This window comes from Pteropus medius, unplaced genomic scaffold, assembly GCF_902729225.1.
Source record: "Pteropus medius unplaced genomic scaffold, Ma_sr-lr_union100, whole genome shotgun sequence".
Taxonomy (NCBI): domain Eukaryota; kingdom Metazoa; phylum Chordata; class Mammalia; order Chiroptera; family Pteropodidae; genus Pteropus; species Pteropus medius.
In genome coordinates this window covers 18,747,507-18,819,595 of record NW_024349519.1, presented here as the reverse complement: position 1 = coordinate 18,819,595, position 72,089 = coordinate 18,747,507, and the positions used below count along the sequence as shown (strand labels likewise).

General features: G+C 34.5%; 2 protein-coding genes and 1 pseudogene across 2 annotated transcripts; 1 reads left to right on the top strand and 2 right to left on the bottom strand.

Moving 5' to 3' along the window:
- Positions 1-18,612: 18,612 nt before the first annotated feature.
- On the bottom strand, positions 18,613-56,955 carry PLCZ1 (phospholipase C zeta 1). Its single transcript, XM_039882865.1, has 13 exons — positions 56,885-56,955; positions 55,367-55,523; positions 47,081-47,312; positions 45,123-45,324; positions 40,754-40,898; positions 36,872-37,021; positions 33,952-34,194; positions 32,529-32,676; positions 29,241-29,357; positions 27,973-28,145; positions 22,994-23,126; positions 19,490-19,639; positions 18,613-18,698 (listed from the first exon to the last, which is right to left on the bottom strand). The coding sequence occupies exons 1-13, from the start codon at positions 56,953-56,955 to the stop codon at positions 18,613-18,615; spliced, it is 2,007 nt and encodes a 668-aa protein (XP_039738799.1).
- Positions 54,278-54,396, bottom strand: LOC120618652 (uncharacterized; annotated as a pseudogene).
- A 269-nt stretch (positions 56,956-57,224) lies between the features above and the next one.
- Positions 57,225-58,296, top strand: CAPZA3 (capping actin protein of muscle Z-line subunit alpha 3). Its single transcript, XM_039882572.1, has one exon. The coding sequence runs from the start codon at positions 57,382-57,384 to the stop codon at positions 58,279-58,281; it is 900 nt and encodes a 299-aa protein (XP_039738506.1). The 5' UTR covers positions 57,225-57,381; the 3' UTR covers positions 58,282-58,296.
- The last annotated feature ends 13,793 nt before the right edge of the window (positions 58,297-72,089 follow it).

Below are 72,089 nucleotides of genomic sequence, written 5' to 3'. Positions count from 1 at the left end.
ATAAGATTTAGTCCCTGGAACAAAATAGATTATAAGGAACAACAAAGTTTTTTATTTTCTTAAGTAAGCCTTTTAGGAATTAGGTGATAAAAGAACATTGGCTGCTTTCTTTAATGAATTTCTCAGCCAGATCTCAAACTACTAGGCTAGAAATATGAACAGTGGCTGAACTCAAAATGTATTCCAAACTCTAGTGAAGCTGTAACTTAAAATTCTTAGCTCCAGACAAAGGTATGCCTACTATATCGACTTCCCCCAATTGTGTTCCAGGGTGTGTATGCATGTGTGTGTGTGTGTGTGTGTGTGTGTGTATGCCTTGTATTTTGAAGTGACTTTAAGGTGAGAGAATACTAGAGGAGACAAGACCAAACTTGAATTCATGTGTCATGTCCATAGACTGAAGTCACCTCAACAACACAGTCTCCAGTAGGCTCTGCATTTGATAAGTAAAGAAACTGATTCTTAGAGTTCAGAGCCTTAAATCATAGCTGCTATCAAAGAAATAGGTGTTTTAATATTTAAATCAAAAGGAATGGGGACTCTTTTTATTAAGAGAATATACTTTCTTCCTAGGCTGAGGTCATAAAATAACTGAGATTATTAAATGTCCAGAAACTGAGAAAGCAATTTAAAGGTCTGTACCCATCATTATAATTTTCAAAACCAGACCCTGGTTCTTAGTTTCTAATTTACCCCAAGAATCAAGAAGGAACTAGAATAGTTTGAAAATATTCTGCCTTGAAACAAAATCAATATAAAAAGAAAGTGTTTTGGGATATAAAATTTCAAAAGTTATTCTATCCCTGATTGCTACATTTTTCCACAGTCCTAAAAATTATATCCACATACACACACACATCAATATCAGAATGAATATGGCCAAAAATCAGATTAGACACTCCAGTTATCTACATTACAGAGAACTAGAAGTGAACTTAAATATTATCTTGTGTAGGAACTTCACTTTTAAAGAGGATTAAATGAGCAATGAGAGGTAAAGGGTATACCCAAGACAACTGCAGTATATTATTTTGAACACATTACTTACCTCTTTAATCTTTAGTGTCTTCATCTGCAAATTATCCTGGGATTGCTACGATGGTTAAACTAGTTAGTGCACATAAAGCACTTAGCACAAGGTTTGGAATAGGGTTAGTGTTTAACACAAGACATCATTACTATTATTATTGTCATTGATAGCAGGCATATGTCTTCTTATGCCCAATTCAGTATTCTTTTCATTTTATCTCTGTGAATCATTTTAAGTATATCTTTCAAACCAATGCCCAGAATCACCAGTGTTTATATTGTCAGTCGGTCTTTCAAATGAGCTCCTTTACTTGATCAAATCAGTTAAGAAGCTTTCATTTGGAAAAAACACAAGAAAAACATAGTTTATAGTTGCATTTATTATGAGGATCAAACTAAACAATGTGTGTGAAAGCCTTTTGTAAACTCCTAAAGTGCTACAGAAATAAGATACTGTATACTTTATTTGATTGAATCCATAATAGAGTGAGAAGGGTTGGGAAGAAATAGACACACATCAGAAAAACAGGATATGATTGTGGCATCTGTGGATAACAAGTGGGTGAGTCAGCATGATGGAGAAAGCCTGAACCTGCGAAGACCAGAAGTAAGGCCAGCATTCCAGAGCCTTATCATCCATGAGGTAGGTACGAGCCCCATGTGGCCACTTAAATTTAATTAAAATGAAACAACTAAAAGTTCAATTCCTCAGTGGCACTAGCCATGTCACAAGTAGTAAATAATTACATGTAGCTAGTGGCTACACTATTGGCCAGAGAAGATATAGAACAATTCCATCATCACAGACAATTCTATGGGAATGCAGTGCTCTAAAGAAATGATGAGGTAAAGGAGAGATTTGAAAATTTTTTTCAAAATACAGAAAATTAAAAGAGATTATTTTATTTCATGGTTGATCATGATTTGTAGCTTTATAGTTTTTAACATTTCTCCAGTTTGCAGAATTAGCATATATTACTTTTGAAAACTGTTTTGTGTTACTGTTTTTTAATAAGAAAATACAGTTGTCTCCTCATTCTAACTTAAAATTAATTCTCAGCACCTCTATTACTTACTGTCTTTTCTGTAACAACCTGGTTCTAATTCCCCAGGCTCAATCTTCATTGGTTATCTAACCAAAACCTTTCTGAATTAAGATAAGAGTTAGGCTTTTGTTGTTTCTTTACTTTTATTTGTATGTTATGTGCTAGCTCCCTCATTTCTCACTAGATCATTTTATATGTTATCCCTGATCACCTAAGTTTTAATACACACATTATGGAATTAAAAACAAAGAACTTGTAAAAGAAAACTAGTATAAATCTTGAGTAAACCAACTATATAAAAAATGAATTTGTACCATTTAATATACTTTTGACATTCCATATTCTGGAGGCTGATTTCTATCCCTACTACTCATAACACTTGAAGTAATATAAAAGAAAATCGGAACACTTGTTTTCATTCTTTGACATTTACCTTTCAGATTTTGACTTTCTTATTGAACAAAACCCAGAAAGGAAGTGAGTCACGTCGAGGAACATGGCCACTCGAAGGTGACTTCATTGGGTGGAACCATAGGAACAGATAACCTGAACTCATTCTCTTCTCTCCCTTCAATTTCCTGGTGGGATTCTCCCCACGTTTTTGCATTTCTAAAAAGTCCCCACATTATGCCATTGTTACTGACCTGAGGATCATACTCAGAGAACACTGCAATTTAATAACCTGAAGAGATTCTAAAAATCACAATACCTAAGCATGCAATACCAATTGTATCAGAATTTCTGAAAACATTTTTTGTAAATGTTCTAGATGATTCCAGTGTGCAGATAAATTTGAGAACCCCTGGTCTAAACTAAGAACAAAAATAATTATTTGGATATTCTGAAAAGTTCAAACACCTTTGTTTTGGTTAAATACCTGTCATTTACTAACTTCAGAATAAAATATGTAGTATATCTGTATGAGCATATATGTACATGCTCATGCATATGTGCTTGTATATGTGGTATATGTATGTGTTTCAGTGTGCATAAGTTAGTATTAATCAGTCTTCCAAAAAAGTTAGTTAACATTTTTAAGCTCTAATCGGAAAGCTGTATTCCAGAGGTGGCTACTATAAGTGCTATAAATATCCCTGCCTTTGTCTACACAAGAGTATGTCAACTAGTATATTAGAAATAGTTTTCACCAGTTAAATGGATGATGTTCGAGATATGTGGGTTGGCCATAAATATTGTCCAAGTAACTCCATAAAAGTTTCTAGCAAACCCAGAAGCCCACAGAGTCCAGAATAGCACTCTTACACCTGACACTCCATTAAATCTTGTGTCCCTCAATTTAGGGAGGCTTCTATCATCAAATCTGATTAGAAAGTTGCCTAATCCTGCTGTTTGAATACATATTGTCATATCTGAGTCAGGTAAAAAACTTTCATGTACCATTGATGCAAGTTACTGATCAGAATGCCCAAAACAGAGCTGAGATTGTATTATTTTCTTAGGATTTATATTTTTTCAACATGAAAAACATCATGTGTTCAAGCATGATTACAGAGTGGTTGTGTTTTTTTCTTGATCTCTTGTGATCATAGAGTGGCTTTGTCTGGTGTTGATGTTCTGTGAAATTGTTTATGTTCGACAAGAGAACACCATGGCCTAACTATGAGTGTCAGGCTAGCTCCTAGCAACACCAAGACCTCCCTGACCATACAAAGTCAGTTCCTAACTGTCACTTTTATCAGTTATCAGTTGTATGAAAACATAAACCAAGGAATATAACTTAATCTACAAGGTCATAATGGTTTCCCTGAGGAACTGACATTTAAACAGAGTTTAAAAGTTAAAAGGTCTTCTGTTGACACAGCCCAGTGGTTCATTTAGGCTTTTCTTCTGTTTTCTTCCACTTAACAACACTATTTTTTCCTACAAGTGAATTATGCATAGAAAGCACAATCAAAGCTGGCTTCTTACACAATTCCACACCTCTTCCAAAGTAAGAACATTCCCTGATGATGGAGTTTCTATGAGTAGTATCTTTTAAAGTTCTCGTGAGAAAAAAATGATGATGATAATGATGATGATGATGTCCATTCAATTTAAAGGATAAAGTAAATGGTAAGTAATGCACACAAAAACAGAACCAAAGATGTTTAAAGATATCACAGATTATTGGACAGGAAATAATGTTTCCTTTCGAAACTGTGTTTCTAATATAGAGTGGAATATTTAAAAAATGAAAGATTTGGTCTTCAAAGTTGGTGGGCTGACTTTTATTGATACCTGAAGAAAAGGTTAGAAAATAAAATATAATCTTTTCCCCCCTTATTTCAAATCTTGTTGGTATAAATGAGAGAAAAAAAGTTTATCCTGCACCAGAATTCACAAACTCTCCTGCAAAACTCATCTGAATGAAGTTTTTAAATCGCATAGAATTTCAGATATTCAAAAGATTTGAGGAGGTTAGAAAAAAATTTAAGCCTTGGGTCAATGGGCCGAACATTCCACCTATAAGGCTGAACAACAGATGATGTAAATAAGACCCTTCCATAACCTGGCAAATAGAAGCACCCCTCTGAGAACTGGCTGTGCAGCTCTACTAAGAAGAGTGTATCCTGATCTTAGATGCAAAGAGCCCATGAGGGAGGATCTGGATGATTATGCCCTGAGTAACTTGGGACATTTCTTACTACTTATTGATTTGGATATTTGAAATCTCAATAGCATTATTATTTTGAATACTGAGATCCATGAGTAAACCCTGGTAATAGTAAAACATGGTAGATGAGTTATTTTGTACTTTTCTGGCCATAAAGAGCTAATGTGTTAATGTATATCTCAAACAGTCATTTTTGTTATTCTAGTTATAAGTGTAGATTTAATATCAATGAATGCCCATGAGGGCTCCCTAATTTGTCACAAATTGTGCTGGATGCTTTCATATCACTACTGTACAACAATGTGGTGGAATGGTTAATAAGAAACCATATTCTTCTACATCTGACATTTAGTAAAGCAAGGTCCTACTGTGAGTGAGCAGCTCAGCTTACGAAACAGCACAGGAATCTCATCTCTAACCAAGAGATTATATTCAAAGCACATTTAGTACAGATTCAAAAACACTGCAGATTCATTCAGAGATCCAAGCAAGTAAATCCACATAGCAGATCTCTTTTATGTATATGGAGTCTGAATACAGTTTGAATGCAAATCAATTTCATACACACTTGTAAAAATGTCTATATAATTACAGGGTACCAAATCCAGTGTATAGCATTTAAGAACTAGCATGAGAATGTAGGGGCAAATTGCTCTCTGGGGAATAAAAGGACAAAACATATCTGAGAATTTAATTCCTTCCCACTACAATATACAATAGTGGGTATCTAGAAGTTAAAACACTCTTAGGTTTCATATTTCTTTTACACTGCCAAATATTTGCCAACATATCATACAATCAGACATATTAGAAAAGGTTGTAATTTCTACTAATTGAAAATGTTACAAGCCAGGCTTCCAGTCAAGATGATGGGCTAGGTAAAAGCGGGGTTTGCCTCCTCCCACGGCCGCATTAAAATTACAACCAAATTATAAAACAATCAACTTGGAGAACAACCTGAAGCCTAGCTAATCATAATATATACATCTGAGGATATAAAAAAAAAAATGCCACATCAAGACTGGTAAAGGACAGAGATGTGAACCAGCCTGGTCCAGGACCTGCGCATGGCGGCTGAGCAACGAGAGGGAAAGTGCGGCCGCAGAGGCCCCCTGACTGAACGACGGGACCCTAGCTCCACACAGGGGCTCCCCAGCCCAGGGTTCCAGTCCCAGGAAGAGGAATTCCTACAAAATCTGACTACAAAAATCTGTGGGGATTCCGGCTATCTGAGTGAGACAGTAGGAACCTGAAAACCCAGACAGTCCCCTTAAAGGGCCTGCGCAAAGACACACTCTCTTGCAGACACTCACCCTGGGCTCCCGCGGAGGGTCAGCAGATCAGGAGGCACAAGAGACATACACAGAAAGACTGAGTTGTCTTTACTGGGGCGAGGACTGGAGGGACAGCCACCAATGTTCCTTTGTTGGGTCCCCTTCTGGGGCAGTCTACAGATGGGCACCATCTTGCCTATGTCGATCCCTCCCCCAGCATAGCCAATTCTGAAGCTGCACTGGCTCAGTGAGATTGGCCCACTCTAGCCATGTCTCCCTGGGACCCTGCCCCACCCAACCTACAAATTACCCACACCAGGGTGTTCCCAGGCAGCCAACCCCACCTTATTCCTTTCCTGAGCTGAGCATTGGTGGGTGGGCAGCAGCTCTCAGCTTGTACAGCTCATGCATGCTTGGAGAGACTTGGTAGTGGGCCACAAGCACCACCCCGAGCAACAGAATTTCATGAACAGGTGTCTGTGGGCCTGAAGTGGACAGCAGCTGGCCTTGTTGCAATCTGAGATTTTCACAGGAAGCTGCAGATTCAGAACTGCCATGAAACCTGACTGCATTGGCTGGGTGAAATCTGCTCACTTTACCCTGGTGACTCCCTGGATCCCTGCCCCACCCAACTCGCATACCACCCAAAAGCTCTTCTAACTGCACACTCTTATATGCAGCTGGCAAGCAGCCTCAGGGCTTGAGGTGCACTGGTCCTTTTGCTTAACCTTCCCAGGCCCAGTACTGGGGGTAACAGACCTTAACTCACAGCATGGTCTCTCCCACTTGCCTCTAGATCCAGCACAAACAGCAACCATCTGTGAATGGCTTTGTAGCTCTTACCAGGTAGCCCTGAACAATCGAAGGCAGTAGCTGCCCTTGGCCTGCACAGAATCCCCTTCCAAGGGGCTCCAGAATGAACACACCTGGAGACTGGCATCAGAGCACAACAGAGCACCACCTGACTAGCCCCATATGTGGCACACTCAAAGGGTACACAAGGCTGCTGGGCAAATCCCACTCTGTGCAGTCAGCCCCCACATAGCAGCAGCTCATATCCTGTGGCATGGCCAATCCCCATAGCCAGTCAGCCCAAGAGTCGGTCCCATCCACTGACATACTAACAGCAATCAAGGCTTAGCTACAACAGGAGAACACACACAACCTACATGGAACACACCTAGAGCTCCCAGTGCAGGTGATCAGAGAGACTGCCCCACTGGATCACACAGGACACCTACTACATAGGATCACCTGGTCAAGGCTGAGAGATGTAACGAATCTTCCTAATACATAAAAACAAACACAAAGATGCAACTAAAATGAGAAAACAGAGAAACATGCCACAAATGAAACAAAAGAAAACTCCATAAAAAAGAAAAACGAAATGAAATGGAGGCAAGCAACCTACCAGAGATAGAGTTGAAAACACTGGTTATAAGGATGCTCAATGGACTTAGGGATAGAATAGATGATCTCAGTGAAGATTTCAACACAAAGATAGTGAGCATCAAAAAAGACATAGAAACCATTAAAAAAAAAAAACAGTCAGAAATGAAGAATACAATAACTAAAATGAAGAATACACTAGAAAGAATCAACAGTAGATTAGATGAAGCAGAGGATCAAATCAGCAATTTAGAAGACAAGGTAGCAGAAAACACCCAATCAAAAAACAGCAAAAAGAAAAAGAAATTTTTAAATGAGAAAGGTTTAAGAGACTTCTGGGACAAGCATAACAGCATCCGCATCACAGGAGTGCCAGAAGGTAAAGAGAAAGAGCAAAGGATTGAAAATCTATTTGAAGAAATAATGACAGAAAACTTCCCTAACCTGGCAAAGGAAATAGACATACAAGTACACAAAGCACAAAGAGTCCCAAACAAGAGGAATCCAAACAGCCCACACCAAGATGCATAATTATTAAAATGGCAAAGGTTAAAGATAAAGAAAGAATCTTAAAAGCAGCAAAAGAAAGACAACTAGTTACTCACAAGGATAGCCCCGTAAGAATGTCTGCTGATTTTTCAATGGAAACTTTGCAGGCCGGAAGGGACTAGCACAAAACATTCAAAGTGATGACAAACAAGAACCTACCACCAAGACTATTCTACCCAGCAAAGCTATCAATTAAAATTGAATTGAAATAAAGAACTTCCTGGAAAGGAAAAAGCTAAAAGAATTCATCACCAACAAGCCAGTATTATGAGAAATGTTAAGGGGACTTCTTTAAAAAGAAGGGTGGAGGGGAATCATAAACACAAATAATAAAATGGTGACAACTATGTACTTATCAATAATCACTTTAAATGTAAATGGATTAAATGCTTTAATCAAAAACATAGGGTAGCTGATTGGATAAGAAAACAAGACCCATACACATGCTGTCTACAAGAGATCCACTTCAGATCAAATGACACACAAAGACTGAAAGTAAAGAGATGGAAAAAATATTTCAAGCAAATGGAAATGAAAAAAAAAGCTAGGGTGGCAATACTTATATAAAACAAAATAGATTTTAAAACAAAGGCTATAATAAGAGACAAAGAAGAGCATCACCTAATGATAAAGGGATCACCACAACAAAAGGACATAATCCCAGTAAATATATATGCACCCAACATAGGGGCACCTATATATATATAAAGCAATTATCGATCAACAAAAAGGGAGAGATCAACAGTAACACACTCATTGTAAGAGACTTTAACACCCCATTGACACCAATAGACAGATCTTCCAGACACAAAATCAAAAAGGAAAAGGCAGCATTAAATGTCACACCAGACCAGACGGATTTAATTCATATTTTCAAAGCATGTCACCCAAAGCAGCAGAATATACATTCTTCTCAAGTGCCTATGGAATATTTTCCAAGGTAGATCACATGTTAGGACACAAAACAATTATCAATAAATTTAAGAGGACTGAAATCATATCAAGCATCTTCCCCAACCTCAATGGTATGAAACTGAAATCAACTACAAGAAAAAACTGGAAAATACAGAAACACATGGAGGCTAACTAACATCCTACTAAAAATAAATGGGTTAACAATAAGATAAAAGAAGAAATCAAAAGGTACATAGAGACAAATAAAAATGAAAATGCAATGACTAAAAAATATATGAGACACAGCAAAAGCAGTCCTAGGAGGAAAATTCATAACAATATGGGACTTCCTCTAGAAACAAGAAAAAAGTCAAATCAACAATCTAACTTAACACTTAAAATAACTAAGAAAAGAACAGCAAACAAAATCCAAAGTGAGAAGGAAGGAAATAGTAAAGATCAGAGTGAAAATAAATAAAATAGTGTCCAAAGTAGAGACCAACGGAGGCATCAGAAATACGGCAGAGTGAGAGACATCCCAGGATCTCTCCCCTTGAAACAACAATAAGCTGAACTTCTAAAACTCAACAAAAAACACTCAAACTGCACACCAGCACATTTCAGCGTGGGATCTACGCATAGAGCTACCACAGGTCAGAACTCTGGGTGTTGGGCAGTGGACTGGGAGAAATAAAGAAGCTGCCTCTCACAACCACCAAAGCTCCCAGTAGGGAAAGAGGAAGAGGAGAAAGTGCAACGACTTCCATGAATAGCCCTGCCTGGGAGAGTCTGTGAGTTCCACACAGCCAGTGGCAGGGCCCCAGGGGAATCTGAACAAACACTACCAAAACTGTCGCTAACACTGACAAGAACTGAGACTGAAGATAGAAAGTGTGATTGAACATCTAGAAGAAAAAAAAGAAAGACATTATTAAGACTTTATATAAAGCAAGGATCCAAGAGGCTTAGACGCCACCTACTGGAAACCAAAAGAAAAACACTTTCTTTGCAACAGGCTAGGGATATAATAAATCTTCTTTCTGGAAAAAAAATCGGAATACATTTCCATTAATGCCCAGGCAGAGAAACAGTCCATTAAACACCATGAACAACTAAGGTGACAAGGCATCTCAGAAAGAAAGAGAAAAATCTTCAGAAAATAAGGGTACACACATAGAAATATGTGACTTAAATGAAAGAGAATTCAGGATGGTACTTCTGAAAAAACTCAGTGAGATCTGAAACGAATCATATCATCAATTTCAGGAACTGAAAAAACAACTAGGTGAGCAGAATGAGTCCTTTAGCAAGGAGACTGAAACCCTCAAAAAGAACCGAATAGACCTTCTGGAGATAAAGCACACACTGTATGAGTTATAAAATGAAGTAACAAGCTTGGGAAATAGAGTCGACCAAATGGAGGAAAGAATCAGTGATATCGAAGACAGAAATCTAGAAATAAATCAGAAGGAAGATGAGAGAAACTGAAGAATGAAAAATAATGAAAGAGAAATTCAAGAACTAGCTGATATCATCAGGAGAGGAAACATAAGAATAATGGGAATTCTCGAAGCGGGGGGAAAGGAGCAGGGATTAGAAAGTATTTTCAGAAAAAGAATTGACGAGAATTTCCCAAATCTAAGGCATGAGCTAGAGCTTGGAATTCAAGAAGTCAATAGAACACCCAATTATCTCAACCCAGAAAGGCCTTCACCAAGACACATTATATTAAAATGATCAATAAACAACAACAAAGACAGATTCTCAGGGCAGCCAGGGAAAAGAAGATGGTAACCTATAAAGGAAAACCCATTAGATTATCATCGGACTTCTCAGCACAAACCTTACAAGCCGGAAAAGAGTGGAATCAAATATTTAAACTATTAAATGAAAGGAACTACCAGCCAAGAATAATGTATCCATTAAGGAGAAATTAAGATCTCTCTAGACATAAAAAACATTTGAGGGAATTCTCCACTACGCGGCCTGCACTTCAGGAAATACTGAAAGGGATCAGCTCACCTAAAACAAAATGACAAAAAAAAAAAATTACATATTTAGGAGTAAGGTGACTAGCAGGCTGATAGCAGCAGAGGAATGCAACCCTTACTAGGAACAGGGCATTATAGGCTTAAATAAGAAGGGACTTGCTACAGCAAGATAGTAATGAACATTCTGCATACATAGGGACAAATTGAGACAACGATGACTGAGAAGGGAAGGATTCAAAGATCCAAATTTGCAAAGGGGAATGGAGATAAGACACACACAGAAGAAAAGGGACGAATATATATATGTAACTATCTTTTACATATTCATAACGATATCCACACACCAAAGATTCATAACCAAAGTATATAACATAAAACAAGAAAGACCAGAGGGAAAATCCACAAAAGCCAACTAAAATAAAGAAAATAGTAACACAAGGACAAGGAAGCAATGGAAACACCAAGCTACCAGAAAGCAAAAGATAAAATGGCTATAAGAAGACCTCATATTTCAATAATAATCCTAAATGTAAATGGACTGAACTCACCAATAAAAAGGCACGGAGTTGCAGAATGGATCAAAAAACAAAACCCAACCATATGCTGCCTCCAAGAGACACATCTCAGCTCCAAAGACAAATAGAGACTCAAAGTGAAAGGGTGGAAAATGATATTTCAAGCAATGGCATTCAGAGAAAAGCAAGAGTAGTGGTACTAATATCAGGCGAAACAGACTTCAAAATAAAAAAGATAAAGAAAGATACTGAGGGACACTACATAATGATAAAAGGAATCATGCACCAAGAAGATATAACACGTATTAATATCTATGCTCCAAGAAGATATAACACGTATTAATATCCAACCAAGGAGCCCTGAAATATATAAAGCAATTACTAATAGAACTAAAGAGAAAAATAGACCAAAACACTATCATACTAGGAAACCTAAATCCCCACTGTCAGATATGGACAAATCATCCAAACAGAAAATCAATAAGGAAATAACATCCTTAAATGATACATCAGACCAACTGGAAATGATTGATATTTACAGAGCCTTTCTTCCCAAAACAGCTACTTATACATTCTTCTCTAGTGCACATGGAACATTCTCAAGGATCGACCACATACTGGGACACAGAGATAGCCTCAACAAATATAAGAGGGTTGAAATCGTACAAACCATATTCTCTGATCATAATGCTTTGAAGCTAGAGATCAACTGTAAAAAGAAAGTAGAATCACAAGTACATGGAGATTAAACATACTACTGAAAAATAACTGGGTCAGAGAAGAAATAAAAAGATAGATCAAGACATACGTAGAAACGAATGATAATGATAGTACAACATATCAAAACTTTTGGGACATGGCAAAAGCGGTTATAAGAGGAAAGTTCATATCATCACAGGCCTACCTCCAAAAACAAGAACAAGTCCAAATAAACAACCTAACACTTCATCTTAAAAAAATAGAAAAGGAAGAACAAATGAAGCCTAAAGTCAGCAGAAGGAAAGAAAACATCAAAATTAGAGCAGAAATAAAATGAAATTGAAAACAAAACAAAACAAAAACAATAGAAAAAAATAAATGCAAAAAGAGTTGGTTCTTTAAGAAGGTTAATAAAATTGACAAACCCCTAGCTAGACTCACTAAAGGAAAAAGAGAAAGAACACAAATAAACAAAATCAGAGATGAAAGAGGGTAAATTACAATAGACACTGCAGAAATACAAAGGATCATACAAGAATACTATGAAAAAGTATATAACACCAAATTTAATAACCTAGAAGAAATGGACCAGTACTTAGAAAAATACAACCTTCCTAGACTGAATCAAGAAGAACTGGAAAATCTAAATAGACCAATCAGCAGTATGGAAATTGAAACAAACATCAAAAACCTCCCGAAAAGTAAAAGGCCAGGACCAGATGGCTTCACCAGTGAATTCTACCAAACACTCAAAGATTTAATACCTATTCTCCTCAAACTCTTCCAAAGAATCGAAGAGGAGGCAATACTTCCCAGCTCATTTTATGAGGCCAATATCACCCTGATACCAAAACCTGGTAATGATAACACAAAAAAAGAAAACTACAGACCAATATCTCTCATGAACACAGATGCAAAAATCCTAAATAAGATACTAGCGAACAGAATACAGCAACATATTAAAAAGATTATACATCGCAATCAAGTGGGCTTCATCTCAGAGGCACAGGGATGGTTCAACATACACAAATCGATTAATGTGATACACCACATAAACAAAGTAAAAAATAAGAATCATATGATCATATCAATAGATGCAGAAAAAGCCTTCGACAAGATATAGCATCCATTTATGATCAAAACACTTAACAAAATCAGTATAGAAGGAAAATAATATAATAAAGGCCATATATGACAAGCCCTCAGCCAACCTTATACTTAGTGGTAAAAAAACTAAAAACCTTCTCTCTAAGATCAGGAACAAGGCAAGGCTGTCCATTGCTATTCAATATAACATTGGAGGTCCTAGCGAGTGCAATCAGACAAGAGAAAGATATAAAAGACATCCAAATAGGAAACGAAGAAGTCATACTGTCACTATTTGTGGATGACATGATTCTCTATACAGAAAACCCTAAAGATTCCACAAGAATACTATTAGGAACAATAAGCAAATACAGTAAATTTTCTAGATACAAAATCAACATTCAAAAATCCATAGTGTTCCTATATTCTAATAATGAAGTGTCAGAAAAAGAATTAGAAAAAATAATTCCTTTTGCGATTGCAACAAAAAGAATAAAATACCTAGGAATAAGTCTAACAAAACATGTGAAGGACCTATATAATAAAAACTACAAGACACTGTTAAAAGAAATTGAAGGAGATACAAAGAAATGAAAAGATATTCTGTGTTCTTGGATTGGAAGAATCAACATAGTTAAAATGACTTTATTACCTAAAGCATTATACAGATTTAATGCAATCCCCATCAAAAATTCCATCAGCATTTTTTAAAGAAATGGAACAAAAAATCATCGGATTTGTATGGAAGCACAAAGGACTCTGAATTGCCAAAGCCATCCTGAGAAAAAAGAATGAGGCTGGAGGCATCACTCAGCCTGACTTCAAATTATACTACAAAGTGACAGTAATCAAAACAGCATGGTATTGGCAGAAAAACAGAACCATGGACCAGTGGAACAGAATCGAGAGTCCAGAAGTAAACCCATATTTATATGGGCAAATAATTTTCAACAAAAAAAAGCCAAAAACATACAGTGGAGAAAGGAAAGCCTCTTTAATAAGTAGTGCTGGGAAAACTGGAAAGCCATATGCAAAAGAATGAAACTCGACTGTTGTCTATCACCACCCACCAAAATTAACTCAAAATGGATTAAGAACCTGAATATAAAACCTGAAACAATAAAATGCATAGAAGAAAACATAGGAACTAAACTCAAGGACCTTGGACATAAAGAGGATTTTATGAATTTGACCTCAAAGGCAAGGGAAGTCAAAGCTAAAATAAATGAATGAGACAACATCAAACTAAAACACTTCTGCTCAGCAAAAGGAATCGTCAACAAGGTAAAGAGACAGCCATCTAAATGAGAAAATATATTTGCAAGCAATGCCTCCGATAAGGGCCTAATATCCAAAATATACAAAGAACTCATATGACTCAATAACAACAAAAAAACAAATGTTCCAGACAAAAATTGGGCAGAGGACCCGAACAGACACTTCTCCCTAGAGGACATACAAATTGTCAACAAATATATGAAAAGATGCTCAACATTGCTAGCTATTAGGGAAATGCAAATCAAAACCACAATGAGATATCATCTCACACCTGTTAAAACAGCTATAATCAATAGGACAATAACAAATGCTGGAGAGGATGTGGAGAAAGAGGAACCCTCATGCACTGCTGGTGAGACTGCAAATTGGTACAGCCACTATGGAAAACAGTATGGAGGTTCCTCAAAAACCTAACAATTGATCTACTATATGATCCAGCAATCCCTCTACTGGGTATTTACCCCAAAGACTTGAAAACTCATTATCTGAAAAGATATTTGCACACCCATGTTCATAGCAGCATTATTCACAGTGGCCAGGACATGGAAGCAACCAAAGTGTCCTACAATAGATGATTGGCTAAAGAAGCTGTGTTACATATACACAATGGAATATTACTCAGCCATAAGAAGAGATGAAATACTACCGCTTGCAACAACATAGATGGACCTTGAAATAATCATACCAAGCAAAATAAGCCAGACAGAAAAAGTTAAAAATCACATGATATCACTTATATATGGGATATAAACCTAAAAGCAACAAATGAACAGGACTAACAAACAGAGACTCATGGACGTGGACAATGAACTAGTGGTTACCAGAGAGTAGGGGAAAGCAGGGGGACTGGGGGAGGTAGATGTGGGAAAAATTTTTTAATCATTTATTCAATTAAATAAATAAATTTAAACAAATAAATAGATAAAATAGAGTCTAGAAAAACAATATAAAGATCAATGAAACTAAGAGCTGGTTCTTTGAAAAGATAAACAAAATTGATAAACCTTAACCAGACTCATCAAGAAAAAAAGAGAGAGGACCCAAATAAATAAAATCAGTAATAAAAGAGAAGTAACTACAGACTCCACAGAAATACATACGATCATATGAAAATACTATGAGCAATTATATGCCGACAAATTGGACAATCTGGAAGAAATGGACACATCCCTAGAAACATACACTCTCCCAAGGCTGAGTCAAGAAGAAACAAAATCTGAACTGACCAATTATTACCAAAACCAAATCAGTAATCAAAAAACTTCCAAAAACAAGTGTCCTGGACCAGATGGCTTCATAGGTGAATTTTACCAAACATTCAAAGAATTAACATCTATCTTCTCAAACTATTCCAAAAAATTCAAGAGGAGAGAAGGCTCCCTAAATCCTTTTACAAGCCCACCATTACACTGATTCCAAAAACAAACAAAGACATTACAAGAAAGGAAAACTATGTATAGGCCAATATCCCTGATGAACATTAATGTAAAAATCTTCAACAAAATATTAGCAAACCGAATTCAGCAATACACTCAGAGTCATACACCATGATCAAGTTGGATTTATTCCTGGGATGGTTCAGTATTCGTGAATCAATTAATGTGACACACCACATTAATAAATTGAAAGATAAAAATCATATGATCATATCAATAGATGCAGAAAAAGCATTCGACAAAATCCGGCACTCATTTATGATAAAAACTCTCAGCAAAGTGGGAATAGAGGAAATATATCTCAACATAATAAATGCCATATATGACAAACCTACAGCTAACATCACATTCAATTGGGATAAGCTAAAAGCATTTTCCTTAAGATCAGGAACAAGACAAGGATGCCCACTTTCACCACTTCTATTCAACACAGTACCAGAAGTTCTAATTATAGCAATCGGACAACAAAGAGAAATAAAAGGCATCCAAATTGGAAAGGAAGATGTAAAACTGTCATCATTTGCAGATGACATGATACTATATATATAGAACACTAAGGATTCCACCAGAAAACTGTTACAACTGTTCAATGAATTCAATAAAGTAGCAGGATGCAAAATTAATATTCAGAAGTCAGTGACATTTTTATACAACAGTGATGAACTTTCAGAAAGAGAAATTAAGAAAACAATCCCATTTACAACTGCATCAAAAACAATAAAATACCTAGGAATCAAATTACCTAAGGAAGCAAAGATGCTTTTGGAAAATTATAAATCATTGAAAAAAGAAATTAAAGAAGATAAAAATAAATGGAATCGTATACTGTACTCATGGGTGGGAAGAATCAACATTGTTAAAATGACCATACTACCCAAAGTAATCTATAGAATCGATGCAATTTCTATCAAAATATCAATGGCATTTTTCAGAGAACTAGAAAAAATAATCCAAAAATTTACATAAAATCATAAAAGATTCCAACAGAAACAGTAATCTTAAGAAAGAACAAATTTGGAGGTATCACAATATCTGATATCAAACTATACTATAAGTCTATGGGAATCAAAACAGCATGGTACTGGCTTAAAAACAGATGCATGGATCAATGGAATAGAATAGAGAGCCCAGAAATAAATCCATGCTTATATGGTCATTTAATCTATGACAAAGGAGGAAGAATATACAATGGGGGTGAAGACAATCTCTTCAACAAATGGTTTTAGGAAAATTGAACAGATATATGAAAACAAAATGAAACTGAACTACCTTCTTACACCATATACAAGAATAAACTCAAAATGAATTAAAGACTTAAATGTGAGACCCCAAGCCATAAAACTTCTAGAAGAAAACATAGGCAATAAACTCTCTGATATTGCTATTAGTAATTTTTTTTATGATATATCTCCTCGGGCAAGGGAAACAAAGGAAAAAATAAATAGGACTACATAAAACCAAAAAGTTTTTGCACAGCAAAGGAAATCATCAAAAAAAACAAAAATACAACCTACCGAATGGGAAAAGATATTTGCCTGTGATACATCTGATAAGGGGCTAATATTCAAAATATATAAAGAACTCACACAACAACAAATAATAAACGATCCAATTTAAAAATGGGCAGAAGGCCTAAACAGGCATTTCTCCAATTAGGAAATACAGATGGCCAGTAAACATATGAAAAGATGCTCAAGGTCATTAACCACCAGAGAAATATAAATTAAAACCACAATGAGGTATCACTTTACACCTGTCAGAATGGCTATCATTAATAATTCAAAAAACCACAAATATCGGTGAGGATCTGAAGAAAAGGGAATGCTCGTACACTGTTGGTAGGATTGCAAATTGGTACAGGCACTATGGAAAAGTTTGGAAAACCCTCAAAAAATTTAAAATGGATCTACCATTTGACTTAGCAATTGCACTTCTATGTATTTATCCAAAGAAAACCAAAACACTAATTCATAAAGATCTATGCATTCCTATGTTCACGGTGGCACTATTCACAATAGCTAAGATATGGAACCATATCTTATGTCCATCAGTAGACAACTAGATAAAGAATTTATGGTTCATATATACAATGGAATATTACTCAACCATAAAAAATGAAATCTTACAATTTGCAACAACATGGAAGGACCTAGAGGATATTATGCTGAGTGAAATGTCAGAGAAAGATAAATACCATATGATTTCACTTATATGCAAAATCTAAGGAATGAAAGTAATGAAAAAACTAAACATAAACAAACTCACAGATACAGAGAACAAAGTGGTGATTGCCAGAAAGGAGAGAGGTTAGGGGTAAAAATGGTGGAGAGATGAAGAAGTGCAAATTAGTAGTTACAAAACAGTCACAGGGATGTAAAGTCTGGCACAAGGAATATAATCAATATTATTGTAATGGCTGTGTGTAGAGCCAGATAGGTGCTAGAGTAATCAGAGGGATCACTTCATAAATTATATAAATGTCTAACCATTGTACTATGTACCCAAAACTAATATAAAAGAATTTTTAAAATGAAAAAAAAAAAAAAAGATACAAGCCAGTCGAAAGAGCAGCCTCAGCAGTAGAGGGGCAGGAGAAACTTAAGAGAATACCACACGGGGTCAGGAATCCCCTGGAATTTGTTTTCTTTTTACCAATGCTCTGTTTTGCATATTTACAACTGAATTCTCTCAATATTTCTGTCTTTGTAAATAATTATTTTGCTCTATGTTTAAAAAAGGAAAACATATCTGAACATTTATTTTGGCTGTTTTATTGTGATGTACAGCTGATAATGTCAGGTACTATTAGTTGCTATCTGACATACCAAATATAAGTAAACAGTGAAGCAGGCTCAAGACTCTGACCAAATTTGGAAAACAGAGGAACATGGCGGTAACCTGCAAAAGAAATCAGATCTCATTAGAACAATAATAATCAATTAATCACCAATGGCCCTGATAGTGCTACTGAGAAAAAAAATATCTTTAATGAGCACAAGCTAAAAACTACGTAGTTATATTCATCTTATATATTAGTTTTCCACAAAAAAAAATAAAATATTTAAGTTTCTATTCTGACTTCCTCTTAACTGAGAACATAGCTCATGCTTCTCCTTCCTCAAAGTGCAGCTTCTCCAAAATTAGCCACCACCCTTCTGCTTCGGACTCTGTTTCCTAGGTACCTCTCAGATGGTGTCAGAAAAGTAAACATTTTGAGACAAGGTAATTGGGAGTACAGTGTAAATCACCCCACAAGGTGACTGCAACATAAAGGCAGCCCTGAAAAGAGTCAAGAAAGAATAGTCTTGGGCTAGCAGTCTCTTCTCCTCAGGTGGAAAAAATGAGTCACTGCCTCTCCCTTCTCTTCGATTCCCGTCCTTCATTTCTTTATGATAGTTGTGACTATTCTTAATTGAAACAAAAAAACTATGAGCCAGTAAAGAAATGCTCATACATGCCAAGTTTGTTGGATTAGTCTTCTTAGAGATTCTGCACCCCAATCTCACATTCCATATGAGAACACATTTCTATAATTCCACTGAGAAAAAAACATGCGTGTCAATACATAAAATTCCCTTTACATGGCTGTCATGGATAGAGAGAGCTATTGGTTCTATCAAAGTTTGTCTTTGGTAAACTCAAGTTACATTTAAATGTCAGCACAATCATCTTACTTTTAGGAATATTACCTTTGCTCATGCATAGAACTGGTAAAGTATATTGCCCAAGAAATTCATTTCCTGTTAAAAAATTTTGATTTTCCACAACAAAACGTATCAATGCCAATTCTGGCACCTGAATAACAAATGTGAATGTTTCATTCCATCTTGGACTAAAAGCTGAAACATAAAGGAATAGATAGTATCAAAGAATCATAGACACTATTTCTAGGGAAATATGCATAATACCTGCTCTCCAAAATTTTTCTTTTCAACACTTCAATAATAATAGCTTGTTTTTAATAATAATAGCTTCAGTTTTTAATGCACCCATTAAGAAAATAATATTGACAATAACAATATTTATTGGGTGTTTACTATTGCTGGGTGGTATTCTAAGAAGTTGAAATAGATAATCTCATTTAATCCTCACGACAACCATATCAGGGTTATTACTCTCCACATTTACATATGAAAAAACTGAACCAAAAAGATGCCACATAACTTCCTAAGATAAAGTATATTGCCTTTACCTAGTCATTAATGGTGGGCAGAAATTCAAAGAAATAGAGTCTAATGTCAGAGCAGAAATGTTTAATCATTATGCAATTTCATTAACAGAGAAGTTGGGACATGAAGAAGTAACATCATTTTTTTATAGCAGGTCTTATTATGAGTAGAGCTCATAATCTAGCTTTAGTTGTTGGATTGAAAGCTAGATAATGAGTGCTCTAAAGCCAGCTCTTGACCTTTCTTGTGACTAAGTGCTCGTTTTTAAAATCCAAAGGTGATGAGTAATTTAGGACTCCAGCAAAATAGATCATCCCAAATAAAAATCTCTTAACAAAAGAGAAATCCAAATTGTGTCACAATGTAACCCAAATCATCCAATATTTAAGCATAATTTAATGGAATCAGGAAACTCACATCCAGATCAAATATAATGTACTTAATAAAAACTCAGAAGTCCTGAGATAAATAATATATATTGGTTTTCACAAACACAGGAAATGCTATGCCTGCTATGTCAATAGCTTTTTTTTTTTTCCCAGCTTTTGCTTTTTGAGTTACATTTCCAGAAGCACTGAAGAATTTGTGGCTAATTACACTTTATCTATGTTTTCTATGGTGCATCTGTGTTCACAAGTGTACATTTACTGGACAGAACTCCAGGATGCAGTCCATGTCTACAAAAATATTAAACTAATTGATTCAGGATGAAATAATGATGGTATTACCTTGCCCTAAGAAGAGAAATAATTTCATGAAGTACAGAAGCAGTTTTAAGAGTTGATTCTTTATAGACACTGCAAAATATCTGCAAAAAATTCTTATACTGATCTCTCTCTTGCATGCACGTACAAACACGCAAAATCATATGTTATATGAGAAAGTCCTTTTAGTTGTCAAAAAACAGTAAAACTGAATAGCAAATTTGATCATTATGAATAGTTTTCCCTAGCATAACCAAAAATAATTACTTTCACAACTTATCCTAATGTGATCTTTTTTTCTCCCAGACTCTCATGTCTTTTATTACACTACTGTTAACCTAGCAGCTAAGCCCTCTTAGAATCCCTCTTGTCCAGCTATCTAAACTTTTGCTAGTCTTCCTAACATACATCCTCCATTCATTTTCTGATGCCACAGTCCTTTATGACCTGATTTCTACATCTTCTGTGAAATCATATCCTGACTCTATTTTGTATTTCTCATTTCCCTCTCATATACTTTTTCTTATCTAATCTGCAGAAACAATCTCCCTAAAGCTCAACTCTGTTAGTGTTATATCCCTGTTTAAATTTTTTAATTTTATTCATTTTCTACAAAAGAGAAAGTTCCTAACATCTTATCAAAGCTTTCATGATTTTCCATGACTATCCCCAATATAACTTTTATTTCATCTCACACTAATCTTTCTTAAGTAATCTGTATTCCACTCACCTTAAACTTATTTACTTTTCTCTAACATGTTTAAATTTTGTCTTCTCCATGTTTTAGCACTCATATTATTCCTTTTGCCTTAAATGCTCTTATCTCCAATCTCTGTAAAAAATTATACTCATTCTCCTAGAACTATCTCCAAATTTGCCCTTCACTACAATTCTTTGTATTTTCCTTAATAAGCACTAATAACTCTTTATCATAATAGTTTTACTTGAATCTCATCTCCCATATTGAACTATAAACTATCCATAATAGTTAGACATACATAATAATACATAATAATTTAATAAACAGATTTTAAGCTTCTTGATACTTAGCACCAGGCTTTCAATAATGGGCTCAGTGATGTTGGATGGAAATAATTGAATTTCTGCAGGGATATTCCCAAAAAAAAACAAAAACAAAAAACAAAAACAAAAAATGGAATATCATAGTATTATAAGGAAGGTATTGAATAGATAAATGTTCTGTGCGATTTGCCATGAAGATTCAAGTAAGATGACAAGAGAGAACAGAGACAGGTCACTAAAAGCTTCCTGATATTAGCAGTCATCATTAGCAGACACTGCCAGAATAATGTGCCTTCAGCTCTAAGGGGTGCCAATTAGGCAGTAAGTCATCACCAATATTCTTTCCCACTGATAACACAGGATGAGGAAGCAAAACTTCTCAAATCTTTTTTCCATGCCTTTTGCACTAGGGGTCATGCTAGAGGAGTACTGCTGGGGTGGGGAGCGGGGGGAGCTGGTGAATATTATAGAGGATTATCACCCCCGGAAAAAAAGACTAATAAAATATCACCTACTTCTCTGTCTATGCCATTTAGCCTGGAGCATATTTCTAGACTCTGAAATGGAGTCCACTATACTTTGGGGAATATGCACTCAAAGAAGATTCTAGACTCAAAAATCAGTTCCAAGATCTCCCCCAAGGTGATCTTGACTAAGGGTTAATCCCAGGAATCTACACTTTTCGAATTTCCTTAATGATTTCAATCTAAGAGAAGAAATGACAACTTCAGTACTGTATTACATAAAATATGATGGGATACTAGAATACTGAAATCTTACCAGAGTCATTTCTTCCTTTCCTACATTTCCCTCTAGCAACAATGAATGAATTATGAATCCAAACATTGTATGAGTAGGTTTCTATGGTATCTTTAGCCTGAGTCAGAAGCCACAGACATTTATCTAAAATAACTTGAGCAGTGAAGAATGTGTAACATGCTGTATCAGAATAATCATAAGTTCTTTATTTTACACAGAGACTAGAAGCTAAGAAGCTTTGCAGCCATCAAAATGCCTCTCTTAATTCAATGATATTGTTGAAAACATAAAAAGTAGGGAAAAGTGAAAAAAAAGTAGTAATTGTTCAGGTCAGATAAATTTTTGTATCTGTAATCTGAAAATGTATCTAAATAATGCATTAAATCATTATCAAGTTATTTTTGCTGCATCTTGAACATAATGCAAATCCTTTATCTTATGAATAACAAATATATATTAAAACTCTATCAACATATAATTTTTAAACTTTCCAACAAAAAGTCTAACAGAAGTTCAATAAAATATATTAGAAGCTCACCATTTCTTTTAATTACACGGGTCTGCTGTTTCATTTGATCATATGGAACACCAAAAATTTCTATAATCACTAATGTGTCAGCTTTGTTAGATGATGAATGACTACTGGGAGGCAACTGGACACCACTGATGAGCTGTGCAAATATATTTGAATATAAGAATTTAACAAAATATCAAACTGCATTACCACTTAATTTCAAAATGAAATATGTATACAAAAAAAAAACCAGAGACTCTAAATAAGTTTCTCTAAAAAAAACCAAAAGTGGAAAATAATGCAAAATTTTAAATTTAACTATTTTATCCTCAAGTATTACTAGATGAATATCAGGAACATGTCTAAATTATTCCATTTTACCAATATGCGATTATAGTAGAAACCACATTGTCCAAAGTTTATGGTACAACATGTGTTTTTATTTTAAAAGTATTTGTTATGTTTGTTAAAAAGCATTACTTACAAGCATTGTTATGATCACCTTCTACTGAGTTACTCTGGTAACGAACTATTTTCAAATTCATATTGTATATATACAGCAAAAAATTGTAAACAATGTGAATACTACTTCTGAAATGTAAGAAAAAGCAACACATAATCTCCTAGGTAGCATTTTATGATAGTATAATTTATATGTTTAAATAATTTATCAAAAAATTTTACATTATCCACTGTTGTCCATATTATCATAAGTAACCTGAGAATTACAAAATTATTTATTTCATATGCATATTAGGGACTGGGTATCAGAAAAAAATGATTAGAAAAGTAATTAACAATAGTTTTACTTAGCCTTTTATTAGTCAAGCTAACTGTTGAAGCAAAGATTTGTTTTACTTTAAGGAACAAAATTTAAACAAAAATCAGTATTTGAAGTATACTCATTTACAAAATATACTAATGTAAACATTGAGGTATGATTTCAACTTCTGAAGATTATAATAAAGAGGAACAAATAAAAATTAAGTTTGAAAAGAAAAAGAAGGAAGAGAAGAAAAAAAAAGTCAACATGTAATTTTTCCTTTTCTACATCTACACATTATGGCATTAGCTAGACCAGAGTACTGTGCAAATATTTAAACCAGTATGAAATGGGCATCAGTCAATCGGCAGAATTAGACATTAGAGTAATTAGAAAGAACATTGGTCATAAACAACTAGTACACCGATACCAGAGCCCACCAGCTGAATATCAGCTCTACCAACATGGAGAATGTTCTCCATTAGTGCACCTCATGCCAATAAAACAAAAACAAAAACAAAAACAAAAAAAAGTCTAATGAATAATAATAACTGAATGAGAACTGAAAAAGAATTTAGAGATTATTGTTCAAATAATTTGTACACTCACAAAGCCTTCAAGGGACAACTGCAGAGGATAGACGTCACAGAAAATCCTCAATGGCCTATCAGAGTAACTCTTTTCATTTGTTGGCCTTATGCATGAAATTTGGAACTTAAAAAAATGGTTTTACAGTTTTTATAAGCTTGAAAATAACTGACTTAATTCTAAACTCTCAGTCTGCAGATGACCAAGAATAAACCAAAAATGTTGAATGGCATCATCAAAGGCATAGGAAAAGTAATAAAACTAGGTCTTTTGGTTGCCAAATCATGCCCTCTACAATTTATGCAAGTCAAAATGTAATCACTAAGCTCCCTCATATTATAGAAACAAGAGGGAGAGACACATGGCTTCGTAGCAGCTTCCTGGGAAAGTCATTAACCCTGTCTGTTTTATACCATGTCACTTATGCCCCTACATGAGACCCCTCATACTACAAACAGATGGTATTTGGAAACATCTGTGCAGACTACCTATCTTCCATCTTTACTTTCTCAATAAAAGAGAACGTATGTTCTTTTTATTATTCTCAACTTGAAAAAGAAATCATCCATTTAATTAACCAACATGTATTGAGCATACACTTTGAGTCAAGCACTGTGAATAAGGACTGAGCAAAACACAGTCATCCTTAAAAGATCCTCAGACAAATGGGGGAGAATGACAAGTACTATAAGTAAATAAACTATTATAATACAATGTGGTAAGTGCCATAATATATGCATGCATAACATGTTATGGGGAAAAAAAAAAAGAAAGAAAAGAAAACTACAAAATGAGGCACAACCAAGCATAGGGAAAAGCTTCCAAGAAGAAGAGATTCTTGAAAAATGAGTCAGCCCAACAGGCAGATGAAAGATGGAAGAAAGTCCAGTCAAAGAAAACAGTATATGTAATACATGGAGGTGTCATCATAAACAGAGATGGCTTCCTTATGGTTACAGAATAAGGTGAAGACTGGAAGTGGTGAGAGATGGGGCTACAGTAGTATGCTATGGCCTGACTAAGAAAGCAATCAGGAGACATGAATAAATATTAAGTAGGCATGATAGGGTTAGCATTGTAGCAAAATCTCTCTGGTCAATCTCTCTGGAAGATGGATCAAGAGAAGTGAGACAGTTTACCTGAAAACCCCTTACGAAACCAAAGGAACAGATGTGATGACAGGTGACAAATTCCTAAAAAAAGACAGCAGCAAATGACATCAGACCAAGGAACAGGTTAGAAAGATATCTAGAAGTAGGACCCACAGAATTTAGAGATATATTGGACATGGGATGTGAAGAAGATACTAAAGAGAAGAATGGCTCCCAGTTTTCTAATTCGAGCTGAGTCAATGAATTTGACTCAATTCTTTGAGATTTAAATAAAATAGAAGTATATTTGATTAGGAAGGGATGTTCCAGTTTTAATATTTTAAGTTTGGCAGAACAGTGATTAAATAGGTAGGGATTCTGAGTAGACTATTAAACATATGCTTTTATACTCCTCAAATGAGGCCAGATTAAAGATTCGAGCGTTGTTGGTGGCTGAAACCATGAATGTGTATAAAAGGACACAAGGAGAATATGTAGTTCTAGATAAGGATTAAGAAAAAGTTTTAGGCAACATAAATATTTTAGTGGAGGTAGAGAAAGAGGAACCCACAAAAGAAAGTGAGGAAGAATTGCTTAGGAGGTAGGGGGAAAAAAGGAGAGAAGAGCCCCAGAAGCACAAGGAGATTTGTGTGAAGGGATCTTAAAAGGTGGCTGATTCATCCTTTCTTCTCACTAGGACAACAACTAGAACTAGACTAGTTGCTTAAAACAACCAGAACAATGCAATTTTTTGCATTTTTCACTCATGCAAAGGGCAGCAAAGAGACTTTTTCTAGATATGGAAGGATGCCGAAAACACCCACCTATATTATCTGAAAAGATTAACAGAAATTTAAAAGGTATTAAAGGATTTCAATTCAAACTCAGAATATTAATGTATACTATTTAGCTTATATAATAACCAAAAAAAAAGAAAAGATTAATTTTTTAAATTTTGTACTAAAGTTACAAAAAGGATACTAAGGTTATGACAACATTGTAAAATAAGCTTGAGGTACAACAACACTTTGTCAGATTCTAGAAACAGTGCCAACTAATCAATTTTGGGCTGCATCCAGTGCTGTTCTACCTATCTACTATATGTTCCTAGTTTAGAGTCACAAAATCCCTAAAAACTAGGAAAAAGTCAGTTACATATTTCACTGGCACTATTTCCTGTGGTAGCCAGAATCATTTTCATCCTATTCATCTTTGCTGTACCCTCTTCTCGCATTAATCTCTGGAAAATGGTGCTTAAACTTCTTCCCATTCTCTTCTGGGACAAAATGGCTAGGACCTGAAGTGAATGAAAATGATCCCTCCAATACACTGTGACTTTATGACAGTAAAGAGCTGAGATGGGGAGAGTTGTGAAAGAAGTCCATTCTGGAGAGTCTAGAGTTTCTAGCCCCCTGACAACCAGGTTAGGGGAGCAGGAGAGTTATCAGCCAGCAGAGCCAGCAGAACTATACTCTAGACGCAATAAAACTGACCAGGGACAGCAATATAAGTATCAAAATTCCAGAGTAGAATCTGAGGTGGTTCATGTGGTTCTAGGAGCAACTAGTTAAGTAGGGAGAGAGACCAGAGACCAAACTCACCTAATTTATTTGCAAACAACAGTTACCATATAAAATAGAATTGCTTATAATGAAGTGGAGAGAAAAAGGTAGGAATTGTCAAAAGATTCAGTGACATTTAAAAAAAGGAAACAAAAATGACACAGGTTATAGAAGAATAAGAAAGTTTTTGAAAAGTATTTATGGGATACAATACATTTTAGACAACTACTTTTGTCCTCAAAATCACGCAGGATGTAATAAAAAAAAAGATGGGAGATGAAATAATAAGATAGTAGTCAAAGGAAGAGTACTGGGTAGAAATAAAAAGGAAGCAATATGAGGTAAATAAAAATTGAAGGAAAAGCTAATAATGCAGGTGAAAATTCACATCTACATTGGAATCAGTAAAGAATAAAATCAAATACAGAGAAAATCAAATGTAGAAGAAACAAGAAAGTGATAAAGTTGACACAAAATAGTAAACATGAAGGGAAGATACTCAAGGAAAGCATGTGAATACTATTGGTTTCTAAGTAATCAAGGAATATTCAGAGACATGAGGGGAGAAAATCCTGAACTTATGAAAGTCTAATTCTGGAGACTAATGAAAATCATATCGCTCCAAGAATTTCCTAGTAAAATTCCCTAAAGTTAAGGAGGGAAAAACAGCATATCCGCAAGGTAATTTAGTGGGCCAAACTGAGACTTCTCTACCACAATAATAAATGCCTAAAGACAATGGGATAATATCACCTTTGGAGAGGAGAAGGTTTTAGCCTCAATATTTCTATTCACAGGCTGGTAATCATTCATTCAAAAAGTCAACAGAAAGACATTTTTTGGATATGGAAGGATGCTAAAATGCCACGCACCTGTAATACCAAAATGATCAGCCGAAATTTAAAAGGCATTAAAGGAAACCAATGGAATTCAAAATATTAATATATACTATCTAGCTTATATAATAACCAAAAAAGAAAAAATAGTTATTAATCTTACCCTTATCGTAAGTGTAACTGGATTACTGGTTTGTGGTATTTCATATGGATTAAACTCTGTTTCATAATCTCTTAGAAATTGTGGTTTCAAAATATATCCAGAACTACCATTATCCAAAAATTTCCCATTTTGAAGATCCATAGGCAGACCAGGGGTCTGGAAATTTAAAGCCACTGTGAGAAAAAAAAGTATTTTAACATTGTCAGGAAATAGAGGGTATTAACACAGTTAATAGATTTACTGAAACCTAATCATGAATTTTATATATTCAAACAGTTTAGGAGCAAGCCTCATCAGCCAAATAACTAATAATTTATAAAAATTTCCATCTGCCATGACTATATCAACATACGAAGGTGAGTTTCAAAGTTTAGTCTATAAATTATTTTATAGCTTTGAGTTAAGGAATCAAAATGGCACACAGTATAGACTACACAATAGCAATGTACATGTCAGATAATATCCAAGAAATATGAGAATAAAGAAAATCAGTACATTAAATGCCGGAAGGGAAGACAACAACTATATCATAAACTTTCAGGTCCAAAGAGATACTGTTATTACTTGAGGAGAACTTGAGAAAGAGGCAGAGCAATATTGTTAAAATATGGAAATACCTGCATATAAACTAGTAAATAGCCACTGCGTTCGGGATCACCATCCACACGCCAACACCCCACCACCATTATCCTGACCCTGTTCTCCCCGTCTCTGCAAACCTCCAGGCCTTCCCACAATCAAGTAGCAGGATTAATACCTGGTACTTTCTGACTGGTTAGTTCTAGTGCTATACCAACTGATCAATTTGGAACAGGGAGGATCTGGTAATGACAAATAACAAAGCTATGCAATCTCATTCACTTTTCAGCTATAAAAGCAGAAGCTGGTGTAAAGTATAAAAGGTAGAAGTCACTTAATTTGAAGAGGCCCTTAGGAAATCTTTCAAGCAAAGGACTTTATCTTCACTCTCCTCTTGCATCCATTTTGTGTTCCTTTTTCCCTTCCTACACTTTCCATGCTAATGGTTCATGAATTTACTTCCATGCCCCCAACTCTTACCTATATTTACCCTCTCCAACACGTTTAGAAATAACTTCAACTCTTGAAACTAATGACTTATTGTTATTGCCTGACCACAAAACACCCAGGGCCCAAATAATCTTCCTAAGGAACTCTTTTCAAGAATCTTTCATTAATTTACAGAAGTAATTCATTTTATCTTATTTTTGTGAAAAAAAAAAAAAATCTCAGTATTCTATATAACATACCCATTTGACAACCTACATTCCAAAATTCTTGAGGATTAAAATTAGAAGAGTCTGCTCTTGTTGCTTTGGGATATATTCTGGTAACGAACTTTCTGGTGTGAAGAATAAAATCATTGGCTAAAAAAAAAAATTATTCAAACATTGTGAAAGGTTTCAAATAAATTAAATTAACTACTTTACATATTATATAATTCTATAATAGTTTTGATAATATGTATATGTATTGTCTTGGCAAAAATATTTGCAATTCATGGAAATCAAAATAAATCTGTACTTTTATGTTTGACAGTGTAATTCACTGTTACTGAGAAATTAATAATTTATTACACAATTTTATGCACACTCATCATTCACTTGAGAAAAAAATGATTAGATAACATATTTTGTTGTTTTTTGCATACAAGTTAATTTCACTTTGACATAAGGATATATAAAATTCCAAAATAAAACGCATCCATTTTTTAAAACAAAAGTAGTATCTATCTTTCTACATTTTGCCTTTTCTTTGGTTTTCACATTAGGACAGAATCACATGTAAGTCATACAAAGCTATATGATGTCATACAAATTAATCCAGTTGAATATTTAATAAATTCTCAGGGTTGAAAGGGACCTTAAAGTTATATGATTCGGCTTCCAACCCTAACTACCACAACATCTTCCCCACAAATTCATTTAGTCATTGAATGAGAACTGTTGAAAAAGAACTTGCTACCTCCCAATATTTCTGATGATTTTAAATGTTTTTCTAAAATAAGGTCATTTGTAGTCTACACATACACACACACACACACACACACAATTTGAGTTTCTATATATATTGTTTGTTTTTACTTATATATTCTTTATAAGTTTAAATTGTTATATAGTCTCTTTAAATCATTTAAGATGCAAAACTAATTTACACCCTTTACCACTGAACACCCTTCAAATTTTTGAAACATACCACAAATTTTATGTTTCTCCAAGGTTTTTATTTTTTCACTAGGCAGATCCTGTTCTCACAACCATTCCTGTTAATATGCTAACCAGTCATGGGGAAATGATTAATGCCTATGGTCCACTGTATTCGCTAGTCAAACTACAATAGAATCATTGCCACCCTCATCTTGAATACTATTCTTTAGGAAGCATTATCAAGTAAAAAATTAGTCATTGAAGTTAACATTAATTATAGTTATTTCATCAGCACTCATTTTCAGAAGTTATACGCTCCTTGAGAAAAAGTGTATTTTGAAGTTACTCATGTATAAAGTACCATGTGTATCTTAGCATCATAATACAAAGCGTTTATCTTTTGGTAACACATGTATTCTTCTGGGTCTTAATTTTTCCCAAAGTGATAAACATGAATGATCACTAAGGACCCTTAATATAATATGATTTTGTGACTTCTGAGAGTAACCTATAGAAATTAACCATGCTCCATTATTACAAATGCAATTCATGTTTATTTTAGATAAATGAGAAAATTAAATTTAAAAAATAAGAAATAAAACCACATATAATCTCTTCACTCAGTTAATAACCTCTGATAACCTCTTGGTATGTTTCTTTCCATTCTTCTGTCATATGTATATACTTGCTTTTTATTAAATTATATTGTTTATTCTTTTATAAATCTATTGTTTTACTTACTAAAATAACACAAAATCATTCCACTTCAATAATCATTCTACTATATTTTCAATGACTGCAAAATATTTATAGGTATAAAAAGTGCTATTTCTGATTTTACCTTATTATAAACTTGATGTTTATGTTTTTAATAATGATAAACATCCTTGCAGTACATCTTTGCCCATATCATTATTTATTATTGACTCTGGGTTCAAGAAAAATGCTCTATACTCTTTCTAAAGAGATGGGGATTCTATACTTTATAACTCAATTTAGAATTACCCAATTTTTCAGATTTTGAGCAAGTGTTTGACACAATGAGAGTGAGAGAATTATTAATACTTTTACTGCTTTTGCTGTCCCCAAAGGTCCCATCCCCACAAACAAAAATACATCCAATAGTTTAAAAGGACAGAGACTAGTAAAGTATGTCATTCAAATTCAAATTCCGTTGACAAGACTTCATAGTAAGAAATATATTTTATATCACAACCCAAGACACAACTATAAATTATAAATAAAACAATACTTATTCTTATTGCATATAATACACTCTTCTCTATTCTACTCTACTATTTTAACTGTGGTCCAGAACTACTGAATTTATTTTTTATCACAAATTGCAATTTTAAAAAAGGCCCTAAAATATACATCCAGGTTCTCTCTAATAGGCAGTTTAAAGAGATGAGCTAATAAATATCTCAAAACCCTTGGGTACCGGTGGCCAGCCTAATGAGGCTAACCAACAAATATATCAGAATCCACATTTCCGAAGAGTCAATAATTTTTCTCAAGTCAGTTTCAGGTACTGAATTTTCTGCCATAGTGTTTCTATATAAGATGGTAGATTGCAATTTCTCAGAAGGAGTTGCAAAGTCACTTGACTGTTAATTGCCCATCCCTATTTAAAGTAGGGGATAGTCCCTGCCATATAAGTCTGAAAAGAAAGTAGGGTTGCTTCCCATTCTCTTTCCTGGGCTTTGTTGCATCTTGGGCTCTACCAAACAGAATAACCCACCTCAGATTGAGAATCAGAAGATAGATAAAAGAAGATGCAGAGACAAACATACCTCTACAGGTGTGCAGTGACAGTACACACTGCACAGCCATCTGGCATTCTGGCCTGGGTGCCATTTCTTCCCTCTCCTTCACCTGAGACAGAGAGCCTCCAGGTCTATTTAATTCTGCCTCTTAGATGCCTACTGAGTCCACAAAGTTGACCCTGGCTCATCTCTTCCCCCCAGGCAGTCTCACCCTTAAGCTGCTAGCAAAGGCATCTTTCAGAAACACACAGGGAACATGTGACTCCGGAGATATCAATCTTCTCCTGCTCACTTTTGGTTTCAAGAAAAAGTTCAAGTTACTTGCAAGTTAGCTCGGCCTTCCTCTGCAGCCTCGTCACTCTCTGCTTTCCCATATAAACTTACTACAACCCCACCCACAAAGTATTCACACTAGATATTCTCAATCAAAATTTCATAATTTAAAGAAGTTAACTATTGGTTAAGTTCTGTGAAATAAAATTTAATGTAACTTTTTTTTAAATTATGTTAAATATGTTGAAAAACTTATGAGAATGTACTTTTTATATCATTGACCAATCTGGACACCTTAGCAGTGAATATAACATGTTTAAACACTTCATCTATTTAAATCATAAGAATTTACCTGAAAGTTTTGAAAGTTTTCGAGCTTCTGACTCTCCAATAGAATTAGTTTCATTAAATTGTTGATAGAGTTTTGAATGGTAAAAGCTTCTAAACTTCTCAGCTTTAGTATAAATGACAAGATCAGATAGGGCCAGAGCCACTTTTACCTTTTTTGATGTAAAAATAAAATGCAGTAAATTCACAATTTTGCACTAATAGTTTGAAAAATATCTTTTCCAACAAAGAAAATTAGTTTCACATCAATTATTTTAGTCTTTTCATAAGATTATCTCTCTGTAAAATCTATTTGGATTGGGTCAATGTGATTATTTTTTATGATGATAATGTTTAATGTTATATGAAACAGCCCAAATCTAAAATTCCAATTAATATAACAAGTATTGAGGATGACACATATTGTTATTTCTTTTTTCCTAAAGACTTCAGTTTGTTCTCATGAATTTTACAAATTTAGATTTTTTTTTTCATGAGTAACTTGCATTTCCAGTGTGATCTAACATTTTGGAGTAATTTCTACTGTATAGCGTACACTGGCTCTTTTACAGCTTGGCATCTATATCCTTTACATTTCTCTTAGCCCCTTTCCCAAGTCTTGTTTGGGGAAAACATTTCTTGTTCATGCTCAATATATGTGCTAAGTATCAATAATGTAGATCGGGCCTGGCTAATTGAAGCTTTGCATTCCCCTAGCAATAGTGATTGGTTCAGGGATGTGCATATAATTGAGTAAGAGTCAATGTACAAAAAGAATTTGCGTGGTCAGCTGAGAAACGGATAGGCTTTCCAGGGGATTTGAACCTGGAAGCACATAAAGCTGAAGCTTTGCAAAGTCTTGCACCAATATCGAGAAAGTGAGGCTGAAGTTGGAGAAAGAAATTAAGTTCTTTGGACTTTGCTTGAAACGCTATACCAAGTTATCACTGAAATTAGAATTCCTTTCCCTAAACTTTTTATTCATGTGGGCTATTAATTAATTGGGCCAAAAATTGATTTTACCTAAACCACATGAATTAGTTTTGTGTCACTTGCAACCTGATATACCTTCTTATGTCACACTAATTTGTATACTTATAATACTATGTATTATAAACAGTGTTTTATGGGGTTTTTTGTCCTTGAGGACAAAGACATTATATTTTTTATCTTTGTATCTTTTGTACACTGCACGATGTATAATATATAACAACACATAATATTTGTCGACTATAATAAAAAAATGTAAAAACAACAGGAAAAAAAATAATTTTTAAAAATTACTTTCCACTGCTAATATTTCCCCCCAAAAAATTAAATGATAGATTACAATTTCTGTAAGAGGAAAAAGATTTTCCCTTCTAAAAAATTTTTTTTAATTCCCCACCAATAAGAAAATAAGACAGCTTTTCAATCACATGTAAGATGTTCCTAAAGTATCATCTCACCCTCTTTTTCCTGAAAAGTGGCAATCTAACTACATTTCTTGGCTCTGTTTCCTTTTCTGAATAGTCTTTTAAAAAAGTCAATGCTCCTGATTCTTTCATTTTGTCCTCTTCCTCTTCTTTTTCTGCCTCTTCATATTCTTCATATTCCTGTACCTGACCATGCTTATCAGAATTTCTCCTTTCACGGGTTTCCACTAAGGTTCCTATTTTCTTGTTTCTAACTAGTATTTTGAATTTTAATGCCTACAGAAAAAAAAGAATGTAAAAGATACAATTACATGCATTTGTAACAGTCATGGAAAAGCTTTTCATCTTATTCTTAATTAGCCCTCAGTAGTAAGAGATGTAAGATAAGAGCTCCATCTTTTCCAACACCTCTATAAATACCCTAATGGACACCGGTGATATTATGGTATTGACAAAATTCACCAAAAAGTAAGCCTGTTATGATTGGGACTTACTGTAGCCCCATGTCTTTTACATTTCACAAATTACAACTATTTAAAAATTTTGAAATATATGATAAGGGTATATATATATACCCTGTGTGTGTGTGTGTGTGTGTGTGTGTATATATATATATATAAGTATATATATATACTTGTATAAGTATATATATACACACACACATATATTTATATATATGTTAAATTTATATATACATACATATATTTATATATGTATATATGTATATATATGTATATACATACATATATACACACACACACACACACACACACACACATATATATGTTAAAATATTTGCAATGTTACAGAAGTTAGAATGCTACAACTACGGGTTAGTAAATGCTTCAGGTCATTACTCTTTTATCCAATAATAAAAAGCATTAAAAGAGATCAGGTATGTAAAAATGTCTATTGTAGTGTCTGGCATCTAGTATAGACTAAATTTAAATTAAAGATTTGTAAATGTTCTTTACATTTCAACTGTACTGCATACCAGCATCATCAACTTAATATTTCCCGTCCATCAAAAATAGGAACATGGCAAACTTCACCAACAGAATCACTCAATCTAAATCCAAAGCCTTCTGGTTCCCATCTTTCACTTAGTTTATTTCTGCCCTTTTAAAATATTCATTAAATAACAAATATACTCATTCATGTCTGCTATGTTGTATACAATGCTGCTGAAATCTGGACTATGAAGTTAAGTTCTTTTCTTCAAGGAGCTTTGTTTGTCCCTTCCCTTTGTCATCTCAAGGTACACCTACTCAAATTATTCCATCATCTTGGGCCTTCTCTCTTTTACCATGACCTTTACATTACTCTCTGGTACAGAGTTTACCAAAGTGCACTCTGCAACTACATGTAGCAAAAGCATCACCTGGAGTGCTTGTTAAAAGAATGGATTCCTGGGATCTACTTCAAAATTAGAGAATCAGAATCTTGCGCTGTAGGACTGGAATTATGCCTCTTTAACCAGTCTCTAGGCAATTATTTTGTACACTGAAGACTGAGTGCAATAGGAGAAAATGACTTTCTCTAATTTTTCATTTACTTATTGAAAAGCATCTCCTTACTTTAGTATAGAAACAAAAACTGTAATGAAAACTATATATCTGAATATATATATTAACATATATGTTATATTAAAAAATAGATTTTCTTAAAAAATAGATTTATAAATAATAGGAGGAATTCTATTCTTACAAAGTTAAAACTTACTGTAATTTACTGAATTAGACCCTGATTCTTAGATTAAATCTTTGATGATGTTTCCAGCACTTTGCACAAGCTATTTAATATTTATTTCCTGTCATAATTGAATATATTTTGTGTGTGAGCATTTTTCTGAGGTGAAAGTTTTCCATATGTTCAATTTATTTTGTCCATCTCAATTTTATCATGAGCCCTCTACTTCTTGTCACTACTGTCAAAATACCTTTATCTTTAAATTTTCACCCAATTGAATAAGGTAAATATAAAAGAAAATATTCAAATATTATAAAAATACTGCTCTACACCAAAATGATAATATGTCAAAATTAAACTATTGGTTGTTAGACTATACTATCACTCAAAAAGAAAGTTCGTTTATCATCTAATAAAATTTGGGGCCAGCAGAGAAAAGTAAGAAAGAATGGCCAGAGAGGAATGGGGAAAGCCTAAAGAATGTGGTGTTACAGAAAAAACAGTGTTTCAAGGAAAGGAGGGGGGCATCCCCAGTATTGAATGTTGTCAAAGGAACAAGTCAGATATATACTGAAACAGGTCCATTAGAATTTACCAGTAGGAAAGTCTTTGATAACCACGAGGTATTTATTACTGTGATACAGGTGGAAGAGGAAGCTCAATTGGGTATGCTGTGAAGAGATGAGGAAATGGAAATTTGGGTTGAGACAGGGAATAATCAAGAGATAGCTAGAGGGCAAATTGAAATACTGAGGGTAGGGTGAGGGTGCTGTTTTAAACCAAATACTTGACTATGCTCAATTGAAGATGTAAACGGACCCATACAGCCAGGACAATTGAAAAGAGCATTAAATTTTTAATTTTAATTAAGAATTAAAAAAAGAGGGAACTTGCCACCCAGATGCTGAGGTATTGGTCCTGGACTACATTTACAGCCAAGATCTTTGTCCCTTCCTTAGCTTTTTGCCTATAAAACAGACCAAATTCCTGCAGCCTAATATTAATTGACTTGAAATTTTGGACTCACAGGGTATGACATACAATAAAAATGTGGATTTTTACATATATTTCTATATATTCTCTTGTCAAAATACATTCACTAAACACTCATAGAAATGTTTCCCAGCACATTGCAAAGATACACCTCTATAAATAATCAAATCTAAGCATTTTCATTGACCTCTAATCCAATTTCATGAGCCAATATAATAGTGATATGCTTTTTCTTTTGTTTCTAACCTGAGCTTCTCAGACAAAATGTTACCTCTGGTGAAGGTAGTTGGTCTGAAAAGTCATCAAGCATATCAGAAAGCAAGGCATCTCCCAAAATAAACTGCAAATTGTCTGCCATCACTTCTTGTTGGGGAGGGGAGCAGTGATTCTCCAAAGAGAGCACCAGTGGGTAATCAGAAGCCTAAAAAATTAACCATTACTACAGTTATTTATCAGAACTCCTCAATGACTTGAAATACAATTAATAGAATCACTTAATCTATTTTAAAACTTATTGCTAATGATCATTACATTTGCAAAAATAATTAAGCATTCTTTAAAAATAATTAAGCACTTTTGAGTTTGCAAAAACAGAGAACACTAAATCTATAGAAAAATAAAAATTATTACTATTTGCACTAGAATTACAGGAAACTGAAGCATCCAAAAGTGAGTACTTATTTAAATAAATTACAGCATATCAACATAAAGGAATGACATAGATCTGTTAAGAAGGAGATATAGCTATACATACTACTATGGAAATTTGTCTATAATATAGCCTTATGAAGAAAAGCAAGTTGCCAAAGAGTAAGATTCTACATTTTTACTTTTTAAAGTATGTGTGTGTTTATGTGTTTATGTAGATATTTTCAAATGTGAAGGAAAAACTTTAACACTGATAAGTTAGGGGAAATGTTAATTTTTTACTTTTTCAGTTTTAAATTCTAAAAACACAACTCATTGTTTTATAATTAAAAACAAAGATAAAGATATTTCCAGTGTTTAATAATAAAGAGGATATGTTAAATAAAGATGACTCTACAAAGATATTTTCACTATAAATTTGAAATTTGCTACAAAGTAGAGAATAACACTCATTTTTATATCTTATTAAAAATAATTTTATTTTGTTTCCATATATGATTATTGGAGCACAAATTTACCAATTTATAAACAAACCAAGATACTGCAGGGTATGCTGCATTATCCCAGACCTTTGAATAAGACACAGAATATTACACCTTTTCAATGTATGAATATCTTAGTTTCTGTGGCTACTGTAACAAATTATCACGAACTTGGTTGCTTAAAACAGCAGAAATTTATTTAGGAGCCCAAAATTTTAAAATCAGTTTCATTAGCTAAAAAACTACTTCAAAGTATCAACAAGACTCTAGGGAAGATCTGTTCCTTGCCTTGTCCAGCTTCTGGTGGTTGCCAACAATCTTTCGCTTGTAGCCATATCAGTCCAATCTCTGCACCTCATCCTCACATTGCCTCCTCCTCTGTGTTTGCTAAACCTCCCTCTGTCTCCCTCTTAAAAGGATACATATGATGGCATTTAGAGCTTACCCAGATAATCTAGGATAACCTCTCCTCTCAATTTCTTTAACTTCATCACATTGGCAAAGACCTTTTTTCCAAAAAGAGTGACATTTACAGGTTCCAGGAATTAGAACCCAATATCTTTGCGGTCCTTACTCAGCCTACTACAATAACCTTCTCATATAGACCCACATACATGTATATTGACTCAGTTTAACATCAAGAGAACGTGCAAAATGTTTTCCCAAAAATAAGAAGTGATTTTGAGTCTAAGCAAAGTGATGGCCTAGCAGACGGATTCCTTGATTAGGCCCTGACTTCACTCACTGGGGACAGCTCATTTTTTCAGCTTCTTTGGTGTTCCTTGCCTCCGCCCTCTGGGAAGGTCCTCGTGTCTTTTGTCCTCTTTGGCCACATCTAAAGTAGGTGTTGAAGAGTTTGCTTTCCTTAAAGTCAAGCAACTTTTGTAGCTCACTTCCTGACCAAGAGTTGTTTGAAAAGTTCACATACGAGGCAGACTTATGTTTTGTTGTGTTTTGTTTTGTTTCTGGCAATATAGTTCCCTTAAAACAGACTTTTTATCTGTTTGCTTCTATTAAGTTTTATGTGCCAGTAAATATAAACAAAGTTCTTTCCTAATCAGTTACACCAAGTTTATTTTATTTCATTGTTCTCTTTTTCCCACATTAATGGTGACTATCTTGAGTAGAAAGTTCAATCTTCAATCTAATCTTTGCTGCAAAACTGAGTTACCTTATGCAACTGAGAAGGCTCATTGAGTCTTTGTTGCTCAAAGCCTTTTTTTCATTCCATCTCTCTCTTTGGAATCTTAGAAGCTGTAGGGGTTTCCATTCTTGCAAAGCCTTTAAATTTTAGGATTGTCTCTATTTGCTTTTATTTCCTTGGTTACCCACCTTGAATGAAGTGACACAGTTTGCTATGCAAATATCTGGGAAGAGCATTTCAGAATAAGGGTTAATATTCCAAGTGCGAAAGCTTTGAAATATGTTTGAAAAAAGAGTAAGGAGGCCAGAATGGACAAGGGAACAAGGCAAAAAGGAGAAGAAGAGATCAGAGAGGTAAAAGAAAACCAGTGATATAGGCCTTGAGAGTCACAGCTTGGATTTTAGCTTTTATTCTGAGTGGGACTGAAACTTTTGAGAAGGAAAATGACATGATTTGACTTACCAAAAAAATCAGGCTGGCGATACATTAAGATGAAACTGCAGGGGAGAAGAAAGAGAAGCAAGAACATTGGATAAAAGCCATTGCAATAATCCATGTGAAAGGTGATGGTGGTTGGCCAGGACAGTGACAATAAGAATGGGTTAAGGATTAAATTGGTATATATTTTGAAAGTAGAGCCAAGAGGATTTGCTGAAGAACTTATTGAGAGGTTGAAAGAAAGAGGGGAGAGTTAAAGTTGACAACAATGATTTAAGCTTGAACACATAGAAGTTATACCATTTGGTGAGATTGGAAAGACCACAGGGAAGAGCCTGACTGGCGGAAAGCAGATTATCTGGAGCTCAACTCTAAACATGTAATGTTATATATGTCGATTAAATATGCAAATGGAATGTCAAATTGAGTAGTTGTCTATTTTGGTGTAGAGTTCAAGGAGGAAGTTTGGGTAAAGATATAAATTTAGAAATCATTAGAAATTACATGTTTAAGAGAATCGATGCATACATCAACATTTTATATTAAGATAAAATTCTTCAAATTTTTATTTAAATTTTGTGAGTATTTAGCATTTTATACTCTTTCTAATAAATGGTAGAGCAATTGATTTAAATTTGTGATTTTAAGTTATATGTAAGTTTAATATACATTAAGTATTCAGTAAGATTTTGTTAAATCTCTTCTAATGAAGTAATATACAAAGTTTACAAAAACAATTTAAAATATGTGAAGGTGCTTAATTAGCCAAATTTGTAAATGGTACCAAGTATTGTTCAAAATTGAATGATTGTTAAAACCTGCTCGATTTATAGACCAGGATTTGTAATCTAAATTTAGAAGCTCTAGAAAACACTAAATCTTTGAATCTCTAACTTTAATTGAACAAAAATTAAAATCCAAAATAAACTTCTGATCATTCTTTGCTGTATAAATAGCAGCACCATACTACCACAGTCATAAAAAAGTGTCAACAATTGAGATAATACATTTTTGAGATTTTATTTTTCTCTCTTGAAAGTGAAATAGTTGAATATTGGTAAAATATTTACTAGTATATAGAACAGTATTTCTCAAACATTTTTGGCCATAACTCACAGTAAGAAATAAATTTTTTCATTGTGAAAGAATATACCCACATTATATATAGTATCTATGTATGTAGATACATAGATACATATATATATAAAATACACACACATATACAATTTAACAAGAAGTTCCATGAAACATGCACTTTACTGAGAAAAACTTTGATAAATATACCAATAACTATATGCTACATGAATTTCACTACTAATAGATCATAACTCACAATTTGAAATATCACCGATCTAAACTAAGGCCAAGCATTATACAATTTTTAAACTAGTAAATTATATTATGTTTAACAAACTATAATTTAGCAAAGATATGCACGTACTATAAATGCATATTTGTGTATCGCTTGTATGACAGTTTTAAACAGAAGCTTGCTAGTGAGTGTATAACCGTGGTATACAACAGGTTCATTTTGTGATCCATCCCAGCAATCAATTTCCAGACAACGGCATCCTTTCACAAGGGCACTAGCAAAATTTAAACAAAACAAACTGTCATTCCTGGATCATTAAAAAAATATACTTTTAGTGTCAAAATATTCTAAAGACTATTTGCGATTTTTAAAATAAATGCATAAATTGATCTATAATAAAGACAAATTGTGCAAAACTGAACACATTTTTCCTATTTTCTATGTGCATGGCTTGACATGGAACTAATGTATGGAAACCATAATTCCAACATCCCCAAGATGATACAGCGTTCAGTGCTGAATCCTACAATTTCTACCTATTACTTATGCTTTAAGGGCAGGAACCGAAACTTCAGTCTTATAAAAAATATTTCATATGCAGTGCACTATCAATAAATATTGTATTTATATTGGAAAAAAGGGGAGCTATAGGGATGTAAGAAGAAAAGTAGAAGGCAGACAGAAATGATCTCCTAAGTACAATCTTGGAAGAGAGAGAACCGAATGAAAAAAAGGCTGACTTGTATCACCAGGATCTTAAAATTGATACTTATGTACCAGGAAGAAGGTCAAAGAAACCCCTGCCATATATGGAGATATTTTTCTATAGAAAACCAAGTTAATACTTGTTTTACAAGAAAAATATTAAATTAACCTTCTGACTCTAGGCCAGTGGTTCTCAGTTAGGACAATTTTGCCTCTTAAGAGACATCTGGCAAAGTCTGGAGACATTTTTGGTTACCATAACTGGAGATGAAGGGAAGGTTTGCAACTGGCATCTAGTGAGTGGAGGCCAGAAATGCTGCTAAATATTCTACAATGCATAGGACAAGCCCCCAACAACAAAGAATTATCTGACCTGAAGTGTGAAGAATTTGAGAAACCTTTACCTGAGCCGTAACAACTTGGAGAAGGGAATGTGGCCCCAGCACCAAGTACTTGATATAGAATCAGTAATTCTTTCAGATAGATATACAGAGTACCAAATAGGCCATATGAGAGAATAGACTCTTTGAGGGATCATATTTAATCAACTTTCTAGGTAGATGATTGAAGTAGTATTTAGGTAGGAGTATAACTGAGAAAAGATAAAGCAATTATGACACTGAAATCAAGGGGCTGAATTCCGAAAAAAAAAAGGGGGGGGACCTTATGTTCCCTTGGGAATAATATAGATAAAAGATAGAAGGGATCTGAAGAGGTAGGGAATTAAAAGAGAAGAGAATTCGTGAAGGTCATGTATCTTGGAGGTCTCAAAACAATACGAAATACAGAATTAACAAATTCTTTTTTGAGGTGCTTTCAGGGCTTGTTTTTTAGGCGTACACTACTTGATCAGGCATGTAGAGATGTACTACAATGTCAGCATTCAGAGCTTTCCAGTCCACTTGTCCTGGTGTTGGAGGAATGGGCTTACAACCCTTTTCTAAGTTAATCCTGTCTGACACACTGATATTTCCATCAGCGAATAAGGTGGCCACCTAATTTTAGAAACAAGTCCTAAATTGGGCTATATATGTATAAATCAAACAATATATTTATCAGCTTGAGGACTTATTTGCATATTTAGATTTTAAATTGCAGAAGAAGCAATATGTTTATAAAGTTTGTTAATTGCCACAAAAGAATATTTGCTTTACTCTCCTTGTAGTTGATTGCTAAGGTAAATTGTCTTGCCCTTTTTATCATACAGAGTATCAGTTTTCTTGGGTGCTAACAGAATAATCTTGAACTCTGTGCTAGGAAAACAAAAACACAAAAAACTACCAAAAACTCAGTTGTGGAAGAAAACTTTTCATGAAGGACAACCTAAATAATACTGATTCTTGCTACTTCTCTAGTAGTTTTAATTTCATCCTTCGATTCAACCAACCTTTACCGAACTGCTTATTTTGACTGCTTATTTTGCTGGTGTGGCCCCAGCAAAAAAGATTTAAATGGATTGCTCCGTGTCATGCCAACCAACCCCTTTAACTCAGGGGTAGATAAGAGAAAGTTGTGTCTTCTCCACTGGTGTTGCTGAGGCCACTTTCTACTATTTCACACTGAGTGATCTTTTGGGGAATGAATAATGAAAATGTCTCTCTCACTCAGTAAAGAAATGTTCCACTTAAATAACTTTAAGAGACTTCATATGGATAAAAATAATTAATACTATAGGACAGTTAATACTAGTTCTCCTCTTTTAAAGATGAAGAAATTGAGACACAAAGGTTTTCTTTGCCATATAAAAACAAATGAGGGAAAGGAAGGAAAGACAAGCACCAAAAACTTAAACATGAATAGATAAACATTACATTATACCACTTTTCATGAGTAGAGAAATTAGGGAAGACTTGCATTCTAAGAGTTTATCTTCTATAAGTGGGTAAAGAAACAAAGAAATACAATTAAATTTAAATTTAAATATTCAGTTGTGTAGCATATTTTTTCTTGGAATTCAAAAATAACTGTATTTCTAAATCGGTCTGTTTAAAATTTATATTTTCTCTTTTTAAAAATTTTTAAATAATAAAGTATGAATACACATTTCTATAATGGAAGAATAACTATGAATTGGGCTATCCTTACAGAATTCTAAGTGGATATAGTTCTGAGTTTATGGAGTTATGTATTCACTTAAATTTATTGGAGAAGTAATGTTTATTTGCAAATTTGATATTATCAAATTGAGATTATAAGATATCTTTTCTATCTATGGTTTTACTAAAGTAATATCATCCAATCACATAGCTTTTAATATCAACTATATGCTGATTACTTCCAATTCTTTTTTTCCAGTCTAGATATTCCTTCCAAATCCTAGGCACATATACCCAACTTCCTGTTTGACATGGTCCTTTGATAACTAAGCGGTATCTCAAACTGAATGCTGGAACCACTGAACTGCTGCTTTGCCTCACATCCAGCAATGGCCTCTTCTCTCAGGCTTCACCATCTCTCTCAATCCTATCTCTGTACTCTAGGTTATCAGACCCAAAATCTTGATACTCTCTCTCTCAGACCTCTCCTCAAATTGCCTGGTAAGTTTTGTTGGCTCTGTCTCCTTAAAATATTCCAAATTCAGCCACTTATCTCAAACGCAGCCTCATAGATTCACCATCTAAATAACCATCATCACCTGGACTGCTACAGTATCAATCCCAAATCATCTTCTAACTCCACTCTTGCACCATCAGTCTTTCCTCCACAGTAAAACGTACATCAAATTATGATATAATCCTAAGGAAAACCCCTCCAATGGCTTCCCAGTGCAAATGGAATAAAAACCCATTCTCTTTTCCATGCTATCTAAGACCCTCTTAAACTGACCCTGTCTACCTCCTCAAACTTACCTCCCTTCATCCTCCATTTACTTGTTTTAAGCCACGCTTGCTGTCTTTCATTTGAACATGCCAAGCCCTTGTTACTAGTTTTACTTATCATGCTCTTCCCTACCAGATTTTTCTGACACTTCCTCTTTATCATCACTCAGACCAAAACTATGTCACCTCTTGATAAGTCTTTCCTGACCATTTAACTAAAGTACCAAACTTCACCCCCCAGTTACTTTCTATCATGTTACACCCTAGTTCATCTTCTCCATATGACTTATCAGTCCCTGAAAACATCAATTTGTTTACCTGCTTATTATCTGTCTATTCCCATGAACAGATGAGGGTAGCAGCTTTGAAAATCTTGCTCACCAATGTATCCCCAGCTGACTGGCTAAACTGAAGCCTGGTATCAACAGTATATACACTGTAGAATGCAAAATTAGAGGTGCAGCATAAATTGCTTTTAATCTAAGTAAATCATTTGACATACAAATCTCTATATATTATTATCTATAAATGCCAAATTATATAATGTATTCTACTTATGTGTTGGTTTTACTCATAGCATTGTGTCCTGATGTCTGAGAATTAATTTTAACCACATTTTTTAAAATGTAGGATGTTCTAATTAGCTAAATAAGATAAATCTTCTCCATGTGTTTCCTCTAAGAAGTATTGAAATTATTCAGGAAACTTCAGAGAGCCAATAACTGAGGAGAGAAAGTCAGCAGGCAAAATTAGAAGGAAATTATATGATACTAATACATAAAATAATTTACATAGCCACCCAAAGGTTGGATCTCCAAGATATACACAAGTCAGAATTATTCTTCTCTATGTGTTTGCCTAACACACGTAGCCTGTTTTTACTGTGAACTATAACCTATGGAGGTAGATACCCCCCAGGAACTTCCAAGTGTTTCAAAATGTAATGAACAAAAAAAAAAAATCAAAGTAAATACCTTACATATCCCCAAATGTCACTTGGTCCCACTAATTGGTCAGATATCAAATATGTATTATGTGAACTTGAAATAAAATAATCATTTAATGGATGAGTCATATCTTGATAAACTTTTTCATAGTCATTATCAAACAGTTGACAGTCAGATGAACACAGGTATCTTATAAAACCTTCTAGTGACATCTGGCGTGCTTCCTTAACTATAAAAAATAAGTAAAAAGAATGCAGAAATATCATTAGCCATGTAAAAATTACATCTCACTTTAAAACTTATTCAGTAGTAATGTTTCTAAAATATTCGTTTAGAAATAAAATTAACGCTATTTTTAATTTTTCTATGGAAACAAATTTTTTTATACAATATCCTTAATTCTTCTGCTTCAACACTGAAGTAGAGAATATATTATTTAATTATCTCTGATTTTTTTTTAATGTTTTAAAAATACACATAAGTGTACATGTCATAGATTAATGAATTTCCACAAGCTAAACATCTAGGTAACCATCAAGGTTAAATAACAAAACATTACAGCACTGCAAAAGCCTGTCTTCTGCTAACTTTTGGTTTCTCTCCACTTCCCCACCCAACTGTATTCTATGGTCTGACTTCTAATGTTGTAGATTAGTTTTCTCTGCTTTTTGTGCTTTAGAGGAATGAACTCATGTAGTATGTATTTTTTGTGATCGGTTTATTTTGCTCAACATTGTTTCTAAGATTTATTTTTGAAGTTGCATATGGTTAGACATTGTTGGTTGCCATGTTATATAGTATTCCATTAAGTGAGTATACCATTATTTATCAGTTCTATTCTTGATGAGCATTTAGATAATTTTCAGTTTGGGGCTATTATAAAGAGTGTTGCTATAAACAACTAGTACCTGCCTTTTGGTACAAATATATACATATTTCTGTTGAAAGTATGCCTACATATGGAATTGCTAGGTCATTTTCATATTATCATTTTAAGTAAATTATCACTAAATTTTTACATACAAGCATAATATATACCAAAATTATCTATTTAAGCAAAATACTGGCTCTAGAATCAGACAGCTTGGGTTTAATCCATTTACTTGTTATGTGATTAGCATGTTAACCAATCTCTATGTTTGGAAGAATGATAATAACAGCATCCATCCTACATTTTAACTCTATGTTAGTTGTTTTTATCTTTGTTGTAAATAACTTAATTTGTCTCAAAATAATTGCTGGTGTAAGTTTCACCATGTTTTGACAGGGTAACTTATGCAATTATATGAATCTTATTATACTATGTCATCATTATTTTATTTAAAGATAAGCATAAATTAAAAATTTTGAAGTTATTTATCATTGAAAGATGAGATAAGGATAAAAAAGAATATGACAGATCATAAGCCTAAGTGGTCATTTAATTTAAACCAGACAACTATACTCAAAAATGAAGAAAAAGCAACATTTTAAAATATTTATAAAATGCTATAGTCAATTATGCACATAGACAGTGAAGGAATTGGTAATTTTCTAATATTTTTTCCTTTCCTATAATTGTTTCCATTTAGATAACTTAATATTCATATATATTTTCAATAATATAATGTATAAAATGAAAGACTGCCTATAAATGGGTTTTTTTCTTATTAATGAATATCAAGACATTTTCTTCCATTACATTGCCATGTAACAAAATCCTCCTCTTGCTTTCCACACCTAAGCTTATCTCTGAACACTTGGGAGATTATGAAAGCAGTTCAAAAAAAAAGAGCTAGACAATGAAATAGAAAAGAATGCCATGGTTACACAATGTAGCTTTATAAAAGGTATATGTACATTCTATAAAACTCAAAGTAAAACTGACAATATTTTATATTATCCAGAAGTTTGACCTATCCGAAAATTCGAATTTGATAACTGAAATTCATTTTAAAAAATACTCTGTAAATAAATATTTGATAATCTTGGAAAGGCAAGCATACCTTCTTCAATAGGCTCATATTTTTCAATGATCTCAAAAGCAAAATTTTTACTCGTGTTAAGCATATACTGTTCTTGTGTCAAAAAATCAACCAGATTTCTTTCAAAAAGAACTTTCCGGTTTTCAGAATACGTGTTGAAAATCTCAAGTATTTCTTCTCTGTGTGCAATAATTCGATAAATTGATCTAAATTCTTCTATGGTGATTCTTCCTTGCCTCAGCCTGTCATTATCCTACTAAAAAAAACAACAACAACTGATGGGCTCAAATTGTGAATATAAAAAATACACAAAATGAATACATTAGAATATTTGTATAATATATATAGCAACTTATACTTGAAAGAATATGAATCTTATATTGTATTCTTATCTCAGATAAAACATATAAAACTGCATGAAATGATGCCAAAGTTGGGGAAAGGTTAGTGGATCATCACCACTTAAAACCCGGTAGCCATCATGGATGGACCTAAAGGGTACGATGCTAGGTAAATTAAGTCAGACAGAGAAAGACATATACCATGTAATTTCACTTATAAGTGGAATCTAAAAACAAAATAAACAAACACACACAACAGAAACAAACTCTTAGAAACAGAGAACAAACTGACGGTTGCCAGATAGGAGGGCAGTAGGGGAATAGATGAAAAGGTGAAGGTATTAAGAAGTACAAATTGGCAGTTACAAAATAGTCATGGGGATGTAAAGTACAGCTTAAAGAATATAATCGGTAATATTGTAACAATTATGTATGATGTTAAATGGGTACTAGACTTAGTGGGAGGATCACCTCAGAAGTTATATAAATTTATAACCAAGGTGATGCACATCTGTAACTAATATAATATTGAATGTCAACTGTAATTTTAAAAATTTTAATTAAAAAAAAAAAACAGTAGCCATAGTGGGAGTGGAATAAGGTATGAGAGAAGATTAGTCTTCTATGTTGTCTTTCAATTACGTGGTTTATTTTTCTATTCCACTTTATTTCAGTGCTTTCTTAAAATCAGGCCAGACAGTATGTATTTCCATGCCACCAAAATGCAGCTTGTACCATAAATGTAAAGGTAAATCAAAGACATTGAAGATCACTGTAAACTACAAAAGTTATAGTAGTTATGTAATAACTAGAGGAAGTAGAATCCGCATAATCATTGAAGGATTGGGGGCAGGGACAAACAAGGTAGGTTCCAATAAGAAAAAGTGGATTCGCCTGGCTGTTTTGGAAAATTCATGTCTGAACTTTATGACATAAAAGATAAGAAATTGGGCTGAATCCAGTTATTAAAAGCAAAAGAACCATTGTGAGGTTCTAAATAAGAAAATGACTAGCAAAAGCAGAAGTTTAGTATTATTAGTTGTTCATTCTCAATTGGAAAAGATGGAGAACTGCACGTAAGGGAATGGAGAGGATACAATCTAGGTGGGAGGTGGTGAGTAGAAAATAATGAACAGGTGTTAGTAAATTATGAAGGAAGAAGTCAGAAGAATTAAACACGTTAAGAATTTATATCTATAAAGAATTGGAGAGAGTTAGAACTAGTAAAATTATAGTATCGCAAATAAAAAAAAACAGACATAAGAAGTGCACCTTAGGACATTTAATTTCAAAAAAGACTATATTTTAACTTTCTCATTACATTGTAAACAGCTTGAGTACAAGAAGCATGTGTTAAAGGGCCTTCTATTGTGATGAAAGGCTGACAATTTGTAGACAGAATGGAGATGACATATTCATATCGCCAAAGTATGTGGGACTTTGGAAATATAAATTAAGCTCTCTAGGCTTCATAATCTTCATCTGCAAAATGGGGATAGATAGCACTAGCTGTGTCATCAGGTTGCTGCAAGGATTGAAGATATACAAGAAATGGTAGTTCTAGATTTCAGTGTATTGTTATGCCTCATCTATGTCTGCTTCCCTCACATCACCCAGCGTCTGGTCTCATCTTTTGACAATTTTGCCTATAAAGTGAATCTCTAGGGTATAATAGGGGAAAAACATGCTGGAAATTATTTCATTAGGAAAAGTTCAGTGGTCGTTACCAGAGAGTTTTATATGAGGAATTCAAGAAGCAGTCTGAGCTGGGAATGAAATATGAAGTTTTTCAGGGAAAGATAAGTTTCATTTTAAACATTAAACTTGAAGTACTCTGGGTCATCCAAGCAGAAACAGCCAGTAGGCAATCAGTTAGGATGGGAAAGGGGAATTGGTGTGTTTAGGGAAAAAATGAGATAAAGATTTTGGAATCAGACATACCCAGATATGAGTTTTCAGTTATATGAGAAATGACTGATATGTATGAAAAAAAGGCTAATAACTTCTTCAGGTATTTGTTAAGATAATACAAGCAAAAACCTAATGAAGTGCCTAGAATATGGCAGATAATGAACAAATGGTATTGTTGATAAAAAAAAAAAAAAGGAGGGGGTTCTATGGAAAATAACCTCACAAAATGATCTAATAATAAACTCCTAGTGGGGAGGTCGTGGTAGGTAGTCACCCCCCAGGCATGTAACTTCTTTAGTAAAAGGCTTAAATCAGCTCTGCCCATTGTTCTTATGCATCTAGGTTAACACACCTTTGAAATATCAGAAGTGATACCCCTCAAAGCCGGTATTAACCTTCGAGACAGCACATAACTTTGTTAACTATCCTGTAATCCAATCCCCACCTCCATGTAATGTTCCTAATGTCCCCTCCTTAATTTCAAATGCATAAAAAAAGCTGCAAAACTGTTAATTCTCTGGAGCATGTGAGATCTTGCTCCCTAGCATATGTCGTCAGTTTGACTCAAATAAACTCTTAAAAATTCTTTACAGGTTTGGACATTTCTTATGTCGATATTTACTTGGTATAGTCAGCAGGATTCCAAAGAAGTCCACCCAGGGCCACCCTACAGACCTGGAGCTGGTGCTCAGTATAAGCAAAGGCCCATTGTGCCCCAACAGCTCCCCATTTTGCATTGAGTGAACTTCGGTGAGTTTCTCTTGGAATTGCAGGTCTCCTTGCTAAATTTAAGTGGCAGGCCATGAATTTATTTGAGCTGTTCTTAGAAAATTCTTGAGGTGGATAAGGGTTGAGATAACCCAAGCTAAGGGGAAAAAAATGGGTTGCTGCTTTTAATTTGTTTTTAATTAGATTGCATACTGAGAGTCTAAACAAAATCTTCTTCTGGTTAAATAAGAGACTGGACTCTCTTTAGCTTTGAAAAAGAAAGGGCACTTGCTTCCCCAACCCGAATAGCAAATGGGGTGATGACAGCTGTTTGGATCCCTAAATCCCCAGTGGCAGAGATGGGTGCTATGAGGCATCCAGTGAAGTAATGCAGCCCATCCTGGAGAAGCCAAAAGAAGCCCCAGAGAGAAGGGCAAAGCACCTTGGAATGGGTGCACCCCAAAAGAGGAGCCCATCACTTGGACAGCATTGTGGTTCTGGTAGTGTGGGGTTGGTTCTTGCTGACTCTTGCATATTCTTAGGTGATTAAGAATCCTTGTGAGGTTGCCTAAAGAAGAATTTTCCTCTAGGCTGTAAAGCAGGCCTGTAGGCATGTCCACCACATTTTGGCTCGTCTGAAGAAGTGCACGTAAAGGCTGGTTTTCCCTAGAAGTTTGTTCAGACTTTACACATCTCAAAATTAATATGGGAAATTGTGCCTCCAAGGCCAACAAGGCCCAGGACAACCAGCCTCCCATTAATACTAAGCAGGCCAAGATGAGGATCCTTTGATACTTCTAATCTTTTGCATGCACAATTAGAAAAAGTTGGCTATAAAATTAGGCAGAATGAATGGGAAACATTTAATTGATTTCTTGAAGCTTCAAAAGAGGATTTAGATAAATGTTGTTTAGGTATCAACTCAATTCTTTGAGGTATTAAAAATGGCTGTCCTTATTTTAAAAGGAGGAAGGTCATTTGGAACTTGATTGTCAAGTACAGATATAAATTGTAAAAGGCATCCAAAACAAAATTTGGATTTGATTGTTCTCTATTTTTGTCAGTCCACATATGCCTATATATGTATGCTGTAAATGTGAGATAATTTTCTGCCTCTGGATGGTATTGTTAAAATTAATTTAAAGGCAAGCACTTGTAAGAATTGGATATTCTAAAATTCTCAGAAATATAAAAACTGAAATGGTTTTCAGGTTCACATGATCTAAAATTAATCCTTTGGAAATAAAAGCTGACTTACGTTTGTTGGTTTAAGTAAAATAGATATGTCTTTATTTTACCTGGGTTTTACAAAAAATAAGTCCATGTTAATAACGGACTTTTATATCTATGAAATATGAGGCTGAAAAATGTCTTATATATGTTTGCCGGTAAAAAGGCCTATGCTTCTAGAGGTTATAAAATGTCTTCATAAATCTGCCAAGCTAAAGAATGCTAATCGCTTACTTATTTTCATTAGAAATTGAGGCTTTAAGAATTAAAATCTCAATATATGTAGGAATAACTTGGCAGTGTTTCAGAAGGGCTCCTGGAATACCTCAAAAGATTTCACACTGCATAAGAAGTGATGAAAATTTCCAGGGTATATGTATGGGTAAACAACAGTTGTAAATTAAATGAATAATTGGGACTATGGGAAACCCATGACGGCCACTTAGTTCTTCCCTGCTCCCTGGATCCCCATTTTTGTTTTAACATTCCCTCATGCACCATACTGCTGGACTTAAATTTGATGAGTGACATTACTGAAAGGAGACATTCTACACTTTTGCCAAGATAAAGAAGATGTATAAGATAACTTTTAATACCCTTTTAATAGCTTACGTACATGTTATACTACATGCCAAACACAGAAAAATGAGATAGAAGGCAAAACTTGGATCATGATAGTTCAGAGGCTAGGAGCGATCCAGAGCGTTTTTTCACAACGAAGTCCATATGACCTGACTGCCTTCCATTTACCTGCCCTTCCCTTTTGGGGAAAAAATAGGCCTCAAGCCAGGTTCCATGATTATGATTATTGTCCCATCACCTATGGTCAGTAAGATGATGTCGATACTAAAACTTACTAGGAATGAACCTTCCTAGCACTGTGAGACCACACTATCTGACCAAAGAGTTGGTCATCAAGACATCCTTCAGACTGATTTATGATATAAAGGGAGAACTGTGAGTGAAAAAGAAAAAAAAAAGATGCTTTATGGAAATTTCACAGGTTGATCTGATCATAAGTTCCTAACAGGGCTGGTCATGGTGGGTAGTTGTGCCCTAGGCATATAACTTCTTTAGTGAAGGTTTTAAGCAGCCCTGGCCATTGTTCTTGTGCATCTAGGTTAACACACCTTCAGAATGACAGACTTTATGTCAGTAATACTTAACCAGCAATTAAGAGGGTAATTTAAGCTAGTTATGTGTTTTGAAATGACACATACTTTCTATAACATATCTTACAGACTACAAGTTAAAGAGAATGGTAAAAGCAGTAATGATTTTTCTTTTGATAAAAGGATTAATAAAACAGGGAATTTCTGCTCAAGCCATGACTCAATTAATTTTGTAAAAAGAAATTCAGACTATTTTGTTAGGGTCATATTGTTATTTCTTCTTTACTGAAATTTTATAATAAAAATTCCTTGTGAGGAAATAAATTCATTTCAGAATTTATGTCAGCTTCTTAGGAAATCAATAAATGTTATACAATTTTCTATATATTTTTTGAACAATCATAATGGATGTACCATCAATTAATTTACTGAGTGCCTACTTTTTGCCAAGCCTGATACTAAGTACATTTGCAAATATTATCTTATTTAATATTCAGGACAATCCTGCAAGACAACTATATGAGTATCCCCATTCTGCAGATAAAGAGGGACTGCTGACTTGCCAAGTACCACACAGCTAGGATCTAATAGAGTGAAGAATCTCCATGCCCACTGAGTTTGCAATAGCCTTGAGACACTGAAAGATTTTGGTCACCAAAATAAGATCCATTATATTCATTTTTTTCTATTCTGGCTAAAAGGTATACCCATAAAGTAAAAAAAGATTACTAACAAAAGTTGAAGCATGGGATATTTAAGGAGTTGAATCTTCAACTATACAGAAAATTCAGTTAGCCAACAACTTTCTTAAGTATTCTATTTAATCAACATTTTAATAAATACATGGCAGTTTAGCTTATGGTAACAAAGTATTATTTATTAGGGGACCTAAGGGAATTATTTTAATAAGGATGGTTTATTGTGGTCATCAACCTTGTTTATATATAATTTATGTTTCTAAAGTATTTGAGGTTTTTTGAAGTATTCTAAGCAAATCTGCCTAATTTTTATGATTAACATTGTTTTCATAGCCACTCCAAAAAAGTTTTGCTAAACAAAACAGACCTTCAGCCCTACCATGTCTGAATAATCATAAATTTCAATTAATGAGCTATTCTTTCATTTGTTAATAACTGTTGAGCATTCTATATGCTTTTAAATGTGGCATGGATTTCGCTCAAGTGCATTTCAAACAGATATCTCTATCTTGCAGATAATTCAAAGCAATCTGATAATCACTGAATAGAATTTACATTATCACATTTGATAGAGATTTAATTACTACCTCCCCACTGTGTTGAATAAATTTTATTAAACCTGAATGCACGTAGCTGTTTTTCCCTTTGGGGGATTCCACTGGGGGAAAATTCTATTTATAAAGGTCTCTCACAAAAATTTGTGTCTTCAGATATGGTATTAGACATGAAGTGATTAAAATTCTGAGAGCTTATTACATCTCAAGCTACTTGGATTCATAGAAACAACTCTGAAACTTTTGTCTTTTACTGCAGTCTCCTGAGAAGTACAGTTTTTCTCTCTTGAACTTCCTCTTTGCGGTTTGTAAACATGGGGGCCATCTCTTGTCCAGAGAAGTGCTTGTTAAAGGCAGCTCTCCATAGGTCTTGCATTTCTGCACATTTTCTGAGCAGAAACACCAATATCCTTCATTAGAATTAGCTTTTCAAGGATGTTTGTGTAATAAAGAGATAGTATTTCGCTCCATAGGAATAAACAGGTTTGTTTACTGTCCATGATGCTCATGATAATGACACCCTCTTGGGCAAAAGTCAGACAGGCTTACTGCCCCTAATAAAAGACCTCTGTTTCTATTTTTTTTTTTTTTTTTTTTTTTTAGGCAAACAACCTTTGGTTGACCTCACAGATTCATCTTACAATCCCTTATTTTTTATTTTTTATGCCTACTGCACCTGGTCTTCCTAGGTGGTCTCCCATCCAAGTACTAACCAGGCCCGAGCCTGCTTAGCTTCAGAGATCAGACGGGATCAGGCTTCTTCAGGGTAGCATGGCCATAGTAAGACCTGGGTTTCTTAAACTTGACATCCCTCTCTGGTAATGCAACCCACTGCATTGCAACATCACCTAGCCTCCTCACATCACACTTTGTGAACTAGGGCTTACAGAAATGGCACCAAAATGCAGATACTCTGGCAATTGCTACTTTTTTGAGTAACAAGCTGTCTTTTTTCTATAAACTGGAAGCCTGCCTCTGCCAGCACCCATTAAACTGCAGGCTAGCTGGTTAGCTTGCAAGTAACACAAGCTTCCCAGTTTTTGTGTTAGTGGTTAACGATTAACATAGATTGTGCTAGCTGCTACTCAAAAAAAAAAAAAAAACTCAAAATCAGGGTTCCCGTCTTTCTATCTATCTGGTGTGGCAAGTCTAATAGTCCTGCCTAATTTGCCAAGAAATATGCCAACTTCTTCATGCAAAATTCAGCTAAGCACTTGGCTTTTTCTTATTTTATTCATTACCTTCCCCTCTGTCCTCCAGGAGTCTTGTAGTGACAGAACTGAGCTAGCTTCCCTTTCTACTAGTTCTCATTCAAACAGAACTTCTGGCATGATTTTCTACTTTGAGGTGAGTAAAATATGATTTTTCTCAAGAGTACCCATTTCTTCTATAAATTACTAACAACTGATCCATTTATCATTTCATCATATATATATATACATATATATATGATTTTAATCTAATCATATGACCAATCCTAATCAGATACGAACGTTACTATATACTCAACAGATAGTTCTAAACTGATAACCTGGTATTATTTCAAAGTTTATACACAATTCATCTTACCTCCTGCCTAAATTCTATATTGATTATAAATATATTTAATATAATTATTTGCTTTAATTCTTAAAAGATTAATTTTTCATATATTTTCTTCAAAAAGCATCCAAGGAGCTTAGCTATCGATATTTCCCTATATTGGGTTAAGCCCTTCCTAGGGTGGGATAGCAGAGGGTGGATATCATCTCACCTTAAATATATATTTCACGTGAATATAACTGCATTGAACATTTAATTTTTCAAGTAATTTATAAGCTTTTTCTAGATTAATTTTTCCACCTCTAAAGTCATCCCGAATCATCGACAAAAACCACGTATGAAGCACAAAAAAAGGAGTTAAGGAAATTCTCACAGAAAGTCATCAAGTACTTAAAAATGGCTAAAAAAATTCAATCTCGTGTATTTTTATTGTTAAAGGATAGTCTAGCTTGTGCTTAAATGACAAAGTAATTCTATAATAAATAATACTTAAAACTAAGTAGGTACTATTCTTTAGTAAAGGTATAAAAGAGCATCACACAATAAAATTATGATAAAATAAAAATAAACATTTGTGAAATCAAGTTATTACTTGATAAATATAGTCTTTTGCCTAAAGACATGGACCAGGGAGGCAGCTAGACTTCAAGATATCCTGTTCAGTTCCCTTACCTGAAAAGTGGTCAAATTACTACGTAGGGAAAGTAGGGATACTAATTGAGTTCATACTACATCAATAACACAGTTTCTGCTACTGAGTGTTCAATAAATAGTAACCGTATCTGACATAATTATTACCACTATATTAGCAAAATACCTAGCTAGCTATACACATGCCCGAAAAAGCAACATTTCATGTATCATCCAGAAAGGTTAAAAATGTCATGGTGAGTATATATTTGGTATGAAAGAGGAAAATAATCAAGTTTACTTATTACATACAGATATTCTACAAAAATTAGAACACTTCAATTTGAAAAACTGAGATTGAAAAGAATATGACAGTCTATAAAATCATGAAAGGTATTGGTAAAAATCGTTCAAAGATCCACTCAATTTCAGATTGTTAGAACTAACAAGAACCCCTTAAATTTAATGGCTATGACTATTTAATAAGGTAAAGCTCATGTTCTTATAAGAAAAAGATACCAGAAGCTAGGGAAACTCAAAAGCTCAGAACAGATATGAAAGGAATAAGTCTATACTTAAATGAAAGGGACGGTAGTTCAGGACTCTTCAAAAAGAACGAGAATTAAGGTGATAAATCAAGATAAAGAGGAAAAAAGAGGAACAGAAGACTATGAATGGATATTTGGTCTCCATATTTTCATGACCTGTCGTCCTGTTTCTCCCTCGCATAGGAGTCTCTCCCCATTAGGCGCTGGGTTCCAAATGTAATTAACTCTGCTCCTTTGCAGGAAAGGAATTTCTTGATACTCATCGGCTGCTGTCACTGCCCCTTTTCTAGAGAGAAAGCAGAGAACACACAGTGGTTTGCTGTCTTCGTTCTTTGGAGTTAGCTCACACTTAATCCCCACAGAAACAGAACATAAGATGTGGTCCCTGAACTTCACTGCCCTTGAAACTTTTTGGCTTATTGCTTATGTTTTGACCATCTACAAACCCACAATATTTATAAATACTGCACCCTCTGCATCCTCTGGCATTTTTCCACGAACTACCATCAAATTTCATTTTATTTTTGCTATTTTCTTTAAAGCCCTCAAACCTTTCAACATAACATGTTTCCAGTAAGTTTGGGGCAGCTATTCTGAAAGCCTGGGCATAAGTCAATGCCATCGTGGTCCCCAAAGTGCTACAAAACCCTCTCTAGAAACTCTGGGCTGCTTCTCTAGATCCCTGACAACATATAATGTACCCAGAGACACACTGCTTTTGAAGAAGGTTGTTCACGACGCTAAGTTCTTAAAATCTTCAAAATACACATAACTGGTTGGCTGGACACCACACTGTCAGGTGACATTTTCTTTTGGAGTTGTGAGTGCCCATTGTGATATCATCAAAAGTTCCACAGCTCATAGGGAAAGGTTCTTTATGACTTCATCAGGAGACTCAGAGCTTGCCAGACAACCTGTTTTCATGGTTAGATATAGCAATCTTAAGCTTGAATATTTAACACCTTGATGGGAAAGGTGACTCATGGAATGTTTTCTCATCCTTTGAACACTCTTTATTTCAGAAGCTTTGCTTCTGCTGCAACCAAACATGTCACGTAGTGTTCTGAGTAAGAAAGAGAAAGAAAGAACAATTCGCAGACTGTTAATACAGGCTCCTCCAGGGGAATTTGTAAATGCCTTTGATGATCTCTGTCTGCTTATCCGTGACGAAAAACTTATGCACCATCAAGGTGAGTGTGCAGGTCACCAACACTGCCAAAAATATTCTGTACCACTCTGCATTGATGGAAATCCAGTCCTCTTGTCTCACCACAATGTAATGGGTGACTTCCGATTTTTTGACTACCAAAGCAAACTTTCTTTCAAATTCGACCTGCTTCAAAACCAGTTAAAAGACATCCAGACTCACGGTATCATTCGGAATGAGACAGAATACCTGAGAAATGTTGTTCTGTGTGCCTTAAAACTGTATGTGAATGATCATTATCCATCAGGAAATTGCAACGTGCTGAGGAAATCTGTGAAAAATAAGGAGTTCTTGATAGCTTGCATTGAAGATCACAGCTATGAGACAGCAAATTTCTGGAATGGCCTTTGGAAATCTAAATGGATTTTCCAAATAAATCCATTTCTAACCCAAGTAACAGGGAGGATTTTTGTGCAAGCTCACTTCTTCAAGTGTGTCAACCTTCATATTAAAATCTCCAAAGACCTGAAAGAAAGCTTGGAAGTAGTTAACCAAGCTCAACTGGCTTTAAGTTTTGCAAGGCTTGTGGAAGAGCAAGAGAATAAATTTCAAGCTGCAGTCTTAGAAGAATTACAGGAGTTATCCAATGAAGCCTTGAGAAAAATTCTACGAAGAGATCTTCCAGTGACCCGCACTCTGATTGACTGGCAGAGGATACTCTCTGACCTGAATCTGGTGATGTATCCTAAATTAGGATATGTCATTTATTCAAGAAGTGTATTATGCAACTGGATAATATAAAGGATTTCTCCTGGTGATTGTCTTGACCTGATTTAGTCATGTTTCTATGGGGGCTGGAAGGTTATTTTCCTAAAGTTGAGAAGCTACTAGAGAAACCTATAACTTGGCAAATGTAGGTTTAAATTAAGAAGAGAGTATCAAGTAATTTTACTCAGAAAATATTTACCAATAAGGCAAGAAAAGGGTGTGTAAATGTGTTTCATGGTGGTGACCATCATAAAGCGAGAGACATTTGTTAGAACCTAAAATAGCTTTATAGAATGCGGCACCCAGGAATATAGAGGTGGCCAGGGTTAAGGCTCTGTGTGTGTCTATGTGTGTAGGAATGACCTGACTTTCTTTGGAACTAGAGAAGGTATGCAATGAAAGTCACTCTGCAAATGATACTTCACATTATTCAACTCGGTCCTACACCAACCTCAAGAGGGTGAATTTCAGTAAGTGACATTAGGGTTGGACAAAGAACTATTAGTAAACTTGGACCCACTGCCAACTCTCCCCATTCCCGCCCCCAACACACACACACATATACACACACAGAATTCGGGATTACTAAAAATCCCAGGCTTTTCTGATAATTAACATGGTCTTTAAAAAATCAACTGGAAAAGCCTGACCTCCTAAGTTTATATTAAACACTTGTGAAGTCATCACTATAAGCATTTATAAGTGCTTGCTTTCTGCCAGGCTCTGTGCTAAATGATTGCATGCAATTTTTCATCATTGAGTTGGTACTGTTAGTAACCCAATTTTACATGAGAAGAATCTAAGATTTTGAGTTAATTCATCCAGGTACACAGCAAGTGAAAGGTGTGTCTGACTCTAGCAATTACGCTTGTAACCCCTAGGGTATTACAGCTCCTCGTGGAGGCCTGTTTCATTAAGAGTTGTAAACTCTCTTGTGCAATGATTCAGGTGAGCATTCCACCCAAAGGAACTGGAACTGGTGGGCTGCTACTTTCTAGCAAAGACAAATTACCTATACCTTATCACTATTCCCAGCAATGTTACTGACCACCCGTGTCTGCTCTCAAAGGGTTCCAACTCTACACCTCTCTAATAAGACTGCTGTAGAGTGGTAGATGGACCCTATTCTCCAGTTCTGACTTATCCAGGAAGCAAAGCATACTTTGGGTCCATGCCATTGAGAAAATGTCTCATTTTATTTAATAATTGTTGGGGCAGAGAAGATTCTATACAGGAATTTCTAAATCTCAAACCTCTCTTCCCCAACTGATGGCTTTTAAAGAATCTCAACAGAATTACATAAGGCGTTTCTTTAAAAATACAGCTTCTCAGTACCCATCCTCAGGTTCTTATTTAGTAGGTCAGGAAGTTACATTTTAAACAGGGGTTCCTGGGACCACACTTTAAGAAATATTGCCCTAATCTTAAAGTAACACATCTCTGCTTTCTATTTACTTAATCATTTCCTATAAAATTATTGCCCAATGAAGGTCATTTCTACAACTTCAGTGGATTCACCATGCACAGGCCAAGAATAGGCCTTTACCTATCATGCTAAAAAGTTAAGAAAAAACTTTCTAAAGAAAAGCAACAAAGGCAATTGCTCTAAAATATGCCCATCTGACCAAATCTTTAGTAAAAATCTGAATTGACATTATGGTTACATATGTAAGTGTTGATTTTCCAGATCATTCCAGAATAAAACACAATGGTTTAATCACAGAGGCATTCAGCTCCCACTCTAAGACAGAGATTTAAAAATAAAATGTATTGGTATTCCTGGATATAAAAGTCAAATGTACAAATCATAGAAAATGCTTAAAGTATAAAGCATTTTGGCCTATTTCCTTCCTTCCAATTTTATGAAAATTGTTTTAAATATTAAGAATATACAGCATACAAAAATTTATATCCTGTTTTTTAACATAACTTCCTATATCATAAATATTGTTTCATGTCATTAAAACTCCTTGAGCACATAAGTTGAATTATTTGCATGATATGTTCACGAACCATAGCAAGAAAACCATTTCTCTATGCATATAAAATTTAGATTTTTAGCATTTTATTTCTGTTACTAATTAGGCTATAGTGAGTATATCTGTGCATAAAGCTTTGCCTGCATTATGGACTATTTCTCTTAAGATAAAGTCCTTAAAATCACATATTGAAAAGATGAGAACATATTAATGCTCTTAATACATATTACAAATTGCTTTCTAGAAAGATTTAACAATTTATAATCCCGTCGGTAGCAAAAGAGAGTGTCTAGCTTACCAGAGTAATCTTGGCAATACTGAATATCAAATTTTTTCTTCAATAGGCAACAAACCTTAAAACAATATAAAACAAATAAAAGTATTTCACTAACTTATGCTACACTATACCAAAAGCATTTCTATGATGATATGACTTGGTAGTTATTTTCTTTATATGGAGACTGGCATAGCCAGAAAAATCTACAGCAGCTACTCTCTCTTCTCTGTACCTTTATCACACACACACACACACACACACACACACACACACACTTAAACCTACACTATGACCACATACATACATACATGTCTAGGCACATACTCAAATATACACAAAATGCTTCAGATCCTGAAGACTCAGTGCAGTATTTTATTTACTATTCTAGTGTTCTCACCCCCGAGTCCCATTCCCAACTGGAATGTAAGCTCCATCAGAATGATGACCTTGTTTGTTCCAAGTACCTAGTCCATTATCATCTGACATACAGTAGATAATAAATAAATGAATGAACATATGAACAAGAATAATAAAGATATGAAGCATGGTAGGTTTAATTGGCCTTGAAAGTTTTGTAAACCATCAATACCTGCTGTCCCTTTAGAAACCATGTGTCCTGCAGATCCTCAAGGCTGGTACCATAATCCCTCATTCTAAGGCAACTGACTGCATTCTGAAGCTGCCACTGACTACCTTCAGCTGATAAAAACCTTTTTTTTTTTTTCCCACTCGAAATAAAGGTTTCTCCATTAAATTTAAGAAAATCAAATACTTCAAAAGTCATATGTTTCTTTCCATTTTACATGATCCTCTGACAAAGACTTTCTGCCCTACTCCTTCTAGGAGTAGTCCAGAAAGCAGGGTGTGTGAAGGGGCATACATCCTTCACCTTGCTCCTATGTCAGAGTGAGTCCTTGCTGTTCCAGGACATGCCCTAGCCTTAGGCTTGCCTTGAGATTAAAGCAGGCTTCAGCTTTCCTTCTCTGTTTGAACCTTCAGCATAGTGTATAAGATCCAACTATTCCCTTTTACACATCACACTGGTCTCAGGTAATCAAATAGAGCTTCTGTTAGACTCTCTAGATATTTATGAAGTCCCCATTTAGTGAATCAATATGAAAAGTATTTGCAAGTTACTGCCGCTCAGCCAATTTTTGGCCATGTTATTGATTTCTCTCACCTCTTCAATCTTCTCATTATGACACACCTCTTAGATTCTTGTCCTTTTACTTAATTTCAGCAGCTTCTCAGGATATGCTACTATTCTTAAAGAATGGTTCCTAGACTAATCTTTCCTCAATTCCAGTGAAATCTATCTCAAATCCACGTCGGTCACTGGTCTGTCACTCCTGTTGAGCAAGCAATTTCTTCCTTATTAACTCCTATAGCATTCTTCATGATATGTTCTCAAATTTGTACTCCACTTAAGCTCCAGGTCTTCATCATTCCTTTACTTTGTAAATGACATTGTCCCTTCACTAAAATACATACTTTCAAAAACAGCTCTTACAGCTTCCTTTCTCTGCACCTAATATGTATTTACATTCTTCTCCTTCCAATAGTCTCCAAAGAAATGTATGATTTTTTCTAAATCTCTTCACTTGATCCTAAATCCTTGATCTTTTGTCCTCCAGACAGACTCTTCATTCATCAATTATCTTTTTCATTCTTTTTGTTGTTGATTTTCTCATCTTTTAAAAAATTTGTTTTATAATTGTAGTTGTCATACAATAGTACATTAGTTTCAGGTATATAACATAGTAATTAGACATTTATAAACCTTACAAAATGATCACCATAATAAGTCTAGTATCCATCTGGCACTGTACATAGTTATAACCTTGTTATTGACTATATTCCCTACGATGTACTTCATGTCTGTGACTAATTTTATAACTGCCACTTTGTACTTCTTAATCCCCTTCACCATTTCCACCTAAACTCCGCCCCCCACCATCATTTTCATTCTTGACTCTTCACTTTCTCTAACCCATCTTGGCTCCTCTCCTCTATCAACAAACATACTCAGTACTAACTATCCTAAAAAAAATCTTACCTACAAATTTTTCAGCTCTTTTCACCATGAAACTTTTCAAAAGATTATCCTATTCTTAATTTTTTTTGCTTCCTTACCACATAATATTTTCTTAAAGAAACTGATTTAATCAAGAGCCTGTTTTGCTCTGCGCATTCTACCAAGCAATTTCACCTGCCTCATTGAATCCTTATAAGAACCACATAACTGGGAATTATTTTTTATAGCTTAGGAAACTAAGAATACCCTTAAGTAACTGCCAAATTGACACATCTGGTAAGTGACAGAATTGGGATTCCAATTCAGGTCTGTAACACTTTAAAACTCCTACCCTTTATACTATATCCTGCTGCTTTAAATCTGCACCTTCTGGCTCCCAGTCCAACAGTCTAATGAAAACCCATTCTCAAAAGTTTTCAGTATCACAATTGTTCATTCCAATGACTTTCCTTCAATTACCATCATGGAACTTAACTATTTCTTTATACTGGAAAACTTATGTCCTTAATTTTAACTGCATCTTAGTCTCCCCTTCTCTCATTCCTTTCATTTCTCTTCCTCCACTGTATCCCACACTCAAACATAGGCATCCTGCAAACGTTAATTCTCCATTCTCTTCTTTTTACATTATCACCCTCATTCACCAAGGTTTTCAGCAAACAGCCCATTATTCATCAAGTATGACAATACTAAAATAAACACTCACTATCCATGGCCTATTACTAAGGAGTTCTTCAAAACTATATTTTTTACAGAATAGTGCATCTTTTACTCTCCCTCTTGGTATATTTTTGTTGCTTATGTTTCTGTTTTTTTTATTTTATCATTGAACTTGTCACTAAACATTATATTCTAAAATACAACCTTGACCACACTCTGCCAGGACAAATTTGCATAAACACATCTCTCAGTTCTACTTGACCTCCAGGAATATCCTATCTTGCACTGTTCCCCCTTGGTCCACACTGACTTCCACTATCCCTCCAACCCTGGTTCTCCCATGCTTTATCAGTGAAAGCAGAACATCTACTAAATAATCATACAGATTACTCCAATCAGCCTAATTTAGGGCTTCATTTACACATTTCCAATATTACATACAAATTCTACCTTACAGTATCATAATCAATATTTCCAGAACTAAGCTTTTATTCCTCCCTGCCTCTCTCTCCCTCGAGCAAATTACTCTTTCTTTTCTTCTGCTCTTAGAAGTACAATCTTGTCATTAACTCAAGGCTAAACCTTCAAGCATCCTTAACTTCTTTACTATTTCCTAAAATCCAATTAGTCATTGAGTATTCTTATTCCTGTCTCTGCAAATTTTTCTTATTCATTACCTTTGTCGCCTTATCAACAATCTCTGTTACTTCTCGCTTACCAAGTTTTCTAACTGGTCTGCCTTCATTTTTTTTTTTTTAATATGAAGTTCTGCCAAATTAATTTTCATAAACCTCAAATGATTATTCATTTTCATTACTCACAATCTCGATCAAACACGTTTAAAATGATATCTGTTGACCAGAGAATACATTTCAAATTCCCTGGCTTAGCATTCTCAGGTCCTCCATGATCTCAGTGCCCTTACCTCGTCCATGGACCTAATACAGCAAAACTAGACTCGATCATCTTTTCCAAGAAGCCTAAGAGAAGCTTCACCAGAAATGCTCTCTACATGTCCTAAATGCGGACACATTTTATCTAATTCTGCCTTGGTACTTGTCCACCCTAATTTGACCTGTCCTGTTTCTCTTAACAGACTAAAGAAAGGATTTGTGTTTCATTCATACACAATATAGTGGAAGTCTATGAAATTTTGAGTCAGAAAATCTAAGTTCATGTTCTGATTCGACCAATTACTATTTTTATGCCACTAGGCAAGGTTAAAATATATGATTTCTTTGCTACTTGGTTGTTTTATTTGTTAAATGGGGGTAAAATGCATACCTGGCATGATGTTTTACATATACCGGGTCAGCAATAAATGGTTAGTGCATAAAAAAATGTCCAAGAGAACAGAGCTTCCACCAGTCTCAGGTTGGCCAGAGCTTCACAAGCAATATTTTCCAAAGATAAGAGAAAGTTTCTGAGAGCATCAGTCCTCAATCCAACCAAACTCTTCACCTTTCAGGAATTCTAATTTGCAAATGCCTCTGAGTTAGAAGTACAGTTTTGTATTTTAAAGATCTTTCATAGTGTCTGGCACATGATAAGAATATAATTCCCACACTACATTTCCCTGACAATTCATTCTTGATGTCTTATTATATGCCACGTGGACACAGATCCCTTAAGGAGGTTCCAAGGACAAGATTTGTCTTCCAAATTTAATCGGTCTGTGTCCCAACAGAAAACAGATGCAAATACAAATTGGATAGTTCAAAGAAGATATAATGAAGGGATTATCAACAAAGATGTGGGCATACTGGGGACAGTGGAATGACATGGAAACAGTTCACATCCTTAGAACAAGGTTAGGGAGTGGCCACTAGAATCTTAAAGGAGGAGTCAATGTAATCAATGTAATGGGCCACCAGTCAAGGGCAGTAATCTGTGGAGAGACACCAACAGCCTGAGGACACCGCTCCAGGAAAACAGCAAGGTCATAAATGCTTTCCTCCTTTCTTCAGCTTCCATCAGAGCTACCCACTGGCAAACCCAACCAAAAAACAGAGGGCAAGACAGTCCATTAATACAGTCCATGCACATCAGCTTCCCAAGGCCGGTGGTAGGGCAGTGAAGGGAAGAAAGCAGAGCTGGAGGGGAAAATGGGAAGATAACAGACATACATTCACTCTTCTGAATGTGATTTCTGACACCTTCAGGGCTTTTGTTTTAGTAAGATGAACATCTGGGATTTACTAAATATATTTCATCCTTTTGTTCTTTAGAAATGTTATTAGCATAAGTAAATAAATATAGTTTGTAGTGCTACATAAAACGTGTTTGGAAGGATTCCAAGTAATTTTTTGTATATTTTAGTTCATTTTAACTGCCCTGAAAAGAGCAACTTCTTCTAGGTTATAAATACAACAGCTTTCTTGAATTAATTTTATTACATAACTATAATGCTTATCATACTGTTCTTATCTCCCTAGTTACTTTTTATCCTTATTTTTGAACATTTAAAGTGCCCACACTTTGTAAACACCATGTTCATGCTCCAGACTCATATGAATAAAAAAGAATTTGTAGTGTAACTAGTATTTACTAATTAGACAGATTTATCTTTTCATTCCATAGGAATATGATCTGTGACCCTAAGAGCATGCAAATGCAGCCCTCAGTTCAGACAGTCATGACATGAGTGGAAAAAAATATATGTTTTTTAACAGAGATAACTGAACAGTATCCCAATATTTCTTAATAAATATTTCCCACATTCACTTCAGTACTTCTTTTTATACCTCATTCTTATACAAACACTCTTTAATCCAACAGTTCAAACTCTTCTGCATGTATAAAAAATAAAAATAAAGAAAAATCAGGGCTCTTTTACCAAACTATTATTATAGCATAACGAATGCCTAAAGTTCCAGAAGAGTCTCTAGTGTTTGTTTAGAATTAAATTAGCCATGTCTCACACAGGGAATCATATGTCAAACTGATCTCTTCAGAATTTCTAGAAATCTTTGAGAAGTGTCATAATCTCTAATGATGAAACCTCAAGAAAGAGAAGACAATCTAATAACAGTGGCTGTTTACACAGTTACAGAATACCAATCAGTGCATTATCTTGGATCTACCATTAACTCCCAGCATACATTTATCCATAGAAAATTTGACTATGGAAAATTTGAGTTAGCCTGTATTAACCTACTTAGCTTGGTCCAGGATATCTTTCTAATGCACCTGCCAACATTCACTGTCACACTGTATTCATTTTACCCAGGAACACTTCACATCAAACCCTTCAGAACCTTGTAGAACAATTTGACCTGGCTACCCAACCTGTCTGTATGCGTATCTCAGCTTCTTCCTTTCTAAGGGACTACAATACCAAGATCCTCCCTTAAGTTACTCCAAAGTTTTTTAACTCTCTCCCAAAATTATTTTGCAAAACATTTTCACTGACTTATTACTAACTGCTTCCTTTTTATCTCCTAGTCACTCAATTCCTTCTTTAAAATTAATTTTCAAAACATAGTTCTTTATAGATGTTATGTGTGAGGGCTAAAAAAAATAATACTTTTCCTTCCACCTTCTAAGTTCTTCTAGCTCGTTAATAAGCAAAGTAACAGAGGCAGATTAACAGGAGAAAATCAAAAAAATTTAATACATGTGCATGTAGAATTTATATAAGCATGAAAATTCTAAAGATAGTGAGGCAACACTGGGTATATATGACATTTTGAAAAAATAAGAAAGTTGGGGATGGGGGACAGGGTATTAGATTTCAGAAGTGAGCATAGGTAATTTTACAGGTAGTTGAGAATGAGCATAACATACATGACAACTCAGAAACAATGGGACACAGGAGTATCTAGCTAACGGCTCTCTGCCTGAAGCTCTCTTATTTATCATACTTAATTCAAATTAAGCCAAGGAGAACATCCTCAGATTTCCTTCCTGAAGCAAGTTTTTCTTTCTGAATATCTTGGGCAGAAAGTAGGGGAGGGTCAAAGGTTCTTCCTGAGTCTTGTTTCTTAATAAACAGCTTAAAAACCAATAACACAAAAGACAGTTTCAAGATGGCAAAACTCTGGTTTCCTTCATATACCTTAAAGAAAAAGATCTTATCTCACTACTTTAGTGATTTCATTAAACAGTCTGAAACATAATGAGTGTTCAGTAGATATTTCTTGAATATGTATATAGATGATTAAAAGAATGAATACATTAAAGAAAAAAATAAACTCTATTGCAGTTTTTTTTTAAATAGATATCTTTTCCACTAAATATTTTCATTTTTAAAGCATAAAGAAGTAAATGTTAATCTGAAAATGCACACAAAGGATGTCCTGAGGTTTAAAAAGAAGTTTCTGGAATTCAATGGACAAGCAAGTTCAAAAATGTTATCTATGTTCTAACTTGGAGAGTCTCATTGTACATTAACATATTAAAGGCTCTGAGATAGTTTGCCTCTAGAAAAAATACTTAGACTTCTGGTCAAGATGGCAGAGTAGGCAAATGATAAAGGAGTTCATCATCACCAGTCCAGTATTACAGGAAATACTGGAGGAACTTCTTTAAGAGGAAGAAAACAGAAAAAAAAAATCAAAAATATAAATAACAAAAGGGCAATAACTACATATCTATCAACAATTAGTTTAAATGTAAATTAATTAAATATTCCAACCAAAAGACACAGGGTGGCTGAATGCAAAAGAAAATAAGACCCTTACATATGCTGCCCACAAGGGACTCACTTCAGATCAAAAGACACACACAGACTGAAAGTAAAGGGATGGAAAAAGATGTTTTATGAAAACAAAAACAAACAAAAAAGCTGGGGTAGCAATACTTATACCAGACAAAATAGACTTTAAAACAAAAGCTACAACAAGAAACGAAGAAGGACCAGGAATTTTACTTCTGGGTATTTATCCAAAGAAACTCAAAACACTAATTTGAAGGAACATGTGAATCCATATCCCATTGTAGCATTATTTACAACAGTCAAGATATGGAGGCAACCTGGGTGTACATCAATGAATGAATGAATAAAGAAGAGGTGGTTTGTATATATAATGGAATATTACTCAGCCATAAAAAAGAATAAAATCTTTCCATTTGCAACATGGATGGATCTAGAAGGTATTGTGCTGAGTGGAATAAAAGAGAAAAAGACACATACCATGTGATTTTACTTACTTGTGGAACCTAAAGAACAAAGTAAACAAAAACAGAAACAGACTCATAAATACAGAGAACATTTTGATGGTTGTCAGATGGGAGGGAGGTCGAAGAGTAGGTGAAAAAGGTGAAGGGATTAAGAAGTACAAATTGGTAATTACAAAATAGTCATGAGAACAGAAAATATAGCATGAAGAATATAGTCAATGATATTATAATAACTATGTATGGCATCAAATGGTTACTAGATTTACAAGAGTGATCATTTCGTAAGTTATATAAATGTCTAATCACTATGTTGTATACCTGAAATTTATACAATATTGTACATCAACTGAAATTGAAAAATAAAAAAATATTTAAAAAAATAGCTGCTCACAAATAATACACATTCTTCAAGAACACATATTTTTTTAATATACATTAAATGTATTAGACTGGTTGCCTCTGTAGGATAAGCAAAAGATATGGGCTATAGGGAATAAAAGAAAATAGATATATGGATGAATTAAAAACTTGAAACAAGAGAACAAGGAAACAAAAATAATAAACAAAAATAACTACAAACACAAAAAAGAGGAAACTAAAGGAAAAATAAACAGAACTAAAAATTATTTTTTCCTTATTCGGAAGTAGCATGAACTTAAAGCCCCCAAAGATGAACTGAAATAGTCTCTCCACAATTCTCCTTCCTTCCCTCCACTCAGGGAGAAAGCATCACCCCTCATCTACAGCTCAAGTAACTGTGGAAGATCTGCACACATAAAGCTGAGGCCTTGGACCGGTTACAGCTGTACTGTGAACAAAGTCAGAAATGCCAGTCGTGTGTCTGTCTGAGGTTGAATTCCTCAAGATGAGTACAAACTGGAATTGGAAAGAAAAATTTACCTCTGTTTCCACCTAGGGGTGATCAGAAAAGGTGAGCTTGGCTTCACAGGCTGCCGCTGGTACCAGTTCATCGTCTAAGAGAGATCAAGAGGTCAGGACTTGTGGAGTGTAGGGTTCTAACTGGAATCGCAAAGTTATTGTATTTCTTACTAAGTCAGTGGATTATGATTGTCTGACCACAAAGATATAGCTTTACTGTGACTCACACAAAATTGTAACAATTTTTTGTTTAATAAAACTGCTTTGCAGCATACATAAATTACTTGCTTCTCCAGTTTTCCTTCATTCTGATCCTCAGTTTTCTTCATTTCTATTTTGTTCCTTCACCTAGTTTCCTGATGGTGAAGAAAATTAGCAGAAAGAAGTTTTTGAACTATTCATTTGAAAATTTTTACTTATTATTAGTTCAATGAATGTGTCAGAAAAATCAAAACCACAAAGATAAAATCCATTTCTCTTTAACCAGAGTGCTGCATTCGAAAGAATTTAGCTGTAAAATTATTAGTGATATTTTTCTGGGAAATGACAGTATAACTGAAGATCAGTTGACACTTTTCAAACAGGTATTGGAGATACTTTTGTGCCCTTGCCACATAATCATACGTATTCTCAGGATGCCCTGGAGTTTCTGGCACAAAGAACAGACAGAACACGACTTGCTACTAGACAGCCAATTTATATCTACCCTACAAGATGTGATTCTGGGAAGTACGGTGCATTTCTACAGTTAATACTGTAGCAGTAGAAAATACTTTGGGCATTCCTATATCCAAACTCAAAATATATACAATAACGTTTTAAGCATAATATTAAAACATAGCTCTTATGCACTGAAGCCAAAAGCTATTTGGAATGACTAAGGTGAGAAAATACCTTATGGAGTCAGTAGAATGCAAGAGCGTACCTCCTGATCCCTCCACCATCACCATCCATCAAATCCAGAGTTAGAAATCTATATACGCTCTCCATCAAATAAAACTATACTCCTCTTCTGCATCTCCACCCTATAGGTTTCTCCTGGGAAAGTAGCCAGGGAAAGCTATAAATGATACCAAGAGCAAACTCTTTCCAAAGGCCTACAGAACCTGGGAATATATAAATCAAGCTGAATTCATCTACCATTGATGGAACAAAACATTACCTATAGCCTGTAATGTTTTATTGCATTAGACTCATGACTTAAATAAGTTACTTTTCATCAATTTATTCTGTGATTGTCCTAAAAAAAACACCCCTGTACCAGCAACTATGAGATGTAAAAGGTAATATAAGTGATAATCTTGGCTCTCCAGGAGCTTAAAAATCTTGATGCTGCAATGCTAATGAAACAGAGGAATGACTGTATGTCAAATAACTAGCGTCCTTACAAAGAGTGATAGATACTAGTATTTAATGAAACTTCAAGTACTATCTCAAGCTTCCTACCATTTGGAGATAATTTTAACAGAGGGCATTAGTATCTTTGCTCTTTGTTCCGAAAGGCCCAAACGGTAGAAAGAATGAAAAAGTAATATTTCCCTTCATGGGACACAAGGTTTTGAATTCTGGAATCTCTTGTTCTAGAATTAATGGCTTTTTCTGATTCAGGTCCAAAGAAAGTGAATTAAGTGGGCTTATCCTCAAGAGGCAGGAGATGGCAGATTTTGTGTTTTAAACGTAGAGATAAGTAAGGCTAATAAAAGCCTGGCAGAGACGTCACACTATTCCCACCACATTCCCACCACATGCCACGAAGTGTCAGGAACACTGATAAGGCTGCTCATGCAACCAGCAGGAGAATTACTCCCAAATCCCACCTATGTCATTGAAATCGGATATTCTACTTTTCATGCGTTTGTCACGAAGCCTTCTTAGCCATTTCATGAAAATAAACTAAGGTCCAGTTTATAAGAAACATAAATTTTATTTTCTTTTATTACTATCGACTGAATTCCAGACCTTATTTACTTACTTTTTTTTAGATGTTCTGCTATTTCCACTTTTTTCTTAATATTTTTTTTTATTTTTCAATTACACTTGACATAGAATATTATATTGGTTTCAGGTGTACAACATAGTGACATTTATACAACTTATGAAATGATCACCCCAATAAATCTAGTACTCATCTGACACCATACATAGTTATTACAATATTACTAACTATATTCCCTATGTTATATTTACATCCCCATGACTATTTTGTAACTACCAATTTGTACTTCTTAATCCATTCACCTTTTTCACCCATCCCCCAACCCCTCTCCCATCTGGCAGCCATCAAAATGCTGTTATCTATGAGCTTATTTATGTTTTGTTTGTTTGTTTTTTAGATACCACATATAAGTAAAATCACATGGTATGTGTCTTTCTCTGACTTATTTCACTTGTATAGTCAATGCTGCCACCCCTGGCCCCTCAACCAGGGCACGTTCATCCTACCACAAGTGATTGATGCTAGGAGTCCCCCACCTCCAACCTTGCACTAATTCAAGACAATTTTGCACCCTTTTCCCAGCTTCTAAGCAACAGGCAAGACTGGTTAGGGCCATCGTTGTGACTGCATCTGCAGTTCACTTCCCGTTTCTAACTCAGAAACTGGCAAACTTTTTATGTTTTAGGCTTTGCAGGCCACATAAGGTCAATCTCTGTCAGATATTTTTTTTTTGGCCCTTAAAAATGTAAAAAAAAAAAAAAAAAAAAATTTACTGGCGCTTTCATTGAATAATACATACAAACAGGCTGTGAGCCTGTTTGTTTTCTTTCTACCAAAACGAATTTCCTCACCTGCACCCCACAGGTGTTCATTCCAAGGGAACTCCCCAGCAAATATCCTGCAAGCAGATCTCTGTCTCAGAATTTGCTTCCCGGGGAATCTGACAGTGACAGC

Bases quoted from the DNA above. Each gene is read 5' to 3' on its own strand.
- PLCZ1 (XM_039882865.1), bottom strand. From the start codon at position 56,955: ATGGCATTGACTTATGCCCAGGCTTTCAGAATAGCTGCCCCAAACTTA. The intron at 47,313-55,366 runs GTGAGATGATAT...TTTTTTTAGTAG, and splicing joins ACGTGAAATATATATTTAAG to GATAATGACAGGCTGAGGCA. The intron at 45,325-47,080 runs GTATGCTTGCCT...TATTTTTTATAG, and splicing joins ATATGAGCCTATTGAAGAAG to TTAAGGAAGCACGCCAGATG.
- CAPZA3 (XM_039882572.1), top strand. From the start codon at position 57,382: ATGTCACGTAGTGTTCTGAGTAAGAAAGAGAAAGAAAGAACAATTCGC.